The sequence below is a fragment of the Phyllostomus hastatus genome, unplaced genomic scaffold (assembly GCF_019186645.2).
Source record: "Phyllostomus hastatus isolate PE091 unplaced genomic scaffold, TTU_PhHast_1.1 phas_contig_17, whole genome shotgun sequence".
Classification (NCBI taxonomy): Eukaryota; Metazoa; Chordata; class Mammalia; order Chiroptera; family Phyllostomidae; genus Phyllostomus; species Phyllostomus hastatus.
The window spans coordinates 2,877,512-2,947,254 of record NW_025333664.1 but is presented as its reverse complement, the minus strand read 5'-3'; the positions used below and the strand labels follow the sequence as shown (position 1 = coordinate 2,947,254).

The following is a 69,743-nucleotide window of genomic DNA, read 5'->3' as shown; positions in this document are numbered from 1 at the left end:
GCGGGCTCCGCGCTCTCGGACCGCAGCCTGGACCCAGCCAGCCCGGCTGCGAGTCCTGCCTCCTGGCCTCCGAGGACGGGCAGCTGGGGGCCGCACATCCCCAACAAGGGTGACCCATGGAGGGTCCACTCAGTGTCAGTGTCGCTAAAGCACACAGCGGGAACCAGACGCCTGGCCCGGCCTCCGGTCAGGGCGGAGGCGGCCTCTTCCTGGGGCCACGGCATGGCCACCGCCCTGCTGCGGGGGGCCCTCCCTCCCCGGCGCAGGGCGACCGCGTCGGACGAGATCGTGACTGCGTGCTCTCTTATTCTTGTACACTGTGGTGAAGTATCGCATTGAACGACTGATACAAGTGTTCTAAAACGTGTTTAAATATAAAAGGTTGTCTGCTATAGGGAAGAACACAGGTGGTGAACCGACACAGCAGAAACAGGGAGCCAGGGCGCAAGCGACCCGCCTCTCAACAGCGCGGCGCTGGCGCAGCCCAGGGACTGTTCCCACGGACAACGTCGCATCCATGCGCGACGGCCGTGCCTCGCAGGCCAGTGCCCAAAGTCACCTGCTTTTTTTCTAAATATGCAGGTGATTTCTCTCACCAGAATCACCGTCCTAGCCGCTTTCAGGATTAGAAAGTCCTGCTTGAGTCCCACATGAATGAGATTCTCCGTAGCATTATCACTATCTGCGGGTATGTAACACACCAGATTTTTTACAGATTTTATTTATTTATTTTTAAACGGAGGGGAAGGGAGAGAGAAAGGGAGGGAGAGAAACATCCATGTGTGGTTGTGGACGTGCCCCTCGCACGTCCCCCACTGGGGAACCTGTCCCCCAATCCAGGCAGGTGCCCTGACTGGGAGTCGAACCAGTGACCCTTTGGTTCGAAGGCCGGCACTCAGCGCTCCGAGCCACACACACCCAGTTTTTCTGACGACTCCGTGGAAGCATCCGTGCACTAACATGGGCACACGAGCAAGGGCCGAGCCTGCTCCCCGTCCCGAGCACACGGCCAGCAGCATCTCCAAGTCGGCGGTGAGGGTGCCCCCCAGGCGCGGGGACCGACACCTCCTGCCCGTGACGTTGTCATGCTCCTCTTCTGTTAAGCCTTCAGAGGCCCACGGAGCCGGCCGGAGGAACTGTGCAGCAGCAGAGCAGGACCGCAGCCGCAGCACCTCTGCCGCCGCCACTTTCTGTTGCCGGGGCCGTGCCCAGTGGGCGGTCAGCTCCCTGGATGCCAAGGGCTCCCACCCTCTCCCCCAGTGAAGACAATCAAAGGTGCCTGCAGACGCCGCCCCGCATCCCCGTGGGTGGAGAACTGCTGTGCAGAGAAGGGTGGAACAGGTGTGGCTACCTGAGCAAGCCCTAGGCAGTGGGTGGGCCCAATGGGGGAGGGGCTTCCGGTTAGCAGGACTGGTCTGACCACCTTGTCTCTCCGACCTCAGGCCCCACGCCCCTCCTCCCTCCCCCCCCCCCGCCCCCGGCCAGAATCTCCAGTCGCTTCCCCGGCTGAGGGCTGTTGCAGGCCTGGTCCTCTCTGATAACTCCCTTTTCCTCTCTCGAATCTTCACCCACCCCTTCTCTCCGTGAGACACTCCCAGCCCGCCTTATAGTGACGCTGCAAGCCTCCCACCGACGCCGCGCCTGACCCTGACCTACCATCTGTTTTTCCGGGGAGCTCCTCACCCTCTGACACACGTTCACTGCTGATGGTCACCGCTCGCCGGCGGAGGGCCCCCCTGCCCTCTGCCCCTGCGCCCGCACCCAGGGCAAACCTCTGTGGCTGGCTCGGTGACAGGCCTGGCACCCAGCAGGCACTCACCCAAAGCTGCTGCGTGAATGAATGGATCAGTGAACCGGGAGCATCCGCCAAGCAAGCGTGCTGTGCCTCCTGACGGTGGCAGTAGCACATAAAATGCCTCTGGCTCTCAAAAGGAATTTTCTAGAATGTACATTTGTGGCCACTGCTAAGAGAGCATGTTGTCTGGCAACTGCTCACAAGAACCACAGCGGAACCACAAGCAGCCCAGCAAGTCCAGGCCGCCCGGAGGCACAGGAATCTTAAGTGTTCCCGTTAAAAATGAAATCTGAAGTAGCACATAAATAATTCCTTGTTCAAGGTTTTTCATTGTATTTCCTCTCACCTTTGAAAAAAGTAAGTTACCTACTCCGTGCATAAAAGCTTCCCATCCTGCAGAAAAGCGAAGCTGTCTTAAAGAAAACCAGTTTCTAATAGCGCCTTCAAGCCCTCTCGGTTCCATTTAAAATGCAGCAGCAGAAACCCCGGCCACGCGGCCTCCATGTGCTTCCCACACCGTGACGGCCTTCTGAGCAGAAGCTGCTAAGTTTCTGGTCCGTGTTCGGTTCACTGGCAAGTTCACACAGCACGGCACTAACCCTTTTCCAAAAACGATGAGTAATTTACAGCTAACAAAGACCAGCCGGAGAAGGAAGGCTCGGACGAACTGCCAGTCTGACGCACGCACAGGGGCGAGGGGCGTCCCCCAGCATTCCTTGGGCTCAGCACCCGGTCCCCGGCCACACCCCCACATGCCACGGCGTCTCCCCGAACTGTACGGCCGACGTCCCGGTGGCTCTGCTGCATCACACTCAGCAGCCGTGGCTGCCACCTGCCCGCCAGGGCATAGTCCGAGGTCGGAAACCCGGCTCGCGAGCTCCGAGGCGCACAGCTCCCCTCCACCGTCCGACCGAACGCAGCGCAGCCCTGCAGCAGGAGCCTGGCGCCCGCTCCGCCAGCGCCGAGACCGAACCCTTTCCGGCGACGTCCCGGTCAGTGTGCGAAGAACCACGGGGTCTAGTGGCCTTGGACCCTGATGTTAGGGGACTCAGGAAAAACAAAAGGGACTCTTCCCTGATTAGAGTCTCTCCAGAAAAAAACAACTTCCGGAACCTACCCACAACTGGGGGGGAAAAATTGACCCTACTCCGTGCTGACTAGTTACTCAAGGGTTATCTATGAAAAATAATGAAGGCATAAAATAGAAGTAATGAACATTGTCAGCGTCTTCACCACTGAAAGCAGGGAGGGACATAAACTAAACCGGATGAGGGTGCCCCCGGGAAAACCCAGCGGCCCCAGGGCCCTTCCTTGCCTGTGTGCCTACAGTTGTTACAAAGCACCGCTCTGTCTCCACATGGGCTAAGTATACACAGAAATTAATGTCGTAAGTATAGGAATGTATTTACAGCTTCACAGTACAGTAGATATAATCTAGTAAAAAAGAGAAAGAAATGAAATTGTATAGGTCATTTTGCATCAAGAAAAGGACTGCAGGATCTAGTACTGGATTGGCAAAAAAGTTCGTTTAGTTTTTCCGTGTAATGGCTCTAGCAGTGCTTAGCTGTCTTTAACTGCATGCAGAACAGTTTTGTCAGATTGCATCGGGACATCAACATGCATTTAACAAACTTATCAAAATTGGTGAATTTTTGTGCAGCCATTTTAATATTGAAGATGGAAGAAGGTACACAACATTTTTGCCATATTATGCTTTATTATTTCAAGAAAGGTGAAAATGCAACTGAAATGCAAAAAAAAAAGATCTGTTCAGTGTATGGAGAAGGTGCCGTGACTGATGGAACGTGTCAAAAGTGGTTTGCGAAGTGTCTTGGTTACTACTGACATTTTGGCCAAGTGATTTTTTGCTGTGGGGCTGTCTCGTGCACTGGAAGATGTTTAGCAGCACCCCTGGCCTCTACCCACTAGAAGCCAATAGCGGGAGATAGCCGACATATTTAGAATATCCAAACCAATGAAGCTATTGGTGAAAATGAAAAATTGGTCTTTTATTTTTTTTAAGATTTCATTTATTTATTTTTAGAAAGGGAGGAAGGGAGGGAAAAAGAGGGAAAGAAACATCAATGTGTGGTTGCCTTTCACGTCCCCCTCACTGGGGACCTGGCCCACAACCCAGGCATATGCCCTAACTGGGAGTCGAACCAGCGACCCCTTGCTGTGCAGGCCGGCACTCGATCCACTGAGCCACACCAGCCAGGGCTGTCTTACAGAAGAACCGTAATGGACTTTTTGGCCAACCCAACACAGAAACAGAAGGCGTGCCTATAGCAACCCCACCTCCAGTGTCCTCTCCCCCACGGGGCTCACTACAGGGACAACAGCAAACCCCAGCTCCACAGCCGACACGGTGCTGCTGATCAGCGATGAGGATGCCACGGTCCCTCAACCCCAAAGCTCCCAAGGGGACAAGGTCGTCGCACACACGACAGCCCCTCGTTCTCCACCAGTGAGAGCCACAGTGCAAACAAGCTGGCGGGGCCCCAGCTCCCCTTGGGGAAGGAAGGAGGAGGCGGGGGATGATTCCGTGGAACAGAAGTGACACTTGAGTTGGGTTCCAAAGACCAAGTGGGAGCCCACCACATGGGAAGAGACAGGATCTGGGACGGGGAGAAAGAACGTTCTAGATGAAGGAGAGAGCATGCAGGGGAAAGTGCACTGAGTGCCCGCCTCCTTTCAGTGAGTGAGGCCAGGAAGTCCGAGGGGTCCCCCGGAGTCACGGAGCCCTGACGGAGCAGCCTTGCTAGAGCCAGTTTTAGGTCAAAGGGGGAGAAAAAAGAAACACGATACAATACACCCAGTGAGAGAGGTTTATCGGCCCGGACGCGAACAGAGGTGGAGACGGAGGCGGAGCATCACGGGGCGTCCCTCCCAGCAAGCACCTTCATGAGGAACCCCTTCTCTGGGTGCTCCCGATACTCACGACTCCCCATGCGGCACGTCATCCTGTCGCTGTGACTCTGTGTGAGACACGTGCCCTGCGCCGGCCCAGGTGTCCACGCGCCCCAACATCCCGTCTCTGACACAGCACGAGGGGACCCTGGTTGGGAGAGCATGGCGGACGTGGCCACTCTGTCCGGGTCTGTCTCCAAGTGTTAGCAGACGAGTGGGTCACCGTGGAGAAGGAGGTTGTCTAACCCACGTGCCACACTTGTACTTTAAGGAAAAGGACGTTTACTATGGAACTTACATAACTCATCGCTTTTTAGAGCTTCCCATTAGCCACTCTTCAGTGGGCAACGACCAAGTCTCTGTACGGCACAGGCGGCCACCACCAGGACCGCCGGCCGAATCCGGCCCTCCAACCTTGTTTTATACGGCCCGGCACCTTGTTCATACCCGGGGGCACGAGCCCTCGCCTGACAGCTAAGGAGCAGTTCCATTCACACAGTCCTAACATCACACTCGGCCCTTTGAGGGCAACCTCGAGGCTGATGTGGCCCCCGGTGACAATGGGTTTGACACCCTGCGGTGTGGTCCTAAATGGCTTGGGGACAACCGAGTACACCACCCGTGAACGTGTTATTTAAAGCGGTTCCATCGTCTTGCTGACGGGATCAGGACTAGGACTGCAGGTGTCGGCGCGGGGCTGTTCCCACAGACAGGCCGGGGCAGACGAGCGGAGCCGTCTCCGAGCCGGAGCGCACTCCAGCCTGCTCGCCGGCTCTGGCTGGGAAGCTGACCCCCGCCCAGTGCGGGTCCTCCTGGACTTCACTAAATTTCAGCATCCAGGTGCAGGGGCAAACTTTCTCCGCGTAAACGCCGTTCTCTAACGAGACCCAGGCTGATTTATTAGCTCTTGCATGAGCAGATCCAGCCAGCGCACAACGACCCCCACTGCAGACCTCCGAGGGCTGCCGGCGGTTACTGCTGGCACCGCACCACCGGCTGGCCGAAAACAACGATTCAATGCGCGAGCAGCCATCTCGTCTACCCCACGCATGTATGGAGACTCCTCTTTGACCTGTGGCTCTCATCGCGGCCTCCAAAACCTGTCCTTATTTGTGAGTCTGACTTTTACCTGGACGGCCAAGGGGAAACCTTTCCTCGGGGTACCCGACAGGACGAGCAGCATTGCAGTCCAGGCGATCGCGAGCCCCACACCCACGTCGTCACGGGGCTGCGGAAGGCCCGGAGGAGACGGGGCGCTGGACTGCACACTCTGCTAATGAACAGGACGACGCTGCTGAAAAACGCACCGATTCTCTAGTCTAGCCAGGCTGGAGGCAGATTGGAAAAGAAAAAAAGGTTATCAAAGAAAACCAACCACCTGTACGGCCATGCATGCAGGTCTCCGTCTTCCCACTGTTCGCAGAATCTGAAACGATCCAGTGTTGGGACCAGTGTCGAGTCGCGGCTCCCTGAGCCCTGGCCACGCCCCTGACCACGCCCCTGACCACGCCCCCTGACCCCGCTCCCGGGAAGGCGGCGCCCCCGCCCGGTGCAGCGGTCCCGCGCCTGCCCTCTCCACTCTGGCGTCTGCCCCTGTCCACCGACGCTTCGCCGAAGTTCACGGTCCTCGCCTGCGCCTGATTTTAAAATTCAGTTCAGTTTGGGGGGTGGGGGGGAGGAAGCATAACATTCATACGGAAAAGTGTACAGATGATGAATTTTCACAAACCGAACGGGGCCGGGTGACGGCACTCGGCTCGAGAAAAACTGCCAGCACCTCCCGGAGCCCTGCGGGCTCCCCGCCACGGGCGGGGCCCCGGGCGGGACCACGCCCCCGCCTTCTCGGCCCCTGGACCAGCCGTGCGTGTCTTGAACGTTGTGTAAATAGGAGCTCACGGTTTGTATCCTTTCCTGCCTGGCTTCTCCGACTCGTCTTCCTGGTGGTGGCGTTCGCCCGTGCTGCCGCCTGGAGCTGCGGATCGCGCGCGCTCTTCCAGCTGCGCAGCTTTCCGCTGTGGAAGCGCGCCCACCGTGAACAGTCCACGGCACTCACGACGAGTATCTGCGTGGGGTCCAGGCTGTGACTCCTAAGAGCGGGGCTCCTCTGACCGTGCCTCGCTGGGAGCCCACGCTCATGTTTCGTTAGACGTGTAACCAGGGGTGAAACTACTGGGCCATTCAAATCTTTTCTTTTTTAAGATTCTCAGAGTAGGTATAAATAATGCAAACGTGTTCTGGGCTCTTCTGTCCAAGAAGAAAAGCAGCTGCCACCCTTCCAGCCTCTCCAGTTGCTGCTTCTCGAGAAGCCGTTTCCCCGCCAGGCCGTCAGCTTGCCCACCCGCCACCCGCCCACTGCCTGGGCGCTCAGTAAGGGGGGGCCACCCGCCCCTGGGCTGCGGGAGGCCTTGCCCCTCCTCACAGCGCCTTCCCGACCAACTCAGGTCTGCCTTCGGGCGCCAGGGACGGTCCCGCCAAGGTCACCACCGACGCCCAGGCACGCTCCGCCGCCCTCACCTTACCTGACCCCCCCCCGCCGCTGCAAGGGGCAGGAGCGAGCACCCCCACTTCCTCGCGCTGCCTCGGGGGACCGTCGCCCTCGCTGCTCGCTGTGCCCCGACGCTTTCCCGGGCTGCTCGGGGGAGCATCTGCGTTCTGGACCCCGAATGCGGACTCCAGCGCACTTCCCAACGCTCCAGAGAAGCCTTCTCGGGCCTCTCGAGGGACAACGAACGGCACCTCTGTCCACCCCGCAGCCCCGCCCTGGCACCTCCGCTCACACTCAGCTGTCATAACACCCGTCGCCGCGCCTGCCACGCCCGGCACACCCGCCACACCCGCACGGCCCTCGCTCCGCACGGTGGCCTCTTTCGTGGCTGTCCCTGCCCCGGAACTGAACGCCCCAGCGGCGCGGCAGCCAGGGTCCCTGTATTCACCGGCGCCCGCAAGGCCCGGCGCGGGGGCCTCGGGCTTAATAAGCACAAGCAAGCATTGGTCAGGCGGAGCGACCGACTGACAGCTGGCAACTCCTCCAGAGCACAGTGGCTAAGAGTGTCAATTCTGTGGCCAGGCGCCCTGCCACTCCCTAGCTGTGTTGTTTTGGGCAAGTTACTGAGCCTTTCTGGGCCCCGCGTAGCCTTGCTTGGCAATAACACGGGGATAAAAATACCTGCCTCATCAGGTTTTGTAGTTGAGTTAAAAAACTAGAGGCCCTCACAACAGAGTTTGGTACATTAATGCTAAATACACGGTAGTTTTTGTACCACCACCCAGGTTGCTTCCTAGGACAGAAATCCCAGAAAAACATCCCGGGACGACCTACCACCTCTCAGGTCAAGTACAGACCCGGTGGCTACTGAGGCATTCTTCCCTGATGGTCCCCACCCCCACCTCCTGAGCCTCCACCCACTCTTCCCCTCCAAGACCCCCTCCTTGCTCCCCGGTCTCTGACTTTCTCCCTATGGCCCTTCCTCCCTTTGCCTGGAACGCCCATCAGCTTCCTCCACCTGACCCGACTCTAAGGGCACCTCCCCTCCCACCCCTGGCGGAGGGAGTCACTGCCTCTCAGTGCCCAGCTCTGCTGCCCCTCCGGCCAGGAGCACCCCTGGGTGGAGCCCCAGGTGCAGCCGCCCTTCTACCGCCAGAGCTGGCACCTCGGAGGACCTGGGGGGCCACGTGTCCCCCGGACGCCTCACTCTCCACCTGGAGAGCAGCCACCTGCCCTCACCTCTCGTCTCCCCCCGTCATGGTCAACACTAAGTGGCATGCTGAGGGCCTTCCATTAGCTGGGTTTGGCCGCAAATTTTCCATTCAAAAGATCTTAATTTGTGAGGTAGAAAGCCATGTTCAACTCTTTTTAAACAGGGACAATTTCAGGGAATCTCTGATCACGTTGGCCTCCCGGGAAATGGAAAATGCCGACAACCAAAGCAGAACGCCTCTCGACTGACGGGAAGGGGAGCCAAAGCTGACTCCGCTGCCGCCACTCGGACTCCGCTGTCCCCTGCCGCCCTCCCGCACTCTGCTGGGGGCACACGGGGCCCTGTTTCTACCCCCAGCACAGCGGCAGGGAAAATGGGACGCTACGTCCCAGCGACCGGGCAGGGGTTATTCAACAAAGCAGAGGTCGGCGAAGAGAATGGGGCTGGCGAAGAGCTCAGCTCCGCCAACTGAATCCAGTAGGAGAGGCGGCCTGCTGGGTGGGCCCGGCTGACTGACGCACTCACGGGCTCTATTGGGATGAAATCAGCCTGATTTAGAACGGCGACTGGCCAACTACACCCCGTGGGCCGCATCCAGCCCCTCGCCTGTGCTTGTGAATAAAGTTTTATTGGGAAACAGCCAGGCCCATTCGTTTGTATCAAGGCAGTGGGGGCCTCCGGGCTGTCTCGGCTTCGGTGGTGACATCAGAACTTCTGGCTTGGAAGGCCTCAAAATACAAGGGGTAACACCCCCCCCCCAAAATGGAATTTAGTTACTGGGTTAGCCAAAAAGTCCATTTCATTTTTTCCATAAAATAAAGGACACGTTTTTCGTTTTCACCAGTAACTTCATTGGTTGGAAATTCTAAGTTCCTCAGCTGTCTCCCGCTATTGGCTCCCAGTGCGCAGAGGCCGGGGTGCTGCTAAACATCTTCCAAAGCACGAGACAGCCCCACTGTTACAGGGTGCAGCCAAGAGGGGGGACCCCAAATGGGCATTTGAAATGGGGTCCAGAACTCAAGGTGTCCAGGAGATTTTAAGATATCTTCACCCCCACCCCCCAGGTGTGGGTTGGGAGCCTTTGAGAGCTGTTTCGCATAGCAACAACAGCCTTGCAGCTACCCTCTGGCATGGTCATTTAACATATCTATAACTTTAACTGGTTACATAGATATGTTAAATAGCTGTGGCCATGCTCTGAGCCAGGGGAATGGAAGTAATTTCCCCACCAAGACATAATTGGGGGACAGGTTCTCCGAGTCACAGTGCCTGTGTGGCAGCTTGGAGAAGATTGGCTCCATGGCATGGGGCCACACCTGCCCAGACTCACGCTGGCAGCTCAGTAAAGCTGGAAGGATATGGGAGTGCTGGCAGGTGTAACCGAGTGTGGGAGGAGTCGGAAATGGGGCTGCAGAGAAAGACTGGCGCGGGGATTTAAAACGGAGATGCGGCAGCCATTGCGCAGGGGGAGAATCACTCGGCCTTTAGCAGAGTGGGGACTCCCGCAGCCCTGCGAGAGAGAATCACCATGTGGATTTAGCAGAGAATCGCCACTCGGCTTTGGCAGAGTGGCGACCTCCCCACTCCCCGCAGCTTTGTGGAGAGAAGCACGCTGTTTTGGCTGGGTGGGGACTCCCGTGGTCCTGGGAGGGAGGACCACGTGCCTTTGCCAGAGTGGGGACCCCCGCAGCTTTAGAAGGGGGAACCACCACCTGGTTTTAGCAGAGATCCCGGCGACACAGCTAATGGTGCCGGGAACCAAGGGAGGCCTACCAGCTGAGACGGATTACTGGGAAGAACTGGGGGCTGCCTGAGCCATAGACTTCTATTTCCTTTCCTGAGATGCGGTCCCCCAGCCTGGGCAAAGGGGGAAGGAAGGACTGTGTGTGTCTGTGGGTGTTTTAAGGGACTTTAGGATTTTTGGTGAAGACATTAGGTCACTACTTAAGTCTGTACAGCATTAAATAAACATTTCCTTTCCTTTTCACGCGTCTCTGGCATTGAGAGACGTCTTTCCTATAGACGGCGGACGTAACGGACCCGGGGGGCTTCTTTCAGTAACAGTGTATCGTCCCCAGGCCCCCCCCTTGTTGCTCTGTAACGTTTTTGGAGACTCCGCTGGAACGATCATTGTCCGTGGCAGACCGACCCCCTCGGGTGCTGGGGGGTGAGACTTCGGGGTTGTCCCCGTCTCGAGAATCTCTCCGCGCTCCTCCTGGGGGCACCGGCCGCCTAGCACGCCTGGAGAGGCGGAAAGGAAACGAAACGGGGACGGAGCAGAGACGTGAAGCTGGTTTGGTTGAACACTGGTGTCTGAGCACCGTTTTGGAACAACGGAGCTGTGGACAATGGTCTGGTTAGCGTGCTGCTCCCAGGTGGCCCCGGTCTGCTCACCCACAGTTTCGGGGAGCCCAGGGGGCACCAAGGGAACCCGCACTCGGGTGTGGGGAGGAAGCAAAGCCCTGGCCTCTGTGAGCTGAGCCTGCATGCATGGTGGGGACTGGACAGAAAGTCACGTGAGTGCGCCGCCATTTTGGGTAAAATGGGGGATGAGCCACGTGACTGCCCCACCAGGGAGGACTGAGCATGCGTGGGTGCCGCCATCTTGGATGACCCAGCAGGCACGGTTGCCGCCATCTTGGATGACTCAGCGTGCATGGGTGCCGCCATCTTGGATGACCCAGCAGGCATGGTTGCCGCCATCTTGGATGATCGGTCATGTGAGAGTTCTGCCATCGTGGAACTGGACAAGGCGGTGGCTAAGGGTTCTCTTCAGATCATGGGCTGTGTGCTGCTGCTGTGTGGGCACTGCAGCAGTCAGGTTCTCTGTGTAGCTGGTTCTGATAGGGATGGCTCTGGTTCTGAAGGTCATGAACTGGGGTCCATGGGTGACCATCTGATCCATAGGGTGTTTGCAAGGTCTGAGCTTCAGAAAGCTGCAGGAGGTCCCTGCAAATCTAGGGACTTCCAGTGGAAGGTGCCTGTCGTGCCGGGGACTTTTGGCTGCCCCATGCTGAGTTTAAGTGCTGAGTTTAAGTACAGTCCTTCCCGGTGTGGGAAAGGAACCAGGATGAAAAGAGATTGATGGTTAAATCTGGATGCGTAAAATTATGTGTAAAGGATGTGAAAGTTTTAAACCTGGAGCAGAGGAAACCTGCACTCCCTGTTTTCTGGTTTCGTGGGAAAAGAGCACATTTCTCACATTGGTTTTGTCTCTGATCAGAAACCCTCTGTATCTGTAAGACCGAGGAAAGGTCACCTGCAACCGGTTGGGGAGCATGCCTTTGCCACTCGGGACCCAGGAAGGGTCACTCGGGGCTGACGAGTGCTTCAGCCAGAGGCAAAGGGGCAGGTCTCTGCCATGAGACCGGGCCTGGAGGAGCATGTCTCTGCGAGGCACCGATGGACGCACTGGTGCAAGAGAATGCCCCTACCTGTGTATTGTTCTGGAACTCTGTGTTTTGGATTTTGCTCTGTATCTGCTCTGAAAGGCAAATTAAGGATTCCAGGGAAGGTTGAAACTTCACACTCTAGGTAAATAAATGGGAAACTGTAAAGATAAATGGAAAAGTGAAAGTTTTAGGAAGGAATTATGTGGTGTTAGTTAGTAATTGAGGTATAAGGCATGGAGATGCAAGCCTGGTGGATATCAGAAGGTGTATGAAAAAAAAAATAGAAGGTTTGTGAACATTGCCAAAAGTCTGTGGAAGTGAAAGCTTTGAGAAGCCTGGTGGATATCAGAAGGAAAAAGGTTTTCCTTCATGCTTTGTATTTTTCTCCCCACCTGATCCCTCCAGAATTTGGCATTCTGAAGGAGTGAGTGATGACATAAGGTTTCTTTGCATAAATCCAGTAAGACCAGTCGCTAACAGTGGTTTTGTTAAGAAGACTTTGACTGGAATGTCACACCTGAAGGAGGCATGTATGGGTTCTGGTCGTCACCAGAAAGCCCTGAGGAACTGGGATTGACTTGCGAAGCTAGCGTAAGCCCACGAGAAAAGCCTGGTACTTTGGTTGTTGGTTGTGTGGTTTGTGGCAGTCTTTTCAGGGAAGGAACGAAGGTTGCTTTCATGAAAGATGGCCAAAAAGGAACCTGTGGGCACAATGGAAGCCTCAAGGATCTGAGTGAAACAACTGGTACAGGCGAAGCCAGATGGCGGATGTGTGGCTCTGCTTCTGTGCCTTGAGGGGCAGACTGAGAAGTCAATCTAAAGGTTCCCTGTGTGAGTTCCAGCAAAGCAGACTTAAAGATCATAAGTGATCCAGGCTGCTCTTGGTGTGTTTATGCAAACAAACAGTAAAAATTAAAATCGGGACTCAAAGTAGTCCCTTTAATAACAGTGAGGGTGATCTTAAGGAGAAAAATTGTGGTTCACGGAAAATCACAGTGCTCAGAATTAGATATCAGAATGGCGCAGCTAACTGTCTTGAAAGTTTGTTTTCATTTGAAAGTTGAAACTGGATGTGTAATATCACCAAAGATGTACAATTTACAGGTACAGAGAACCTGTCAAATTGCCATTGCTGAATGCCATTGCAGGAATTGAAACTGAATGTCTTCCCAAAGGACAGTCTCACAGGCACAGACACTGGTTTGGGGATTGTTGTGTGAATTCTAACCTGTGTGTTATTCTGTTTCCATAGGGCGTATGCCTATGATTTCACTACCTGAGTGATTGGTTGCAATACAGGCCTCACTTAAGGAGCCTATTTTCATCATCACCCCCTGAAACTCAACGGTTTGGCTGAACTGAGTGGTTGGGTTGGTGAACGGTTTGGGCGGTCTGTGGGCTTCACTTTAGAACTAATTTTCCCTTTCCTGTCCTGATGGCTTGAACAGAAAGGGCCCAGATATCTGAAAGGAGGGAAATCCTAATATATCCCCCTTAGCCCGAATGAAGTATAGTAGACCACAGAGTTTTGGATAGGTGTACCATGCCTTGTACACCTTCCTCCTGATAAGCCATTTTTACTTAAGTTCCTGCCTTTGTCATTTAATGGTTATGATTTAATTGTGCCTTCCAACTCTTTCCAAATCTGTCACCTCCAGAATACGACCAGGATGCCAACAGTCCAGTAATGACAGCCTTTGGACACCGAGCCTGTGACTTCCTGGTGACAGCCAACTGACCAGGATTCTGTAAGGTCCTTCCCCTTACAGGAAGGACTCCCTCTGTGCTGCACCATCCCCCTTCAGGGCACCCCTGACCCACGGGTAGGTAGGATGACATCCAAGTCCAGCCGGAAGCAGTTACAAGAAGATGAGACCTTAGTCCATTGTCCTTTAAAAGAATTTAAAGTGGGTGTATATCTGAAAGGAGGGATTGCTACAGGGTGCAGCCAAGAGGGGGGACCCCAAATGGGCATTTGAAATGGGGTCCAGAACTCAAGGTGTCCAGGAGATTTTAAGATGTCTTCACTCCCACCCCCCAGGTGTGGGTTGGGGCAAGGGACAAATGGAGCAGGGCCTTTGAGAGCTGTTTTGCGTAACAACAGCCTTGCAGCTACCCTCTGGCATGGTCATTTAACATATCTATAACCTTTACCTGGTTGCATAGATATGTTAAATAGCTGTGGCCATGCTCTGGGCCAGGGGAATGGAAGTAACTTCCCCACCAAGACGTAACTGGGGGGCAGGTTCCCCGAGTCACGGCACCTGTGTGGCAGCTTGGAGAAGATTGGCTCCATGGCATGGGGCCACACCTGCCCAAACTCACACTGGCAGCTCAGTAAAGCTGGAAGGCTTTGAGAGTACTGGCAGGTATAACTGAGTGTGGGAGGAGTTGGAAATGGGGCTGCAGAGGAAGATTGGCGCGGGGACTTAAAAAGGAGAAGCAGCAGCCACTGGGTGAGAACTACAGGGTTTTGGCTGAGTGGGGACTCCCATGGCCCTGGGAGAGAGGACCACGTGCCTTAGCCAGAGTGGGGATGGGACGCAGCTTTAGAAGGGGGAACCACCACCCAGTTTTAGCAGAGATCCCGGTGACACAGCTGAGGGTGCTGGGAACCCCGGGAGGCCTACCAGCCTAGCACGGAGTACTGGGAAGAACCGGGGGCTGCCTGAGCCTCGGACTTCTATTTCCTTTCCTGAGATGCGGTACCCCAGACTGGGCAAAGAGGGAAGGAAGGACTGTGTGTGTTTGTGGCTGTTTTAAGGGACTTTAGGATTTTGATGAAGACATTAGGTCACTACTTTAAGTCTGTATAGCATTAAATAAACATTTCCTTTCCTTTTCACGAATCTCTGGCATTGAGAGACATCTTTCCTATAGACGGTAGACATAACGGACCTGGGGGTTTCTTTCAGTAATAGTATATCGTCCCAGGCCCCCCCTTGTTGTTCTGTAACACCACAGCAGAGAATTATATAGCTGAAACGCCAATAGTAACCAAGAAACTTCCCAGACCACTTCTGACACGTGCAATCAGTCACACCACCATCTCCATGCACCGCACAGATCTTTTTTTTGTGTTTCAGTTGCGTTTTCACCTTTCTTGAAATAATAAAGCATAATACGCCAAAAATGTTGCATACCTTCTTCCATCTTCAATATTAAAATGGCTGCACAAAAATTCACCAATTTTGATCTTTTTTTAATTAATGCATGCTGATAGGACAGCTGTCCCAATGCAGTCTAACAAAACTGTTTTGAATGCAGTTCAAGGCAACTAAGCACTGCTAGAGCCACCTTACAGAAAAAACGCAAGGCACATTTTGCCCGACCCAATAGAGAAAATTGCGCATTTATTCTCACATGTTTGAACTTCAGTCACCCCCAACATGCTCTGCATGCGACGCGAGGCACCTACGGAGACGTTGGTCCCACGGCTCACGACAGGGTTTGGGCTCGTCGGTTTGGATGCCTTCTGGCGCCTCTGCTGGTTTTTGTCTCACCTCTTCCACGTCGGCAACATGTTTCCCTTTAAGGACCCTTTTCATCCTGGGAAACAAAAAGAATGTCGCTCAGGGTGAGATCGGGTAAATAGAGGAGGGGGCACGGGGGTCATGGTGTTTTCGGTCAAAACTGCTGAGCACTCAGCGCGGTGCGGGCAGGTGCGCTCGTGAATCACCCGTCAGGAAATGGGCAAAGGCACTGAAAGGGTCTTCAAAAACATTCACTGAAGCCGAATGCAGCCTCTCACAACAACGCCAGCTGGTACACTGATACAGATAGGTCCCTGGAACACTCACCCAGTGGGGAAGCCTGTACTACAAGGGTCCTGCCCTCCAGAAGATAATTCCACTTTTTGGGGGGGAAGGGTCCCCCCTTGTATTTGCTATTTCACCCTTTACAGGAAAAAAATGTGCCCATCTTTGATTTAGAAAATAGTTTGATGTCTGGATTTTGTTCTATTTCCCCAAGATTAACATACTCAAGTTCCTGTTCCTATTCAAACTATTTCACTTAACAGGAAGGTCTTTATTTTTTAAAAATTGACAATCGTTGATTCAAATTTATAGGTGACGAAAAGTTCAGTGGTTTGGTTCTAGGCTCAAATTGATATGGTTTCTCTGCTTTGGGGTCACCTGGCTCAGCCAGGACCCTTGAGCAGAACACCTTTACAAACCTGGGACAAAGTGGGGGGCTGACATGGGCCTCCGTTTGCTCTGCAGGAGGTCTCCCATTAAAGCGCCAGCAGACACAGCTCCTTCCAGCATTAAGACTCAAAGAGTCTGTCTGCAGTCCTCCGACTTGGCCAATCCTGTCCCCCACGAAGGTCCAGAGACCACCTGTTCGCACCTACTTCCCACTTCTTTCACGGTAACTCTTAAAATACGAAACATTTGAAAAGAAGCACAGTGGTCCCCCAGTACTAACAAGACCTTCTGAGCCTGTCTTCCGGAAGTGGAAGGCTTCCGACAGTAGCTCTGCAGCCAACTCCAGAACTTTGTGCGGGTGTTTAACCCTACACGAGACTTTCACACCACGTGTTAACACTTTGTATTGCGGAACTGTTCCAATGTATGCAAGACCAGAACAGTGCAATAAACCCCGGAGGCTCAGCAACCAGCCGCAAACGTCAGTATTTGGCCATTTCTCCCCATTTCTCCCTCCGACTTTTTGTTTAGTGTTTGTTGCCGTATTTCAAGGCAGACCTCACACACCGAATCGCTTCACCCACACACGCTTGCTTGTTTCTGTTAGATAAGCCCTCTCTCCTTCCAACAAAACTGCACAATCACACTCAACGCGGTCTCCCAACGCACTCGAACCGCCAGTCCGGGACGCTCGGTTCCCCGCACGGGCCTGCTCCCCTGGGGATCCAAGTTTGGCCACACGCTGCATTCTGTCGCCAGGTCTCTTGGTCTCTTTACGTCTGCAGCACGAGGTTCCCCTCGTGTCCGGTCCCCCACCACTGACACACACTTAATGGTAACTGGCCAAGCAAACCTCACCAAGAGCAACACCTCCTCAGCCTCCGCGTGCCACGAGCACCCGGACATCCACAGGCCCTTAAACCCCTTGGGCGAAGGGGCCCACAGCTGACCGTGCACGTGCAGTCCGCCAGCAGGACCGACGCGCCAGGCCACCCGCACGCTGTCTGCTCTCAAGGGGAGGAAGTTAGATGGCTGGGCAAGCTAATTCTCTCAAATTAAATCTTTTCTGTGTTGCGATGGCCCGAAGACTTGGAATGATTTAAAGAAACACGGCATCCATTCATTAAGGCTTCTGTTTGAAGTTACCCAAATTTAATCAAGAATCACAAAGTAAATCAGATAAGCTTTCTCATCGGTTATTGTCACCAATAAAAACATTAACTGAACACCGAGATGATGTCAGCCACTGGGTTAGAAAAAGGATGACCTGGGTCCTGGCCCAAAGCCGCTTGTCGCCTAGATGGAGCACCTAGCACATTGTTTAGACCAAAAACACACACACACACCCAAGGATGACGACAGCCTCACCACAACCCGAAGCAGCAACACCCAGGCCCCTGCCGCGGGGTCTGTGGGGCGGATTAAAGCAAACGAGAGTCAGAGCAGCGGAGTCCGCTGGCCAGTTCTGCCATTTATGAACGCGCCCCACGGGACCACTGACTCAAGCCCCGTCCCTCAGGCGCACCGCTTGTGACGCGGGAGTAACCCCACCCACCTCACTGTCGCAGAGTCAGAAAATCTTGGGTGGAAGCCCGGCACTAACGATGATGATTAAAGTAAGAACAACAAAGTCACTGAGTGCAATACTCATTATGCCAGCCGGTCCCTGGGCTAAAACGTTTATGTGCATTCTCTTGTCCACTCCTCCCGTCGGCCTACGTGTGAGTCACCTCCTGTCCTCGTGCCACCGTCCAGAGGGAGAAACTGAACAGGGTGAGTGAGCGAGCTCCCCGAGCTCACACGGCTACAGGCGGGAAGGCAGTCTCAGGACCTCGGGCTCCTGCTGGCGATCATGGCAGGACGATGCCTCCCAACACCCCCACGGCAGGGTGTAAAGACAGGCCCAGGGCAGCATGAATTACTGACGGCTGCAGAGCAGTTGTGCTGTGCAAGGCCGTGAGGTCCAGCATCCCGCAGCCCCCTCTCCGGGGGCCCCAGAGCTGCCCCACCTGAGGCGCGGGTACGCTCGGGGCCACAGTGCAGGTTCCTTCCCTGCTGGGGTGCGTCTTCAGCTGCCCGCTGGAGAGCATTTGAGGCCCTCTTTAAACACTCTTGAAAGAATTACAAGCCTCAAAACCCCAGTATTTGCTGAAATAGGGCCAAAGTAAAACCATTGTAATTTTCCCTATGAAATCTCTTACTTCCTCTTTGTATACACACTGTGGACAGAGAAGACTGGGGGAAGTCCGCTACAGGCAAGAGGTCCGATTGCCGGCAGCCGCCCCGCCCTGAGAAGCACCCCCTCCCCACCCGCCACCCCAGCTCAGTGAAAGAGGTGCCCGGAGGACCCAGGGGCGACGCCCGGCAGGTGTCCTGGCCACGCCAGGGGCCCCGCGCAGAGCTTCTCGCCTCCCCGGAATTTAACCGGGGCACGTGACGCTTCGGTATCACCAGTTGGTCGACCCCGCATGTTAGAATAATAAAATGCTTTTGCTTAAGACGCTACGTTTAGGGGTAGCTTGGTAGGTAACGAAACAGCCAGAAAGTGGCTTTTCCAGCCGTAGATCTGACATTTATCAGATCCACGAGTGAGAGGGGCCTTAACAGCAGCTATCGGCTGAAACACTCAGCTCGGTGAACCTGGGGCCTACACTGTGCCTGGCTCACCAGTGTTAAGTAAATATGGATAACAATCACATTAATAACAGTAATAATGGCAGCTAATATTTACCAAGTATTTCTTCGGTGTAAGGCATCGCACTAAGCCTGTTATTAATTTAACCTTCACGGTAGTCTTTCCGGACCAGTATTACGCCCCTTTTACAGATGAGGCTAGTGAGGCTCAGAGGGGAACAGGACTTCACCCTCTGATTCCGGGACCCACGCTCCTGGCCATCGTCCTTAGCGCCCCTTTGGGGACCATTCTATTTGCAAAAAGTTGCCTCCCCTAAAAGCGATCAACATCCATACACGGTCTAAAACTATGCCTGGCCTGTGATGAGTTTTCAATAAACACCAACTCTGATGATCAGGAAACTTGTAGGTGGGGAAGGGAAGCACACAGGGAGACCTCCACGCGTGTGAGTTGGTTTGGTATTTCACACAGGCGCCCTGCACCAGACAGCATCCGGAATTAGGTAATTTTCTGCCTACCAGGCGGCTCTCCGCCAGAAACTGAGCTCCCCGAGGGCTCGCCCCGACTCCGGTCCATCTCGGTGGGTCCAGAACAAGTAAGTGCTCAAGAAACGTCCGTGGGATGGAAAGGAAAGCCTCATTCGCCACAAACGCGAATTTGGGCTCCCAGGATGACATCTCCCCAGGCCATCCGCCCTGAAAGGGATTCCAAGTGCCAGGAAAGGGGAGAGAACAGGTAAGGGCTTGTGGGGGAGACCCACTGAGAAACGTGGGCGCCGGTGAGCAGCCTGGGGGACAAGAGGAGGCGCTGGGCTTGTGCCAGGGCCCTGGGGAAGTCTGTGCTACTCTGCGGCCAGCCACACGGAGGGCGGGACCTCCCCAGCTCCCCAGCACGCGGAAAAGTGCCGACCCTGGGGGTCCCGACCCCGCCCCTCCCGGGCCGCCGCCGCCGCAGGAGGAGGAGGAGGAGGATGAAAAAGAGAGTGAGAGCAGGTCATAAGTTTCACAATCAAACTCCTAGCCCCGAAAGGGGAGGGCTCCCCATCCTCCGCCGCCCCGCCCAGCGAGGAGGGACCGCCACCGCTGCCTCTCTAGACAGTTGGGGACCCCGTTCTTCTAGTTTTTAGATGGTTTTCATCCTTCCCGAAAAGTAGGAGACTGGGTCCCAAACCCTTCTCACACCTGTAGCACCCCACCCCGCGTTCCGTGCACCCCGGGTTCTGAGAGCCGCTCCCAGAGAGGGGCGGGGACGCCCCAACTGTTACTCACAGTCTTCTAAGTCCTCCTGCAAGTCCACCAAGTACAAGGGGATCTCTGAAAACCAAGAGGCACGGGAGTTACGAGGGGGCTGCCGCGGGTGGGCGCCGCGGCGGGCGGGGGTCCCCGGGCCTCGCTGGGTGCTCGCCGCCGAGGACGAGGGGGTCGCAACCGCGCCCCCAGAGCGCCGCCCCACTTACCCGCCATCTTAGGATGGGCTTGGAGGCGTGGTCTGCGGCTGGGGGGCGTGGCCTCGGGCTCCTTGCCCCGCCCGCGGGCTCGCGCCTCCCTCGGAGCCTCGGCGCCGGCCGGCCCCGCCCTCGCCGCGAAGGTGGCTGCCGAGGTGGGCGGGGAGGTCAGGTGACCCGGCCGGCGTCCCAAGATGGCGGCGGCGGAGGCGCTCGGGAGGCCTCGGAGCCGTCCCGGCTGCTGAGACGGTCCCCGCGCGGCTGGCGGCGGACGGGCCGGGGCCGAGGGCCGGCGAGCAGGCGGTCGTCGCCTCTACGCGCCCCGCGGCCGGGGCTGGGCCGGGCGGCGGCGCCGGGGAATGCCCGTACTGGGCCCGGCCTGTCCCTCCTCAACTTAGGGCGGCGGCGGGCGCGGCGGGCCCGCGCCCAGGCTCCCGGGCCATGGCGCTAAGGGAGCTCAAAGTGTGTCTGCTGGGGGTGAGTGGCGGCGGGCCGGCCGGGAGGGCCGCGGGAGGCCGGGTGGGCCGGGATCCGGGCGCGCCCACGTCCCGTCCGCCCCTGCCCCCGGGCGCTCGCGGGACGCCGCTTACCTGCCCGGACCCGCCCTGCTGCCCTGGTGCTCAGGGTCCTGCGGGCGAGGGGGGACCCTCTCCCTGTGTCTCCCGGAACTGGAGGTCTCTCCGGCCCCGAAGGGTAGCGAGCCCGTCCTGCCTCTGCCTTCCATCTGGGCTCTGAACAGCTGGGAAGTTTCCTACCGGGGCACTAGGCAGAGTTGGCCAAGTACTCCCAGAGGGGGACCCATAGCAGGTCCTTCGCTTCTTCAAGCAGCATGCATCTCCTTCCCCGTCTGTTGGGTGTTTTTGAACTTGTAGGTCTACCCTGACACTTCTGGCAGTTACTTTTCTTCGGGGGGCGGGGCGGTTAAGTGAGGAAACGCCAAGACTGTGAAGCTGCAGCTTCCTGTCTGGTCCGGGCAGCGATGCCAGTGCGCAGCCTGCGTCTTGGGTTGCCCGCCTGCCCGCGAGGCTGCTCAGGGACCCAAGGGATCCCTGTATCTAGTCTGCCCCCTTCCCAAGCAGGGTGGGGCTGGAATCTGCCCTGGACTCCCCAGAGGGAGATCACGGGTCCATAGTTTACTTTATACGGTTAGGAAGCAAGTGAGTTTGTCGCTGTTAACGCGAAGCAGAGACTTGGAGTCTTTCGAAAGGTCCTAACGTTTCTTAAAAACTGCGAAACCCTTCTCCTACAATACATTCGAAATCTCATGACTCCCACTGACTCTTTATGGAAACCTCCTTTGCATCCCTTAACTTCTACAACGTATCGGACATGAGTTTTCGAAAGTCCTGAACTGACGAGGTAGTTTTCAGGGCTGCAGGCAGATGAACCTGACCACCTCCTTCTCTTTCAGGATACGGGCGTGGGCAAATCAAGCATTGTGTGGCGGTTCGTGGAGGACAGCTTTGACCCCAACATCAACCCGACTATAGGGTAAGAGATTGCTTGTTGCATGTGCGTCTCCCGGCGTGTGGAAAGGCCTTCCAAATGAAGAGCGTGTCACAGGGGTGCCCGTTAGCGGACTCAGAGACGCCGGTTCCCACCATTTCCGGAAGGACTTCGAAGGGCGCAGTGAGGGTTGCTCTGCTCAAAGAAAATGATCTTTTGATTTGTGAGGACTGACAACGTTAAAAGGAAAATATGAATTAAAATCCAAAATATACGAAGAACCTTCCATCTATATATCAGTAGTAGTTGCACGTAAAACAAGGCAAGTGAGAACAGGTCTGTGTTTTCAGGCATGTCGGCCAAAAGATGTGCAGATGGTTTTCATCCTTCCTGAAAAGTAGGGGAATGGGTCCCAAGCCCTTCTCACACTTTCCTGCTCCGGTAGTAATGATGAATTAATAAGTGAATGCTGACATGTAAGATTTTTAGGGTGTCTGGTTCTTTGGATAAGTGACATTGACTGGTAGTAGGTTTTTGACATGCAAAAAGGAAACTTCTCAGGGTATCTGAATATCATAACATTAATACTTACTCTGTGAGTCATGTTTTATAGGTTTTAATACTATGTTAGGCTTATACAACCAAAGAGCTGTTATGTGATTTCTGTTGCAAACCCCCAATCGAGTGGTTTCTTCCATGTAAAGAGAAAGTCTGTTCCGCCTTATAGAAAAGTGTCTCCCTGCGTACGCACACACACAGGGAGGCCTGGGGATGACGCCACCAGTCACTTCCCAAAACGCAAGTGCCTTGCACGGTCCTCCAAAAGAGAACCGGGCATGTCCCCGTGTTTCAAGGGTGATCTCATCCTCCTCGGGGCCGGCCTGTTGCTGCCTGCTCGGGAAAGTGAAGTGACAGGAAGTGAGAGCAGGTCGTGCCTGTGACTCAGTGAGTGACACACCGGACACCTGGGCAGAGCTGCAGACACAGCTCTGAAGCGTCCAAGGGCTCCCTCAGAGAAGGGGGGAGACATCGGTGTGTTTCCCCGCACCTGTGCGCCGGAGCCCTGCCCCGGCGTCCACCCCCTCCCACTCACCTGCCCTCCCAGCCTGCGGCACGCTGGGTTCCTGACCGCAGTCTCGTCTCCTCGCCAGACGGTCTTGGCTCCCACTTCCTAGGAAAGAGGAATTCAGGGCTCGCGCCTCATTTCCTTCCACCTTCCCTGATTCCCTCGGCCTCAGCCGGTGTCTTCCGCCTTCACGGCCGACCCCCGATGCCTGAGCCCTGCGGCTCCCCTCGCGGCAGCTGTCCGCTGCGAGCCCGGCCCTGCCTCCCTCGCGCAGCGTGCACACGTGCTCCTGGGGAGACAGCACTGCTCCCCAAACCTGCGCCCACATTGCGCGGAGCCCTTGAAAGAGAAGTGACTACTTCCTCAACTGCTGCTCAGTCCTCAGACCGCCGTTGTCTCAGTTCTCCACCCTGCCCCACTGCAGCAGCTGCCCTGAGCGCTGCTTTCCCTCTGGCTGCCAAGCCCAGCGGCTCTTCTCTTCCTTCTTTCACTGCGCGCCTGCCCCATGTGCCAGATGCGACACTGCCTGCTCGTGGTTTAGACCCAGGGTTAACACACCATGGCCCGGTGACCCACTTCCTGTTTTTGCAAATAAAGCTTTATTGAAACGCAGACACACCCGTTCATTCTCGTATCGTCTCCACGGCTTTGGGGCAACAGTGAGTGGCAGGGTGGAAGACTCACGACTGAGGCCCACAAAGCTGAAAACATTTACTGTTTGGCCCTTTTCGGGGGAAATGTGCCAACCCCTGGTTTAGATAAACCGGGTTCCTCCTTCCGTGGACCTGACGCACGAGGAGGAGAGACGTACTCTGTAGCCTGTGCTCGGGAAGTGATTTCTGGGACCGTTTCCGTGCTCCGGAGAAGCCTTGAGGCGTCCGGGAATGGGGCTCGTCTCCTCCCGGGGCTCGTCTGCGTCGGGGGCCTGCCCCTCCTCCCACGCGCTCCATCCGCGGCGGTCTCCCCCAGGCTGGCCTGCTCTCGCATCCCCCCACAGCTCAGCCCCACCCGTGTAGCCAGACTCCAGGTCACCTTCTGCCGCCTTTGTCCTTAGGGCCTGGCCTGCATTCACAGCGCATGGCCTGGACCCTGTTCCTCCCCCCGACACACACACTCATGGCCTTCCCTAATGGGCCCGGCGTGTCACCTGGGGCAGAGCATGGACCCCAAGGACTGTCCTGCCGGGGCTCACGTCCGGGCCTCGACCGGGTGCCAGCCGGAGGACTTCCAGGCGACTGAGCGCGCCTCCCTGCTGCCGGTAGGGCGGTGGTGGTCGTGCCCACCTCCTGGGGCAGCTGGGAGAATTTGGTGACACTGGGTGTGCGCAGGAGGTGTGCAGGGAGTGTCGGTGGTTGGCAGTAGCAGTGTGATCAGGTGCCATTTGTCCTCACCCCTCTCCACCGTCCCAGGCCACGTCCCCAGGCCTGTTCGGGCCAGTTGTGCCCAGTCCCTGGGCCCGGGCCGCCCTCCGCCCGAAGCCCTCTCCTTGCCTTGCCCGGACCGTTGTGCCGCGCCCCCCCCCCACCCCCCGCACTCTCACGCCAGTCTGCGCTCACTTCTGCTGCCCGAGCCTCTTCAGAAACGAGTCTGGTCGCCCTGCTCAGGACCGGGGCGGAGAGATCCGTCCCGGTGTGGGCCCAGCCTCAGCTCACCTGCTCCCTCCGTGTCCCCCACACTCTCACCAGGTGAAACCCTTCCCGCACCAGAGTGCTCCCCATGTCCCGGAGGGCGGGGCTTTTCTCTGCCCCTTCCGTGAGCGGCTGCTCATTTGTTAAGACTCAAGTACCGCTGTCAGCCCCTCTAACGGCTGGGAAGTCCAGGGCCAGCAGGGCCCGGCAGGAATGTAAACGAGGGCGGTGGCCCTGCTGGAAGGTCGAGGTCCTCGGGTGCAAACTCCCCAACGTCCTGCCTGCTCTGCAGCATGCTCCCCTAACCTTCGCGCCTCCCCGGGGACTTCCTGCGGCCGCCTCCACGTGCTCTTCCCACAACCCTCCCTTTCTCTGCACGGCCCCAGCGGGACCTTCTGGCTCTGTGCTCTCGCTGGAGGCCCTTGGTCATTTGGTGGCTACAGGTGCACCCGTAGCAGGGAGTGTCGGAGCCGGAGCCGTGTGCGGACGTGCGTGCCCGTGCCCCTGTCCCTGCAGTGCACACGTGCCGGGGGGACGCGGCCCCGGAAGTCGCCGCGGCAGTGGGTCGCGTTCCTCGGGCTGTTGGGATGGAGGAACCGTGGAGGGTCGTCGAAAACTTGACTTCCTCCTTTGCAATCGATATGCCTTTATTTCTTTGACTTGTCTTATCACACTGCCGGGCCCTCTGGGGCTGTGTTGAGGAGCGGGAAGAGAGGCGCCGAGCCTCATTCCCGTCTCAGGAGGGGGAGCGTTCAGTCCGTGGTCGGTGCGAGGACGGCTGGGCCCCAGTTCTCCAGGGCACCTCCTGCTTGCGGTGGGTGTGCTCGTCCGGCCCTGACACGGCGGGAGTTTCTATTGATCGTGGATTGTGTTGACTTCTGTCAGGTGGGTTTTTTAACGCCTTTTGAATTGTTTTTGTGCTTTTTTAGTCTTAAAATAATTACAACAATCAGTACTAAAATATTAAATGAATGTTGTGTTCCTAGCATAAATTCCACTTGGTTGCCATTATTTCAGTACGTTATGGATTTAATGTACTAAGTCTCATTAAGGGTTTTTGCCTTCGTAGTCAGGATGTGTCCTGAGCTGTAGTTTTCTGTGTCTTGGCCCGGGTTTGGTGTCAGGGCCACCTCCTGAGAGGTGAGCGGTGTCTCCTCCTCTCCTGCTTTTGTGGAAGGCTTTATGTGGAATTGGAGTTACTTCTCCCTTAAAGACTTAGTGTCATTCACGGATGAAGCCAGCTAAGGCGGGGGTTTTCTTTGTCAGAAAAACTGTCCCTGCAGGTTCGAGTGCTTCGGCGGACGCAGGCCTGTCCGCCTCTGCCCAGGTGTGCTGCGGCGGTTCTGTCTTTGAGAAACGTGCCCTCTCTATCTGGCTTTTTGAAATTTATTGGAATAAAGCTGTTTATAATATTACTTTATTACGCTTTTAATGTCTTTAGGAACTGTTCGGCCATAAATATATCCATTTTAATGGTCTTCTCAAAGAGCCAGCTTTTTCATTTTATTAATATTTCTGTTTCCTATTTGGCTCAATTTGTTCTTTTTTTTTTTTAAGCTGGAAGTGTAGAATATTGATTTTTTAGGCCTTTTTTTCCCTTATGTGAGCATTTAGAACTATAAATTTCCCTGTACGTACTGGTTTAAGTGAATTACACAGATTTTCATATGCTGTGTTTTTATTTTCATTTAGTTCAAAGTATTTCTTATTTCCCTTGTGACATGTGTTTTTAGAAATGTGTTTTCTAACTTGCAGTTATTTAGGGATTTTCCAGAAATTTTTCAATTATTGGTTTCTGGTTTAAATCCGTTGTGGCCAAAAAATATGCTATCTATTATGTCAGCCCTCTTCCGTTTGACGTGTGTGTCCTAGAATGGGGCTTCGTGGCTGCCTCGCGGGTGCCGGGGGAGAAGGGGCCCCGCCGCTCTCGCGGGCGTGCTCTGCGAGTCTGGGGCAGGGCCGCTTGCTCGGTCGACAGCAGCCGCAGCGTCTCTGGCCTCACGGAGCCCTCTCGCTTGCAGCAAAGAGCAAAGAAGTGTTTGAAATTCAGCCCCAATTGAGGATTTGTCTGTTTCTCTTGTTGGCTTAATCCATTTTAGCTTACGTGTCTTGAAGCTGTTTTCACGGAGTGTCTGTACACATCTAGTGGTTGGTTTTTCTCGGTAACTCGACCCCTTCCCCATCACGAAATGTCTCGCTCCTCCTCACGGTCCGGATCCCGAATTCTGCCTTGTCCTCACGTGGGCACGGGCTCTTCAGCCCTCCGCTGACGGGTGGTTGCCTGTCTTTTCCCGTCCCCTTACGTTTACCCCGCCTGTGCCTGTGCATTTCAGGTGGGTTCCTTACAGACAGCCTTGTGGGTCCTGCTTTGAGTAGTCTGACCGTCTCTGCCTTTTTATCGGAGTGTTTAGAAGACTGCCGTCCAGTGCCCTTGCTGACGGACACATGTGGCTTCGTGAAGTTTAGGTTAGAATTTAATGTCCGTTCCTTCAGTCACACTAGCTACTTTTCAGAAGAGTCCTCCTTGTAGAAAGCTCTGTTGTGTAGTACTAGTTTGGGCCGTTTTTAAATATCGTGACTGTCGATATGGTTTGATTGAGGTCTGCCATCTTGCTGTGTTTCTGATGGCTCCAATGCTTCCATTTCGTCTCCACTGCTGGCTCGTTGGCACCGCCTCTTTGTCTGGTCATGCGGGTGGTGACCGCGCCGGGGTGTGCAGCGTGCCCGTGGCAGGCTGCGTGCAGGTGGTACGCAGGCGCACGTGGCGTCGGGCACCTTGCAGGGGTGCACTTCGGTTTCCCTCCTCTCATCCTTTGTGCTGTCATTGCCGCATTTGGCTTCTGCGTCTTACAAAATCCGCAGAACACTTTATTCCTTAGTCACTGATCTTGTAGAGAGACTATTTGTCTTTTTTCTCTGTCCGTGTAGCAGTGTCACGGCTTCTTAAGCTCTGTGTCTTTGTAGTAAACCCTGTGACCAGCGATGTGAGTCCCCTGCGTTGTTCTTCCGGGACGCCTTCACTGTTCTTGGGTGTGACATTCTCATATATACACGTTTAAAGTCCGCTCTGTTTGCACACACACACACCAGCCCCTCTTCTCCACGTGACATTGGACGGGCATTCCATTGAGTGCATAGATTGGTTCAGACGGAAGTGACATCTTTATGATACCGAGTCTCCGGTGCACTCTCATTCATTAGGCTTCTTCCCCTTTCCTTCGGCACCTTTCCCTGCTCTGTGTGGTGGACCTGCACATCTCTTACTGGATTTACTCCGAGGGATCTGATGGTTTGTGCTGTATTTTTACCTCTTACTTCATTGACTTTTTAGACAGTTTATTTCACGTTTTATTGAACCAGGTACGATCCCCAGTGCGGTGTCCAGTAGAAATGGTGGTGCCGGGTATTCTTGTCCTGATCTGCTCTCTGCAGGAGGGCGTCCACGCTCACACCGTCCAATACACGTGTTGTGGGTCTCCGCACCTGCCCTTGTCGCGTCACAGGAGTGTCCTCCTGCTCATCATTCGCTGGGATGTTTTTTACACGATGAACGGTTTCGTCCAAAGGATTTTCTACCTCTATTGGGTTAAACGCATCATTGTTCTTTTTCATGCTGTTAATTTGGTAAATTACATTGCTGAATTTTCATGGGATAAATCCAGTGAGATCAGGACATGTATTTTTGTATCGCTGGCTTTAGTTTGCTGCGATTCTTAGGGATTTTGTGCATATTTATGAGTGAGATTGTTGTGTGCTACTCCTTTCTGCACTGGGCATGGCAGGTCTGCTCCCTGAGTCCCACTTGCCCCGTCACACTCGTCGGGAAGCGTTTGTGTAGAACTGCGCCGATGTCCCCGCTGGTGAGTGGCAGCAGGGGCAGCAGCGATGCCCCCTGGGCCGTGTGATCGGGACTGTGCGGTCGGCCTCTCTGAGGGGGAAGAGCTCGCATTCTGACGTGCTCTTCTTGTGCTGGTTTGACTGCGGGGTTTTGCTGTTTCTTTAAGGAATTGTGACACTTTCATATGCATTTTCCTATTTATTGGCATAAGGGCATGGAGATTCCATACTGATAACCCTTTTACACTTCTTTTTTTCTTGATATATTTTGTTGATTATGCTATTACAGTTGTCCCATTTTTTTCTCCCTTTTTCCCCCCGCCCTGAACCCCGCCTCCCAGAGCAGTTCCCCACCTTAGCTCCTGTCCCTTTGTAAGTTCTTTGGCTTCTCCATTTCCCATACTGTTCTTACCCTTCCCCCGGCTATTTTGTACCTGCCATCTGTGCTTCTTATTCCCTGTGCCTTTTTCTTCCATTCTTGCCCTCCTCCTCAGCACTGGTAACCCTCCGTGTGATCTCCATTTCTGTGATTCTTTTCCTGTTCTACTTGTTTGCTTAGTTTTTGTTTTTTAGGTTAAGTTGTTGACAGTTGTGAGTTTATTGACATTTTACTGTTCATAGTTTTTTATCTTCTTTTTCTTAGATAAGTCCCTTTAACATTTCATGTAATAAGGGCTTGGTGATGATGAACTCCTTTAACTTGACCTTATCTGGGAGGCACTTTATCTGCCCTTCCATTCTAAATGATAGCTTTGCTGGGTAGAGTCATCTTGGATGTAGGTCCTTGCTTTTCATGACTTGGAATACTTCTTTCCAGCCCCTTCTTGCCTATGAGGTCTCTTTTGAGAAATCAGCTGACAGTCTTATGAGAACTCCTTTGTAGGTAACTGTCTCCTTTTCTCTTGCTGCTTTTAAGATTCTCCTTATCTTTAGCCTTGGGTAATGTAATTATGATGTGCCTTGGTGTGTGCTTCCCTAGGTCCAACTTCTTGGGGACTCTCTGAGCTTCCTGGACTTCCTGAAAGTCTAATTCCTTTGCCAGATTGGGGAAGTTCTCCTTCATTATGTTTCCAGTAAATTTTCAATTTCTTGCTCTTCCTCTTCTCTTTCTGGCACCCCGATGATTCAGATGTTGGAACATTTAAAGTTGTCCCAGAGGTTCCTAAGCCTCTCCTCAGTTTTTTGAATTCTTGTTTCTTCGTTCTGTTCACCTTGAATGCTTATTTCTTCCTTCTGCTCCAAATCATTGATTTGAGTCCTGGTTTTCTTCCCATCACTGTTTGTTCCCTGTACATTTCCTTTATTTCACTTTGCATAGCCTTCACTTTTTCCTCTGTTTTGCGACCATTCTCAACCATTTCTGTGAGCATCCTGATTACCAGTGTTTTGAACTCTGCATCCGATAGGTTGGCTAACTTTTCATTGCTTGATTATATTTTTTCTGGAGCTTTGATCTGTTCTTTCATTTGGGCCATATTGTTTTGTCTTGGCATGCCTGTTACATAGTAAGGGGCGGGGCCTTAGGTGTTCACCAGCGCAGGGCAGCCACCTCACCGCCTTGTGCCGCGGTCTGGGTGAGTGTTTCTTCTTTAGCTCGTTGGTTGTCGGACTTCCATAGAGTTTGACTTTCTGGCAGCTCTGCTTGTTTTTTGTTTTTATGCTTGTTGTCCTTCTTTTGGTTGTGTGGGGAGGCAAAGTGCGTCTGCCTGCGCCTCCGTCTTGGCCGGCAGTCCCTGCGTTTCTGACATCAGTTTTGCCTGAGATCAACTCCAGAGCGCATCTGCTCTCTCTTCACGGGTTTCTGCTCTGACTCACGGTTCTGTCCTGTCCTGGTTCTGACTTACTGGTACACGTGGTCATCTCACTGGCTTTCAGTCTTCACTCTTCTCAGTTATAACTTTAGCCATGGCTTTTGCTGGACCCAACAAGTTCCTATATATCATAATTCCATTATCATTTAGTTCCGAATGCTTTGTTTTCTAATGCGATTTCATCTTTGATCCAGGTGTCATTTAGATGTTTGTTTCTCAGTTTTCAAATATAGGGAAATTTTCTAGTTAACTTTGTTAATAATTACTGGCATAATAGATTGAAGTAGAGAACATAGTTGATATGATTTAAATGCCTTAAAATCTCAGCATTTTCTATGTGGCCCAGCATGTGTTGATTTTGGTAAATGTTCTGTATGTGTTTGAAAAGATTGTCTACTCTGCAACAATTAGGTGCCGTGTTCCGTGAATGGAATTAGGTCAAGTTTATCAACCATGCTGTTTGCTTTTTCTGTTATCCTTGCTGGGGTTTTTTTGGTCTACCGGAATCCATCGGTTACTAAGAGGAAGTGGGTTAAAATCTCCCACTATGGTTGTATCTTTGTCTGTTTATCCTTTTCATTCTCAGTTTTGCTTTGTCGGTCTTGCAGCTACATTAGCGTCTACAGAGTTGGACTTCCGACCTTACTCGCTACTAATTCGGAGCCCTCGCGCTCCGACACGCGGCCCCCAGCGCCAGGGCGGCATGCGGCCCCGCAGCCTGCGCTCCTGTGGGCAGGAAGTCGGCGCCAGCGCCGGTCGGTGTCCGCGCCCTTGTCTCACCCTGTTGTCTGTAGCCTTCCTGTGTCTTCGCGACTTCAGTGGGTCTTGTGAGCAGCTTAGGGTCTGGTTTCGATAAAGTGCACCCCATCAGGCCACTGCTAGAAACTTCCGTCACCTCAGCAAGTTCCTTATGGGAACCCCACTCCCCATAAGCAGCTACTGCGGTCACCTCGGTCCCTGTAGACCAGTGTGTTCTTGAATGTCACACAAATGGTATATCACGGAATGGAGTCTTTGGCGTTCCATTTCTTCTCCATGAAACAGTGTTTTGGAGATTCAGCCATGCTGTTGCATGTAGCATAGGCCCTTTTTAGAAATTGGTGGATAATATTCTCCCATGTGAATAGATAACAGTTGATGTATCCATTCTCCTGGTTATAGACATCCAGGTCATCTTCAGCTTTTGGCTGTTATGAATGTAGATGCATGGACGTCGTTTACAACTCTTTCTGTAGACATGGCGTTCATTTCGTTTGAGTAAGTGACTGGGAGTAGAATTTCTAGTTCATGGGGAAGGTGAATATGTAAATAACTTAATAAGGTGCCAAACAGTGCCCAGGTGGTCGTATCATGTTACACTCCCACCTTCCACCTACAGAACCCCGTCATTCTCCAGCCTCACCCAGATTCACCTGTCCTTCTCACCTCCGTCACCCTGCGGGGCATAAACAGCACCTCGGTGGGCTCTGCTCTGCGTCCCCAGATGACTGATGCTGTTAGCGTCTTCTCCTGGGCCTGTCACTCGAGTATCGTTCGTGATGGCGCTGTTCAGTTCTTCTGCGCACTTGTGCTTGGGGGTTTTGTCTTACGTTTTACAGGTTTGTAGAAATTCCTTATGGATTACAAACACGGCTCTCTTACCAGGTGCACTTACTGCAGATACTTTTCAGGTGTGTTTGCTTCTACTCCGTGCCTTGCCTCTCCCTTTTCTTAATGACGTCTTGTGTTGAAGAGAAGCTTTCATTGTAATGCAGTCCGTGTTATCCATTCTGTCCTTTCTGGTTTACACCTTTCCGGTCCTCGCTACGTAAGTTCTGCCTGCCCTGAGGTGTCAGGAGCATTCTTCTACGTGTTCTTCATAGTTTTAGCTTTGTGTTTTGTTCTTTGAGCCATCTCAAATTAATTTTTCTGTGCTGTGGTTTCCATTGAGTAGCTGTCATCATCCTTAGCATATATGTAATGTATCTTTTTATTGTCTGGCTGCTTTTAAGATCCACCTTTTATCTTTGGTTTTCAGCAATTTACTGTAATACTGTAGGTGCATAATATACTCTGGGTCTGCTGAGTTTCTGTGATCAGAAATTCTATTATTTGAGGCACTGTCAGTTACTGTCTACCCCATTCATTCTCTTGCTCCTCCTATGGGATTTCAATTTCACACTTGTTAAACTGTTAGATACTATCTCACAGGTGACAGACCTGGGCGTTCGGGTTTTTCCATCTTTTTTCTCGTTCTCCAGATCACATTGTTTCTGTTGCTCTGTCTTTAGGCTCGGCTGCTCCCTTGTTCTGTCTGTTCTGCACGTCTAGTGTGTTTTTTCCTTCAGATGTTGTCTTTAATTCTAGCATTTACATTTGGTTCTTTTTTATATTTTATGCTTAGATTCCCCATCTGTTCACTCAATATGGCTCTTTTGCTGTAAGTCCTAATTATATTTATAAGAGGCACTTTTAAAGTACATTTCTGCTGATGCCAACATCTGGATCAGCTCAGGATCTGTTGCTATATACCCTTTTTTTTCTCTTGACCTTGGGCCACTTTTTTTTTGCATATCAGTAACTTTTTATTACACAGTACAGCATACTGCAGAAGGTGTGTTGCAGAGGTTAGATTCTCTTCCAACCTCTGAAGAGCGGAGGGTTTTGTTCCAGTGTGAAGTCACATTGTGGATAGGACAGTCACCGCGCAGTTGTGGAAGCTTGCTCTTACGCTTTGTTAGGACGGCTCTGCCGGAGCGCTGCCCCGGCCTCTGGGGAGATCCATGTCCTTGCCCTTATGTCTGCGGTAAGGCCTGTCTGGGTGGGTTCTCGTTCAGTGAGCTCACTGGGCCCGGCGAGCAGGCAGGACTCAGACTCCCCACTCTCCCTTTGCTGTGGTCAGCGGCAGCTAACACCCCACCCAGCTCTCCTCGGCCTTCGGCTGCTGCTGTCCTTGGGGTCTGCCCGTCCTGTGCGGTTTAGGGGTGGCCACGGGTCTGGGAGGAGAGGAGGCTGGAGGGAGGTCTGCGGCCCCTCCTGCGCGGCGCCATCCCTCCCAGGACCCAGCTTCTCCTCGCCGTGCCTGCGGCCAGGAGCCCGGTTTCTCCGCGGCACAAGGGCAGGTCGGCGGGGCTTTGATCTGGCCGAGCTGCCACCACCGTTATGGACTCGCCCCTCACCAGCTTTGCCTTCCAATTTGAGTTTGTACTTACTTTATTTTCAGTGTAGTGATGAATTTGTGTCTAAACCTGTCGTTTTCCACTTTGCTTTTTAATTGCCTGGTCTGTTCTATGTTCTTTTGGATTGCACTTCGTTGTTTTACTCCCATGATGCCAAACCCCTTGGTTACCTTGGTAATTATACATTCTCTTGTTTATTAAGTGTTTACTCTAGAAATTACCCTTTGCGTCCTTGACTTGCTCAAGTCTCATATAGGGAGTCACTCTCACCGTGTCCTGACAGTACGAGGACCTTAAACCCAGTACCTCTGCCTCCTGTCTCCTGTGCTCGTCTAGCGCGTTTTAATGTCCTGGCTTAGACCTCCCAGGACATCTGTCACTGTGTGCAGTCAACATTCCTGTCCGTTTCCTCCGCGCCTTTACTCTTTCTGTGGCTTCATGTTCTGCCTGCATTTCTGACTTGTCGTCTGGGATTATGTACTGTGTTTTGGAGAACACTATTTTGTTTTTCTTCTAATATACTCTTCTTAAACTCAGTTATCTGTTTGAAAATGTCTTAATATCACCTTTTTTAATTCAGCCTTTATTTGCATATCATAACAAGTTAGTTCAGTGAATTTTCACGTGGCACTTGTGTAAGCATCATCGCGGTAAGGAACATTCCCAGCACTGCTGAAGACGGCCCCCTCCCCGTGCAGCCACTGCGCTTCTCCACCCCACCTGCCTTTCTGTAGTTGTGGGCTTGATAGAAGTGGAACCCTGCGTGCTCATTCATGCTGCTGCCTTTTCCTCAAAACACTGCTTTTGGGATTCACCCACATTTTGTGTGTATAGTTTGTCCCTTTTGATTGATGGGTAGTATTCCATTGTGTGAATATACCACGATTTGTTTATCCAGTCTCCTATCGGTGGATATTTAAGTAGAGTCCAGTTTTGACTATTAGGAATAAAGCTGCTATAAATATTTGTATCCAGTTCTTCTTGGGGACACATACACATGTTACTCTTAAACACACACCTGAGAGTGGGATTTCTGGTTAATAGGCATATTTATGTGTCATTGTCTAACAGAGCACCTGAAAACCACGGAACGTGGGTCATCTCACGCAGGTTTCGTGGGTCAGGAACTCAGGAGCAGCTCACCTGCATTACGGCTCCTGCTCGGCCTCTCAACCTGGGAGCCGTCTCCTCCTGACGAGCAATCAGCGGGGGCCCCAGACAGGACCCCGGTGTCTTTGTGACCGTGTTGGCCATTCCCATCCTGGCCTGTCGGCTGCCGCGGTCAGCCCGTTCGTGGCGGGGGGCGGAGACTGCGCCAGGCCTCGAGTACCAGGAGCGAGGACCCTTGGGGGGTCGCCAGTGGATACTGGCTGCCACGGTAGGCTGAAAGGCATGTTTAGCTTTATAAGGAGCTGTTTCTCCAGAGTGGCTGTATGTAGGTGTTTGTATCCCACCAGCAACACGTGAAGGGCCTTTTGTTGCACGTCCTCACCGGCGGTTTTTAACCTCGGCGCCTCCGGCAGCTCACGATCACCCCGAGGCCTGCGCGCACTGGATGGTGGGGCATCCTTCGCCCCCGGCGCTGTCCCACTTCCTCCCGGCTCCGCCTGTCTGCGCAGAAGTCACGTGGCAGCCACGTCGCCCTCCTGACGCTGACGCCCTTTCTCCCGCTCCGTGCCTCCGGATCTCCTGTCTGTGGTTCGGCGCTCCCCGGTGTGTGCGGCAGGGTGTTCGCCGGGTCCGTTCCGTCGGGCTCACGGCGCTCCTTGAGGCTGCGGCTCGCTGTCCGTCGGGCTGGACAGTCCCCGCCCGTCGTCTCCCGGGCCGCCCCTGCGCCGTGTTCTCCTCCCGCTCTCAGACCGTTGGCGCTGGTCCTTCGGAGCGTTCTCATTTCCTTCTCTGCTTCTCACACTCGTCTCTGCATTTCCGTCATTCTCTCCCGCGCGTCCGTCTGAGGGCTTTGCTCCAGCCCCTCGTTCACTCCTCCTGTCCTTTCCCAGCTCGTTCTCGTCTGAGTGCGGCCTGTCCGTCAAGTTCAAGTTCTGGGACACCCGTGGGTTTTGTTTGCTTAGGTGTCTTTTTCTCTGCTGAAATCATTCGTATTAGTTTTCATTTTCTTAAGCTTATTAGGTGTAGTCATTTTAAAGTTCACTTCTAATGACAAAAACAGAGTGGAAAGTGGATGATTATTGGAGTTGAATAATGGAGGCTACTTTGTGTATAAGTGAGAAATTTAATAATAAAAGTTAAAAACAGCCCCAGCTGGTGTGGCTCAGTGGAGTGAGCACCGGCCTGTGAACCAAAAGGTCGCCGGTTCGATTCCCAGTCTGTGCACAGTGGGTTGTGTCCAGGTCCCCAGTGGGGGTGTGCAAGAAGCAGCCTGTCGGTGTTTCTCTCCCTCTCTTTCTCCCTCCCGTCCCCTCTCTACAAAATAAAATGAATATTTAATACGTAAAAATATCCGTCTGAGAAACAATCTGTTCCTTGCATCACCTGCATTTTCTTCATTGTGTGTCTTGTGGCTTCATGGCCACGTTGCCTGTCCCCTCGTCCGCATAGTTGGTGGTCGCTGTAGTCCAGGTGTCGTTTACTGGGCACGAGTCACAGACGACGGGGGCCTCTGGGCCGGGGCCGGCGAACCTGCAGCCCCAGGGCCGGAGCCGGCCGCTCCGGCCGACGTACGTGCTGCCTGTGGCCCCCGCGCCGCAGCAGCGAAGGCGGCGGAGGCCGACCCCCACTCCGCATGTCCCCCAGACGCACAGACCCAGCCCCACCGCCACGGGCTCCTCCCTCGCGAGACGAAGCCTGAGTCAGCTTCCTCAGGCTAGGTCTGTGTCCGCCCCGGCAGCCTCTGCTAACACCTCCTGCTGCCTTTACCCCCAACCAGCCTTTACCTTGGTTTGCCTTTTTTTCCCTCCCTGTTGTCTTGGCTAGACCCTCCAGTACAGGGTGGGATAGAGTGGACATCCGGGCTTGTTCTTAGGACACGGCTGAAATTAAATAATGACAGCCCAAGTGTTGGTGAGAATTAGAGCTTGATACATTTCTGGGGAGATAGAAAATGATGGGCTGGCGTCTGTCCTGTGACCCACCAGTCCCTCCCTTAGGTGCGTGCCCAAGAGAAACGAAAATTCATGCTTGCAAGAAGACTTACGAAAAAGTGTGTACCCCAGCCTGATGCGCAAGAACCAGAACTGAAAGCCACCTGGATGCCCTCAGCAGAAGCACGGGCGGAGCGTGCGGTCGCGCGGGGAACTGCCACGCGGCCACAAAGGAGCGTTACCTGCCACGGCAGGGACGGGCAGGAGCGGTGCGCAGCCCTGAGCGTGCGGAACAGGCGTCCCCGCGCCGTCGTCATGTGCTGTGGTGGTGGTCTCCGTGCACACAGCAGCCGTGAGCCGCCTCTTGTCCGCCCCGTGTGCGCGGGTCTCAGAAACACTGCTCCTTGGCAGGGGCTGGACACAGTGGAACGCATAATCTGTGACTTCACTTACAGGAGATCCAGAGACAACGAAAACTGACCCATGAAGTAGAAGTCAGAAAGGTGCACCCTGGCCAGCGTGGCTCAGCTGGTTGGAGCGTCATCTTGTACAGCAAAAGGTTGCGGGTTCAATTCCCCGTCAGGGCACATACCCGAGTTATGGGCTCCGGCCTCCAGTCAGGGCACATACAAGAACACAGCCAATCGATGTTTCTCACATTGATGTTTCTCTCTCTCCCCCCCCTCCCCCCCCTTCTTCTTCTCTCTAAAAGCAATGAAAAAGGAAAATGTCCTCTGGCGAAGATTTAAAAAGGGGGCGGTTCACCTGGGGTAGGAACAAGAATGAATTGGAAGTGGGCACAAGGGGACTTCTGAAGGCTGTAGAAATGTTCTTTCTCTTGTGTGGGGCAGGAGTTACACAGGAACGCCAAAGTCAGAGCTTATGGAACTGAAAGCCGACACTGTGCGCTTTGTTGTGTGTTAACGACACTTGCGCAAATACGTGCGATGTTTTTAGGGCCCTGTGTTACAGGTGTTGGAGTTACTCCCGGTTTTCGGGCGAGAGGACAGAGGCAGAGACAGGTCAGCGGGCTTGCCCAGCGACGCGCCGCGGGCGGCAGGGCTCCGACGCGGGGCCGCGCCCCGTGGGTGGCCGGAGTGCTCCGGCCTCCGCCCAGCGGCCCGGCGAGCCTGCTTCTCGGGCCGCGCCGTGCAGACCAGCCTGCGCCAGGGCCGAGCCACGGGGCTGGTCACCGTGCGGAGTTAACGACCGCGGCGCTGCTGATTAGTGGGGCTCCCGTTCCATAAATTGCCGCGCAGTCCTTCCGTATAAAACGATAAAGGGAAAAACAGCTTGAAAAAACTTTATATGCTTCCCTTGGATGGTCTCCTGGGTGTAGTGTAGAGTGGAAATATCGTAGATATGTAGTAAATGCCGCCGTCGGTGTTAAAAATAAATAAAGGCGGCGGATGCAGGGGAAGCTGCGAGCGCGCACCGTTAGGGACCTGGAGTGTTTCTGAGAGGAAGCCCGAGAAAGTCGGAAGGGCGGCCCCCACCGTGAGGAGCTGAGTGGCCGGGGGAAGGTGGGGGAAAGGCGTTTCAGCATGTACCCGTTGGGGGCGTTGCAGGCGGTAAGGCATGTTAATTATTTCCTATTCGGAGAACCAACGAGTCCAGTCGTGATTTGGAATGGACTGGAGTAGCTCCTGAGACACACAGTTGCCTGGGCAGACGGAGGCCCGCCTCGGGCTTCCAGAACTCTCCGTATGTTCACACCTGCCGTACCTGTGGCCCAAGTGTGTCTGTGGCCCAAGCGGGTCGGCCTCACGGGCCCCTTCTGCTCGTCAGGCCTGCCGCGGCCTTCCCCGGGGCCCACGTGGGGCCTCCCAGCGCGCTCCCCTCCCTGTCTCCCCGCCTGGTCCCGGTCGGGCCGTCGTGTCCATGCTCGCGCGGGCCCGTAGACAGAGGGCCCCAGTCCTGCCTCCCCGCCTGTGTCCACTCCCACCCCTGTCCTGCCCTCGGAAACAGACGCCCAGCCCTGGCCCCGCAGATCAGTTGGTTGCAGCGTGGTCCCACGCACCGAAAGGTTGCGGGTTTGATTCTCGGTCAGGACACTCGCCTAGGCTGCGGGTCTGACTCCCCGCTGGGGTGCACGCAGGAGGCAGCCGACGGGTGTTCCTCACGTGGGTGTGTCCCTCGCCCACCCACCCTCTCTCTAAGACCAGTGCACATGTTCTCGGGTGAGAATTTGAAGAGAGAGGCTCGTGTCGCTCACGAACGGCCGCCGGGTGCCCGCGTCCCGCAGAGAGGCCCTTCAGTGGGGGCGGGCTGCCTGCCCGGTTCGTGTCCGAGCAGGTGGGGGGCGCTGCCTCCTCCCTCTCCCTCTCCCTCTCCGGCTCCCCTCCCCTGCAGCCGTCTTTCCAAAGCCTCGCCTGACCTTAGATGGTACACAGACGAACATTTTTAAGTTCGTGTGGCTAATTATTCTGCTGTCTGTTAGGACGGGGAAAACTAGTCCCTGGAACCCGAGAGTCGGTGAGGGGACGTGTCACTGCCTGCACAAGGCTGAGTTGTTGAAAAGCACTTGCTGGCAGTATGGCAGCAGTGGTGGCTCACGGAGCACGGACCAGCAGGCGCGGCGGGGGCGGCGGGGGCGGCGGGGGCGGCGGGGCCCAGCCTCTGCGGAGATGTGGACTGCGGGAGACAGGGCGTTTGGAACGTGGACGCGGGTGGGTGTTGGAGTGCAGTGGCCCCTCCTCCACGCTCTGCCCCCGGCCTGCCTGGGGCCTTTTCTGTGGCCGCCTAACTGCACTGCCCCACCCCCACCCCCACCCCCACCCACGTGCTGTCCCCATCTGCTCCCTCCTTGACGTTTGGGTTTAGCTCGGACTTGACCTCTTCCCTGCAGTCCTCCCCAGTGTGTTAGATTTCTGTTGCTGCTGCTAACAGATGACCACGGTGCCTTCAGTGGCTCACAGGAACACACACTTACTGTGATGTCATCGTGGAAGTCAAGCCTGAAGCCACTTCCCCTGGCTTAAAGTCAGGGGCTTGACAGAACTGGGGCCTCCCCAAGGCTCTGAGGGGGGAGCTTTTCCTTGCCTCGTCCGGCTTCTCCTGGCCGCCTCGGCTGGTGGCCCTTGCACCCGCCCTCAGGGCGCACGCTGGCAGTCCCCGCTCCATCTCGCGCCACCTCCCCGGCTCCGACTGCCCCTGGTCCCTCCTCTGAGGGCCCTTGTGGTTACACGGGGCCCGCCGGATGGTTCAGGCGCCCTCCCCGCTGCGAGACTCTCCCGGCCTGGTGGCATCTGCAGGCTCCCGTTGGCCACGGAAGGCAGTGCAGTCTGGGTCCTCGGGTCGGGCACGCGTGCGTCCCACGCCTGCCGCCACCGCCACTCTTCTGAGGACGCAGCCCTGGGCCCGCCCGCACTCTCCCTCTGCTCGGCGCACCCTTGGGCGGCTCCCTGAAGACCTGCCTCGTCACGAGCTGTCCGCCGGGCCAGGCCTCCCCCCAGAGCCTCCTGGGGACAGCGACGGATGGGGTGCCCCTCCTGGCCTGCCCGGCGGTGCTGGGTCAGGTAGCACGGTGGAGGGTGCAGACCAGCCGGTGCAGGACGGAGAGGGCCGGGTGAGCGGCCCACCCCAGCGAGCCCCCAGGGAGCGGCCTGAGGGCAGTGAGCGCCCCGTCGGGGCAGCGGGTCTCCCGTGGGCACCACTGACCTTCTCATGGGCGCGGCACAGGGCTGCCTGCCACGCTGTTCTTGACAGACTTGGGGGAGAGGAGGCCAGACTCTCTGTTATTCAACTTTGTGTTCAACGAAATGTTTTTGTGGTGTGAAATGTTTTCCCGAAAGTTTCCGCAGTGATAGAGACTAGAGGTGACTCGAGGGTCCGCCTCGGGCGGCCCTGAGCCGGGAGGAGGCCGCCTGTGAGGCAGTGCTGGTGTGGGCGGGCGGCGACCGCCTGCACGGGGCTCGGGCAGAGGGGCGCGGCGGGGGCTGGAAGGACGAGTTCCGGCTGCTCGGGACTGTGGAGCCCGCGCGAGCGCCGGGATTTACGGGTGCGCCCGAGGCCCTGCTTCCCAGAGACGGACGCGCCCTCACTGTCAGCGGTTCTCCCGGAGCACCCAGCAGACTCCTCGCGCCTTCCAGAGCTCTCCTGCGGCCCTCCAGTGCATCCACTCGGGGAGCCACGGGCTGCCGTGTGACCTTCCCGACGGACGTCCCCAGGCTGCTGTGTGCAGCGGTGTCTTCCGTCTGCGTCCTGGGGTCCACGCGCTGCTGGCGTGAGGTCGCGAGTCAGGGAGCGGTTCGGCGCTTGGTTCATTTTTAAGTGCACTGAGTCGTTTGTCCTTAAAAGGCACCACGTGTCATCACGGGCTGACAGACCGCATCCCACGTGCCACCCCGAGACAAGGCCTTGCAGTCAGAGGGGCTCTGGGGGGGGAGGACAGAGCAGGGCCTTCCTGTGTCCTGAGGGGCCCAGCATGACGCCCCCACAGCCGCAGCCAGTCCCGGCGGCCTGCGCTTCCGCTGGGCGCACACGGTCGAGCGGGGTCTCGCCTGCCTGGTGTGCGCGAGGCGTGTGCTCAGGGCGTCGTGAAAGACGGGGGAGTCTGCGAAGGGCGCTCTGGCTCCGGCAGATGATGCTGGTCGGGATTTCAGATTACAGAGGTGATGAGATCTGCCCAGGCAGAGTGAAGAGAGATGGTTTAGTGGTGAAAAATAAGGTTATCAGACAAGTAGATGGCAGGCTGGAAAATAAAAATGTGTCGTTTGGACGGCACAGAGCCACCGCGGTTTTTCAAAACGCCGGATGCGGAAGTTGTCACACCCTGCCCATCGTTCAGCCTGAATGCTGGAGGAGTGGTCCCAGCGCCCGAGTGACGGCGGGAGGGAGAACGGCCCGGCCTGTTCAAAGATCGGGGCCGATTTGTGGACTTCCATTGGGGGTGGAGGTTCCCGTGTAGGCCAGACGCGGGAGGACGCACGAGACAGTTCTGCAAAACTGGATGCGGCGGCCGAGGACGTGCACCGCTGCGGGCCAGGCTCCGCTCTGCGGCGGGCGGGCCTCGTGTTCTGACTGAGAGCGTGGAACCCGGGGCTCTCGGGCCATGGGGTGGGAGGAACTGAGGGGGCCCTTCTTTCCCACGGTAGGCGCGAGGCGGTGTCGAGGGTTAGGGTTGTACAGCGAAGCTGAAGTCCATCCGACTTAGAACGATGTCCCAGCTCAGCCGGGGGGGGAGTCCCGGGGGGCACGCCCGGTGAACAGGGCCGACCGGAAGTGCGGCCCTGCCCCCTGCTTCCTGCCCCCCGCCCTCCCTCGTCACCGGCGCTGTTTGGGAGGCTGCTTGTTAAACCATCAACTTGTATAAACATTGTCAGGAATTCAGTTGTGGCAGAATTTAGGTTTTTAAAACCAAGGATTCTGATGCTTAGCTAAGCTCAGTGATTCTTCAGAGAGTCATTCTATCGATTCCGCCCGCACTGTCCTGAAGTTTACAGGGCCGTTACGCCAGTCTCAGCAGTGCCCCGCGCGTGCAGCGTGTTCAGAAGTGCCCGGCCCTCGAGCCCGTCGTCCTGAGGCGGCTGCTCAGGGTGCGGTTCCGAGGGGCAGCGGGGCCCGTGGCCCCACAGGCTCGTCATCCAGTGGGAAAGGGGACACAGTCACCTGTGGGCCGTCGGCGCGCTGAGGGGGCGCCTGGGAGGTGAGGGGCTCCCGGGAGGGAACTCCGGGCGCGGGGAGGGGTAGACGGTGGCTCAGGAGCCAGGCCCAGGCAGGACCGAACCCGAGTCCAGGAGCTTCACGGCATCCAGACACATGCCCTGGCCGCCGTGGCTCCTCCGAGGGTGTCCAGGAAGTATGCGACCCCAAAAGAGTGGGCACCCCTACCCCAAAGGCCCCCGGGCAGTGGCCCCTCAGGTGAGCGACGGGAGCGCACACCACTGTGTCTCCAGTCGAGGGCTGAGTCGGGCCCTGGCGTGGCCCGTCGGGCCAGCTGAGTCGGAGGTGATCGCCAGGGTGGTGCGTCTCCGGCCACCTTCCTGCTCCCTGGGTGGCATCTCAGCCTCAGCAGCTCCGGTGTCACACCGGTGCCACCTTACCCGGTGGTTCACTGGCCGTGCGGTGTGGGAGTGGGGAGGACAGACCCGGAGGGCTTAGCATTTTTTACCGGGGTGCTCACTACCTATTCTAGAAAGTTCTTCCTTGATGCCATCTTTTAAAATAACTTCTTTATTTTACAAGGGAGAGTAATGTCTGGATTGCCAAATTCTCTCTTGATTCTTCTGACCCGGAGTGTAGGCAACCCCAAGTCCGAGAACTCTGGCTGCCCTGTGCCGGGCAGACGTGCCTCGTTCTCTGCCTTGGCACAGACCGTGCGGCCAGTGCCCGCGCGAGCGTCTCGGCAGTGCCCCGGAGAGGACCGCGGCCGGGATGGCGCGGAGCGGGAGTCGGTGCGCTGAGTCTGAGTGGTGGTTCCTGCTGGGGCTGGCAGCATGCTTGAAATGATTGTGTTCTGATCATCTAGGTCTCTCTTTGTAGGGCATCTTTTATGACCAAGACTGTCCAGTACCAAAATGAGCTACATAAATTCCTAATCTGGGATACGGCTGGACAAGAACGAGTAAGTCACTCTTTAATTTCCTACATGTTTTTCCAAGGCCCAGGTCAAGGCCCCACCTGAACCACCGCTGTCCCCGCCGGGTCTCGTTACTCCCTTCTCCCCTGCGTGCCGGAGACGCACGCGTGTGCCGGAGACGCGCGTGTGCCGGAGACGCGTCCGCCCGTTTGCGGAGGCCGGCCTGCTCCTTTGCAGCGAGAGCCGCCACATCGGGCCGCGGCGGGGCGAGCGGTGACGGGCGCTGCAGGTGTTTTCACGCTGGGTGGTGTCTTACAGTAAAAGCTGACTAAAGCCCCGCTCGGGGCGCCTCGTGTCATCGGGGCCCGTCCTCCAGCGCAGACAGAACAGAAGTAGCGGCAGAGGGGAGAGTTAACCACGTCTCGTTTATAGCCACCTTGTAACAGCTACAGACGTGACTTCACAGCGAAGAAGTTTGGGATCTAAGTGAAATGGATGCACTAACACAGCGCCTTGCAATAGGCACTTAACAAATGTCTGACGAAGAAATGGTCCACGACGGTCGTCTGCGAAAGGAGCAGCCTGAGCCGGAGGCGGAGCCCGGCAGAGGCATCGCGGTGCCGAGGGGGTGTGGGGGAAGCCCACTGCAGTCAGACAGCACTGCGGGGGCCGGGCGGGGCGGCCGGGGGAGCCGGCACCTGCCTGCTGGCACCTGCCTGCTGCCTCGTTCCCCCTCCAGCCCGAGTCTCACTTCCCTGCCACGCACGGTGCGCCTGGCAGCCGCCCCACGACTCAGCTGCTGTTTAATTTTTTCCCAAACAGCACTATCAAAACAGAACGTCTGATGGGTGCACGGTGCTGTGTCAGGCTCCTGAAAGTGCACCGGGAGTGATCAGGGGAAAGGCCTGTCCTCGCGGTGTTGTCTGAGACCGCGGAGACACCGAGTGTGGCAGGAAGCCTGGCGGGACCGGCAGAGACCAATGGGGGGACGCAGGCGGGCCGGCCGTTGTCCTGGACGGAGATGCCACGCGTCTGTGCAGACCTGCCGTCCCGAGTGCGTCCTGTCTGCCTTCTTCTGCTTGTTCTGGCGCTGGGTGTCCCGCCCTCTGTCCACTCGCTCACCTGGCGCCCGTCTGCTTCGCTCCCACCCCCTCCGCTGCGCCATCCGTGCTTCTGAATGGAGCCTGCGGGGCGGGCGGGCCTTTGTTTGCCGTCCCCTCCCCCTCCAGCGGCGCTGCGTCCGCAGTTTTCCCCAGCACGTCTGTGGGCCCAGCTCCACTGTCTGTGCTGTTGGCCGAGCACCGGTGCGGCTCTTCCCACCACGGGCACACGCACCCTCCCACCCGGCCCCAGGCCCCAGTCACCCTGCCCACGCGTGTGATAACACAGCAGCACCTTCGTCATGGAGACTCACGCTGGGATGCAGAGTCCTGCCGCTGTGGATCAGTTCACACGGTGACATACGGTGTCTCTTTTTTCTAGACCATAAAAAAGAGTAACAGGAGTTTGTGCCTCTCCCTTACTGCTACTGTAATAGCAGGGTTTTGTTAGGTTTTATAATTGGCTGCTTGCCTGCCTCTTGTTCCCCCACCTCCCATGACTCTGCCCCAGGAACCCCAGGAACGGGGGCTCCGAGAGGTGAAACCACCTCACCCCCGCCGGGGGCGCCGTCTCACAGCCAGGGCTCCCTGGGGGCGCAGTCGAGGCAGGCAGGCTCGGGCCAGGGGAGCTGGCCGCAGGGCCGCGCCGCGAGACCAGAGAGGGGCACCTACCGGTCAGCACGTGGTCAGCCCATTGCCGCCCAGCCAGAGTGCGCGCGGAGGTCGCCAGGTCCCCGCGTTGAAGAGAAGCTGAGCATCTACCAGCCAAGCGTAAATTGTGTGAGGGGCTGTGAGCACAGTGCAGGGTACACCCTGACTCCCGGTCTGCCCTGGGCGCGGCCCCCCGAGGCCCTGACCAGGCCCGCCTCAGCCGGGGCCCCGTCTGCGCCCCCTCCCACCCGTCACTCTCCGCCCAGCCCAGGCGCCCTGCAGTTCACACCCGCCTGCCCTCGCGCCGTGGCTCCCTCCGCTCAGGACCCCCTCCCACTGGCAGCCCGGGGCACGCACCCGCCCACCCCTGCCGTCACCTCCAGGCGGGCGCTGCTGCCTGTGCCCGCGGTTCGCAGATGCGCGCCCGCAGTGCCGCACGACGCCCACACTGCCCGGGCCCGCGGCGGAGGTGGTCTTCGGCCCCTCCCTTCCCCTCGGCCCTCCCCTTCGCCCCTCGGTGCCCCCGCACACACGTCTCAGCCCGCTCACTGCGCTCCACCTCCACCGCCAGCGCCCTGCTCCCGGGTGCAGCTCTCCGCCAGGTGTTCCCGGCCCGCCACCCTGTGTCCCGTCCCCCCCCAGGGCTCCGCTCCGGGGACCAGACTCGGCCCGCCCCCCACCCTCCACACCGCTCTCCGGACCCAGCCCGCTCCGGCTCAGAGTGGCAGCCTGCCGGCCTCCACGCAGCTCCCCAGGCTCTGCCCGCCGGGCTCGGCACCTGCCGCGCCCTCTGCCGGAACTGCCTCTTCCCCGCGCGGGGGTCTTCCCTGGGCGGTCTGCGGCGGGCCGGCCCGGCTCCGTGCTCCCGGCCCACACCTGAGAGCGCCCGGCTCGCTCCCCACCAGTGCCCTTACGTGTTTTCCTCAGGACCCTCGGCACAAGTTGTAGTTGTCTGGCCGTCTCTCCTGAGGACCATAAGCTTGCAGAGCTGGGACCACTGTGTCTCGTTCACTTGCCGCTGCGTCCCTGCCGCCTCGCACGGTGCCCAGCCCAGAGCCGATGCATCCAAGCCACCGGCAGGCGGCTCTTCGGCCTATTTCTCTGTATCCCGAGGAGCTGTCCGTTGCCCGGGTCCCTGGGGTTGGCACCTGTTCCTCCCTTGCTACCTTCTGTCAGCCTGGGAGCTCCTTGGGGGTCGGGGACTATCTTCTTTTCTGTTGTTTTTTAACAGACAGGGAGGGAGCGAGAGAGGGAGAAAAACAGGAATCGGCTGTCTCTTGCACTCCCCAGCTGGGGACCTGGCCTGCCACCCAGGCGTGTGCCAGCCACTTCAGCTCGCAGCCGGCACTCCGTCTGCGGAGCCCGCCGGCCTGCCGGGGCGGGGACCGTCCTCGAGTCCGCACTCTGCCCCAGCACGCGGCGCGGATGCCGGCGGACGGGGCCCTCTGACCGCCGGCCCCGCCCCGGCGTGGGGAGGGGCAGAGCCTCTGGCTTTGCCCCATGCCGCAAAGTGTAAGTTTCTGATATTTGCACATTTATTATTCTGTTCTTTTGAGTAGCGAGATTCTTTGCGGAACGAAATGGAAACCCTCTCGGAGGCACCGAGCACTCAGACACTCTCCCCGCCTGGGCCCCGCAGCTGCCGCTGCGCAGGCTTCGCCGGTCCCCCTGAGCCCCGGTGGCCGCAGAGAGGCCTCGCTGGGTCCGAGGGCGTGCTGGGAGGCCGCCACGGATGTCGTTGGTGTTAGGGGCCTTGTTAAATGGGGAGAAAAACATCAGGACAGTGATAGAGTGCTTCCAAAGGTAATGATTTGTGTTTCAAAGGGCTGACGGGACTACGGAAAACTAATGGAATCCTCAAATATTTTTATAAAAGTCACCTTTTTCAAGTAGCAGCGGAGAGGCGAGATGGAAGGACGGATATCACCCTGTGCCAGCATGGAGCTTTATCGGAAGAATCACAGTCAGAGCATCAATCAGCCCCGTGTCAGCGCCCGTCCAGGGAACCAGCTCCTGGCTGCAGTAATAAACCGAAGTTTTTTCAAGTATCAGATAAAATGAAACTTGTTTCCATAATTTAAAATTTATTTTCTCAAGACGGAGCCTGTCAGACCTTTTTATTCCTGTTGTCTCCCTTGAATGGATTCATTCTCGGGGGCATTTCTTCATCGGTCACCCTTCCCCGGCGAGGGCTCGTGAGGTGGCGGTGGGGGACCGAGCACTAGTGCGCGCCCCAGACGCGTGCCGCAGATTCGCTGCGAACGGAGCAGCAGTTCGGATGCTCGTTGCCTGTGTTCACGCACAAGAAAGCTGCTTAACCAGACTCCAGCGGAGACTGCTCCAGCCCTTGAAGACTCAGTCCTGAACCCGGGTGCGGGTCTCCTCGCGCCCCCTGCCGAGGCAGAGCGCCAGGAAGGTGTGGCTCGTTGCGGCCCCCGTAGCCGCGTGAGGGCTCGCTCCTGAGTTTCCGTCCGGACCCAGAGCAGTGGCTCGGTGCCGGGGAGAGCAGGGGCCCCTCCGCAGCCTGTGGGCTCCCTCCGGCTCCTGCTTCTGTAGAGGAGACTTGGAGGTGCGCAGCCGCACGCTTGTTGGTGTGCGTGTTGTCTCCGGCTGCGTTCACGTCTCTGTGGTGCAGTCAAGTCCTGGTAACACGGACCCACGGAGCCTAGACGACGGCGTCTCTGGCCCTTCCCAGAGTGTGTCGGCCCTGCTCTGCGGCCAGGTTTGGAGCAGGATGTGCTGACACCCCTTGAGCCTCCCCTTGGGCCCCCGCCTTCCCCCTCGACGCACCAGACGTGGAGACGGACGGTGGGGTGGCTCGAGGCGGATCACACTCCCGCCCGCAGACAGCAGCTGTGTGGGGAGTCTGGCGGCGCCGCGGCGCAGGCCCTGCTGCTGGGCGAGGCCTTCCCTCGGAGGGAGCTCCGCTGGCTCAGACCCACAGGCCTGTGCCGCTCCCCAGAGGGCACCCCCCTCCACACAGCTCGGGGGAGCGAGCACTGCAAGCAGAAAGCCCATTGTCTTAGCTTGAGGCATCTTGAGACAGAGTTGAAGGCTGTAGCACCACCAACCAAAGAGTCGAGGTGCGGGAAAGGTGGACCCACCAAGGGGGGAAGCCCTGGAGCCTGAGCGCACGTTCCCTTAGAGCCTTGCCCGACCCCGGATTGTGAGTGCACAGGGGGAGACCGAGGCGCCCCACAGAAAGCAGCCGCTGGAGGGGTGACAAGACTGAGCAGAGAGTGGGCTGCTGCTCCTCGAGGGCCAAGGGGAGCTCGGGGATGGGGTCCAGTCCCGCCATTTCGGAGGGATCGGTAGAGACCTTGGGCTTCCATTGAAGCTGCAGAAGGACCAGCCTCCGGAGTGGACACTGTGTCCTCGGACTAAAGGCAGGCCCAGCAGACCTGCCCTAGCCACAGGCAGAGCCGGTCTCTCGGTGCGCAGCCAGCCCCCAGCTGCTGCTCGGAGAAGGTCGAGAGGGTCCCGAGGTTAAAGGAGAGGTAGCCGTACCTGCTTCCTGCGGGGCGGGGGGGGGTCTGCACAGAACGGACACGAGCGATCAAACGGAGCGCTGGAACTGAGCCCGGGACATCGGGAGTGGAAGCCCGCTGGGTGGGAGACGGACGCTGGCCAGTCGGGGGGACAGAGAAGGTGGGAAGACGATGAGCACAGTCTCCCCACCTCGGGGACACACTCACACAGTCTGATGCTTGCGAACTGCCACCCGGAAGGAGTTGGGCGGGGGGGCAGAGAAAAAGGGTGTTTCAAGAAGTAATGGCTGAAAATTTCCGAAATCTGGCAAAACAGCAGCTCACAAACTGCAGAAGGTCAGCACGCCCAGAGGTACAAAGAAAACCACGTCGGGGAGCATCGCGGCCAAACTGCTGAAGACCAGAGTGAAAGAGGAAAGTCTCGGAAGTGGCCAGAGGTGGTGGACACGTTATGTACAGAGCACGGTGGGACGGTGTCCTCAAAGTGCTAAAAGCAAAAAAATAAATAAAAGTCACCCTGCCAAAATTACCCTTCAGATGTGGAGTCAGAGTAAACAGCCGCCAGGGGGCTGCAGCGGCCCCCGGAGGCGGCTCGGGCTGGAGCTGGAGCGGGCGGCGCCGGTGGGGGCTCGGGCCCACGGGAAGAGGCAGCAACATTGCTGCCGCTGGCAGTGGCAGATGCAAAGGCTTTTTTGTCCTGCAACTTCTTTAAAATACTGCTGGCCATTTATTTACCTGTTTTTATTCCTCGCCCCGGGACATTTTTTCACTGCTGTTAGAGAGGGGGAGGGGAGGGGCGTCAGTGAGGCAGAGAAGCATCCGTTGGTTGCCTCCCATATGTGCCCGGACTAGCAATTGCACACTCGCAGAAAGGGATTCGAACCCGCAGCCCAGGCACATGCCCTGACCAGGAATCGAACCCACAGCCCTTCAGTTATTGGACAATGCTTCAACCAACTGAGCCATACCAGCCAGGCACACTGGCTGTTGAATGCAAACATTATGGCATGGATTGTACAGTTTGTAGTGTGTGTAGATGTAAAATACTTGACAAAAGTAGCACATGAGGCAGTGGGATGAAGGGAAGATTTTTGCAAGGCTCTGGTCCTCCACACGGGCGGTCCGCGCTAAACTGAGTCGGCCGTGGGCGGGGGCGGGGGGGGGTGGGAAGCTGTGTGTGGTAGTTACGAGAGCATCCTCTTAAAAAGTAACGCAGGAAGGAAGGTCTAGCCAAAAAGCCAATGGGCAGATTAAAATACTTAAATACTAAAAATACTTAGTTAACGCAAAGGAGGGAACTAAAGGAAGAACAGGATTTTTTCTCAGTGGAGCAAGTACAAAGCAAACAGCGAGACGGCGACAGAGCGTGAGTCGGACCAGCGCGCCGAAGTGCGGTGGACGCGAGGGAACCGCCCCCGCGCAGGAGGCCGCGGCCCGCAGAGGCCCACAGAGCCGTGGGCGAGCAGGGCCAGCCCCGCGCTGGCCAGGAAGGGGGCTGCCCGAAACGGAGATGGCTGGAAGATAAAACAGCGGAAAAGGATGCCCTGTGCCAGTCCCGAGCAAAGCAAACCGTGGCGGCTGCATCGCGACCGGTCGGTGCCCGCGGTGGCATCGGGGGTGAAGAAGGGGCCTGAGTAGGGGGCGTCGGGGAGCTTGCTGTCTTCTTGGTAGGAACGTTTTCTGGGTGGGCTGCTGTTCACCTGGGCACATGCGTCCATGCATGTCCTCTCACCAAAACCGAGGTCTTTTTTTAACTGAGTGATTGGAGAGAGAGACAGAGACGCCGCCGGTTTGTCGTCCCGCTCACTGCCGCGTCCCTCGGTGGATTCCCGCCCCTGCCGTGCCCTGCCCTGCCCGCGCTGGGGCCGCAGCCTCAGCGCACCAGGGCGGCGCTCTAGCCACCGGAGCGGCCGGCCGGGGCAAAGCCTAAGCCCTTTGGTCAAATTTAAGATTTTTGCGCTTCTCTGTGTGAATTTTACCTCCCAAATTTGAAGGCAACTCCCCCCAAAACTTGTAAAGGGTGTTAGGGGGACGGTGCCTCCGAAATGAAGGCGGTGCTGACCTTTGTCCCGCCCGAGCACGCCCCGTGGGGGTCAGCCGTCGTTCCCGCCCAGCAGCGCGGGTTCCCCTCGGCAGCGCTTCCCCGCTCACAGCCCGTGTGTCTGGGTTTTTGTCTGCAAACCGCCGCATGCTACTGGGGGTCAGCCGGCTCGCACCCAGAGGCAGGCGCGCTCTCCCCGAGACCAGTGGGACTCCGGTGTCTGCGCATCAGGGCCTGGCTCCGCTCTGCCATCACCCCACGCTCCACAGCTCCCACCCGCTTTCTCCACCAGGTCTGGCTTTTCCGCGGCGTTCCGACCCGAGGCCCCAGAGAGAAAACGGTGTAGACAGACAGGCTGTCTTCCCTCCTGGAGCTGGCAGTCGCAGTGTCACTTTCTTTTGTGAAACTCAGCATGCAAGTGTAGAAGCCGGAGGTTAGGCTCACTGGGTGAGAAGTTGCAGACTCCCTCTGTACGTGGGTTGTGCTGAGTACCAGACGCCGCCCCCTCGGGATCAGCTCCTGCCGGGGCTGCGGGGCTGGCCACCAGAGCAGAGAGCAGGGCCCGCATACAGTGGCGCCCCATTCTACATGGGGTCGGGGTTCACAGTCGAGGCAAAAGACAAAGGTCAAGTACAGGCGAAATTTCTGTCTTTAAATGTTGGCCTCACAGCACTGAGTGCGAGGCCCGGCCCAGCACACCCACGTGCCCGGGAGCCAGGGCCCCTGGGCACAGAGCTGCGGTTCAGCGTCCCACGCCCGTCGGGAGGAACGGCCGGCTGAGCCCGCCTTGCCGCAGAAGTTGTTACTCCTCTCCCCTCCTCCCTGTCCTTCCCTCCCTGCTGTGTGTGGGGCAGGGAGGGGCGGTGGTGGGGGGAGGCTGTGCGGACAGGGTTAAGTTCAGGTAAATGAAACCAGGTCGCTCCCTGCTTCGGGGAGTTGCCACCTGTGTGGAATTAGCCAGAAGTGGAGCTGCAGGCTCGTCCGAGTCGCGAGTGGAAGCGCGTACTCGTTTCTCTGGCCCCGTCAGCACTCAGGTGTCAGGGTCTTCTTGATGACCCCCGCCCCCCCCGTGTAGCCACTTCTCTGGAGAACTGCTTGCGGCGTGGTGTTCGTCTCCGTGGTCACTTGGGAAGCCCGCGTTTAAAGGACTATTGGACAAATGAATTTGGGAATTATAACACCGAGGTCAATTAAAAAGCCTTTTTAGCTGAAACAGTTGTTTATAGCGCCATATTTAATTCCTATAAAACTGTATTCTAAACTACCTTCCGAGAGGCATTTCCGTGTTACATGGAGAGTTGTTGCCTTTGGTGATCACTGGTCCGTTGGCTTTAAAGCACCATGCCATCTTGTTGGGCAGAGAGCAAGACCACCTTTTGTGCAGGGGCAATGGGCTCGGAGCCCACAGAAAACACACTAACCCATTTTCCCGGTCTTGTGTCTCCCCTCTGCAGTTCCGTGCCTTAGCGCCCATGTACTACCGGGGGTCGGCCGCCGCTATAATTGTTTACGACATCACAAAAGAAGTAAGACGTGTATCGTGTGCTTCTGACTATTTTGAAGACTCTCTTGGTTGCTTAGATCTCCAGTTGCTTTCTTCTCTTATGTTCCAGGAGACGTTTTCCACGTTAAAGAACTGGGTAAAAGAGCTTCGCCAGCACGGCCCACCTAATATTGTGGTTGCCATCGCAGGAAATAAGTGTGATCTTATCGATGTGAGGTAAGTTATTAGAACAGGAGATGGCCGTGCCGATTGCGTGTTCCGTCTCTCGCTGAGCAGCATCCACTGTAAGAATCTTGCTTTTATTTCTATCTCTGACATTGAAAAATATTTTTCTGTTGTGTGGTGGGAGTCTTGGAGTTTCAAAGTGAAACTGAGAGTTCAGCAGTTGGAGCTAATTAGAGTGTGGATATGAACGGGCACGTGACTTCCCCGGCGTCGGCTGCGTCGGGCTTGGCGTGCCCTGAGCCCAGCAGAGCCCCTGGCTCCCGCGGCAGGGGGTCCCGGTTTGAGGAAAGCACAGACACTCGAAGTCCCCGGGACCACCTCAGTGACCCCCGCGGCGGGGCCCTCCTGCTCCAGGGGGAGAAGCCCCTGCCTGCCGCTCTCGGGCCGCCCCGCTGTGCTGTGCGCGCTGCTGCTGGCCGCACGGCACGGCGCGTCTGGCTGCACCGCAGGCGCAGGCCCTCCGTGGCCTCCTTTGTCACCACGAGTCTGTGAAGGACAGGGTGGGTGGGATAGCGTGCAGCTCTCAGTGGGCCGCGTTCTGATTCTCACTCACTGCCTTCCAGGGAGGTCATGGAGAGGGACGCCAAGGACTACGCCGACTCCATCCACGCGATTTTTGTGGAGACCAGCGCCAAAAATGCGATAAACATCAACGAGCTCTTCATAGAAATTAGTGAGTATCTCCGTGCTGTGTGCGTCTCCCCTGTGCGGGGCAGCTTAGACCAGTCATGTGGCTGGGCAGAGCTCCTTCCTCGCGTGGGGTGGTCTGGTCCCCGACACCGTTCTCGTGGAGGGAGTGGGGCGTGGAGAGTGACAGCCCCGTCCGCGTCCTGCAGCTGCGGGAGAGCTGCTGCCGGCTGAGCGTGGCCCTTCCGTCCAGGCCGTCGCCCCTGGGCAAACCACGCACGGGGCCTGGGCGCCTGGGGGGCCTGGGCGCCCTGGGCGGTGTGCCTCTCCCCCTTTTCCTCTCTGTGTGGTGCCGTTGGTCGCCCAGAGCCACCGGGAATCGGTGAGGAGGGCCGGGAGACGCGCGTGGGATTCCCCCGTAAGAAAATCCTCAGAAGCTAGTACTAGGCGAGCAAAAGCCCTGTTTCCCCCCCGTCCCCTCCCGCTCCCAGAGGTGTTGATGTGTTCTCCCCAGATGGGGGAGAGGTGGCCGCGTGCCTGTCGGACCCTCTACAGATTGTGTCTGCGTTTGCTCATTCCATTCATTCCATCCGAACTCATCCCAGCATGAGATGCGAACCACCCCGGGCCCGGGGAGACGGTGGTGGACAGGGCGGGCGTGGTGCGGCGCGGCCTCTGCCCGCCCGGGGCGCTGACCGCCCTGCCGGAGCCAGGCAGCGAGCACAGAAAACAAGCGAGGTTCCCCCGGGTGACAGCAGCGGGGGCGGGAGAAGAAGGGGGGTGCAGCGGAAGAGCGTCCGCAGGTGGCCGGGGCACGGGCCACCCCTGAGCGGGCGGCGCTGGCAGGAGGGGTGGCGGAGCAGGCCGTGCCCAGACCTGAGTTCGCGCTGCCAGGATGTGCCGGGCTTCAGATGTAGGCCGGGGACGGCCCCCGGGCACCGCGCGCCTCCCTGTCAGGGCAGGGCTGTGAACGCCAGTGCCTGCCGCGGCCGGCCAGCCCACCCGTCGGGCAGTCCCGGCGCCCTGGGGCCCCTGTCGGCGGTGGGGCCGCACTGGAGTGCACGCCTCTGGCTGCCCGTTGCTGGGGCTGTTTCTGTCGTGGGATTTGTTTCTGATGCTCTCGGTTTCCTCAGAGCACCGGCGATCTGGGGTTTATGTAGCACGCACCTACTGTTCAGATTTGGCCAGGAGCTCGGCTGTTCTGAGAGCACCGTGCACCCTGCCCAGCCCGTCTGCCGGCGTGCAGCCCCCTGGCCGACCCCTTCACTTCCACGTTAGACAGCCAGGATGTTCGTTGTCTTCCCGGATGGTAAAGAGCGGTCATCCAGATGCGTTCTTGGGAGGCACCTGAGGCCAGGGAGGAACTTTTCACAGTCGAAGTCAAAACGTCTAAGTGTGCGGTATCAGACGTGCGCCAGAGCTGTTTCTTTCTCACGTGGCCTGCGGTCTGGCGGCACCAACAGGACAGCAGCGAACGATACTAACAGTGAAAATCCTTAGACAGAAAATAGCATGCACGTACTCGTTTTAACTGTGAAAAATAAAAAACAGGAATGCTCACAAAGCTGAGAGACACACGGGGAGACGGAGAGTGAGGCGTTCGTGCGCCAGGTGCTGTGGAGCTGCGTCGGCACTGCGCCGGCCTGCTCGCTGCCGGCTGCCGGCGCTCACGTCCGAAGTGTGAGTGAGTGTGGGCGCTTACATCCAAAGTGTGACTGAGTGTGTCAGTGCTCACCCCCGAAGTGTGTCAGTGTCAGTGCTCGCGCCCGAAGTGTGTCAGTGTCAGTGCTCGCGCCCAAAGTGTGTCAGTGTCAGTGCTCGCGCCCGAAGAGGAACGCTCACGGCACGTTCGCCGGCAGAGGGCGCCCCTGGGATCTGCACGGAGCGAGGCCGAGCTACCCCAGGAGCACCCCCCCACCCCCAAGGGAGCCACTGTCCTGACTCCTGACTCTTCTGATTCTTTTTTGCCCGTTTCCATGTTTTACGGTGCTTTAAAACGCACTGAACTGACCCTGCGCCTGGCTTCCTTACCTCTGCACGCACTTTTGGTTCATTCACAGCCCCTCCCGTCCCTGCGGGGCACCCGTCAGCGACGGAGCTGGGGGGGGCGGGGTGCCTGCCCGCACGGTGGCCGGCCGTCCTGTCGACGGGCATCGGGGCGGCTGTTCCCGGTTCTGAGCTCGTGCAGGTCTCCACTCTCTCAGCCTCCCGCTGCGTGTCCAGCGGGCGTGGACACCAGCACGCTCAGGACGTCCTCTTTCGTGAGGTTTCGCCGGCTTTCCTGCTCAGCTCCTGCCTTCTCCCGAGTGCTGGTGCTGCCCCGTGGGTGGGGGGCTCACCGCTGACTGTGCGCCCCGGGCAGGCCTCTGCTCCGCGGCCTGACGTCCGTTTCCGGGCCGGCTCCTGGGTGGCTGGGCTCCTTCGCCCCGATGGGGCCCGCCGACCCTCGCGCTCCTTCGGGGGCAGCACTCGTGGCTCTGGGGGGGAAGGCAGTGCTTGTTCCTGGTCAGGAAGGTGTTCTCCCCCTCCCTTCTAAAAACGTCCCAGAGACGGCCCTCGCCGTGCGACTCGGGCGGCGGGGTGGCGTCCCGCCACGCGGAAGGCCACCGATTCCGTGGCCGGTCAGGGCGCGTGCCCGGGTTGTAGGTTCAGTCCCCGGCCGGGGCACGTACGCGTGCGAGAGGCCACTGATCGATGTTTTCTTCCCTGTCCTTCTCCCTCCCTTCCCCTCTCCCTAAAAATAAAGTCTTTAAAAACGTTTCAGAGATGACTCTGTGGTCCCAGCTGTATTTCCATTATCTGTTTATTGAGAAATATGTAATGACAAGAAGCTTCAGTAAAGCTTTTAAATTAACTTGTAATTCACTCGCAACAGCGTGTATAGGCATTTGAAAAACAGTGGTAGGACACACGGGGGACGCTTTCTACTTGCACAGACGCCGCGCTGGGTGCCACCCACCCAGGGTTGGGTGCTCTGCAGGCTGGAGGCTCCGGGGTTGGTGACCAGGGACCCCAGAGCCTGCGGGTTGTGTTGCGGCCTGTTCACGCCCCGGACGCACGTGCCAGTTCGCACCGTCAGACACCCCCGCGCCAGGGGCTGCGCAGCCGGCCCTGCGGACAGCAGTGGGGCAGCGGGGTCTCTGCCTTCACACCCCGAGGGTCCGCTGTGGGGGGGTGGCTGCGTGAACAGGTGCACGGCCCCGTGCTCCCAGCCCCCGGTGCGTGTTACCGCCTGAGGTGTCGGGGGGTTCGGAGGGGGGTGGGGGGTCAGGAAGGCCTTGTACGAGATGCAGCTCGGAGGTTGTCGGCGAGGTGGGCGGAGGGGTGATTGAGGTTTCCCTCAAAATTAACATTACGCTCGTGGAGCACAGGAGTTGAACCTGTTCATTCTCGTGCGTCCTTGGTGGAGGACGGAGCGGCACGGGCTCTTCGGGGAGCAGCTCGGCGGCCTCTGTCACCGCGGAAGGTGCACGTCCTCCCCGCAGCCGTGCCGGGCAGCCTCTGGGCCGCAGGGCATGAGTCGGCGGTGCCGCGCAGTGGAGTAGTGTGGCCCGGCTCTCCCACTCCGTTAACGCCTCCAGCGCGCCCACTCAGATCCACAGGGATGTTTCTGCGTCATCGTTGGTGGCATCAGAACATCGCAAGCAAACCAGATATCCGCCAACGAGGGGACCCTTACGTTGCAGTACGCCCGTGCCCCGCAGTGCCACTGAGCTATCGAGCAGAAGGCGGCAGCTCTCCAAACCGCGCGCGGGGACAGTCCCAGGGCACGTGGTGAAGACAGCAGGGGCTGGACAGCCATGCCCACGGCTCGCTCCTCTCGGGGCCTAGGAAGGGGGCAGGTGGAGGTGTGGGCCCCGCGTGTGCCTGTGCCCCGTCGCTGGGCAGCGGGCGGGCCTGTCGCCATGAATCCTTTCACCGTGTGTGCACGGAACCTCCTCAGAATGTTTTTAACAGGTGATTTTTTTAAAGAAAATGTCACTAAATGCCATGTGATGGTCACATGGTCCCTGTCAGGGAAACGGAACACTAACGGAGAACCGGCGACCTCCGAAAGAAGTCTGGAGTTCGGTTAACAGCGGCGCGCCAGTGTCGACTCCGCTGTGGGCGAATGTCGCGCAGCCGCTGAGGGCAGTGACACGGGGGACATGGGGCCGGGGCGCACGGCAGCTGTCTGGGTGATCTTTGCGACTGTTCTGTAGACTCGAGAGCATCCCCAAAGGGACAGTTTAATAAGCTTTAATGAAACGCGTCAGAGTGCGCCCGCAGAACTGTCGTGTCCGGGCGTGAGCGGACCTGGGAAGGTCGAGCTCACCCCCTCCCCCTCTCCTCTCGTTCGCAGGCCGGAGAATCCCGTCCACCGACTCCAGCCCGCCGTACGGCGGGAAGGGCTTCAAACTCCGCAGGCAGCCCTCCGAGCCGAAGCGCAGCTGCTGCTGACCGAGCCTCCGCCTCCCCCCGCCCCCCGGACCCACGACGAAGTAGGTGGTCCTGAAAGCTGACACGAGGGCTGGGGGCCCACCGCCAGGCTTCGCCGGGCCGGGCCGGGGTCTCCTTCGTGCAAGAAAGAGGCGCGGAATCGGTCAGCCCTCTCCTCGGGGAGGGCTGCAGCAGTGACACCCCGTCTGCGGACCGGGCTGCGCGGGGGCTCCCTGCTCCCAGGGGCCCCCTCGCTGGCTTTGACCTTGCGGAAAGGAACACGTAATTGTATGGATGGTAGGATCCAACTGTTGAGTAGTTTTATAATCAAGATTTCATGTAACATTTTGTAAAGGGAAAACGAGCACTTTCTGGTTCTTGAGAGAAAGAAGACCTCGTGGAGATTATAATCTCCGTGGTTTCCCATTACCGCGCTTCTGGGGAGTTGTATCATTTAAAATGGGGTGGGGTGCTGTTAAGTGGAGGGATGGCAATTATTACCTGAGGGTGAATTGGTCATTTACGGGACGGATGGAAATGATTACATCCGCCATGTCCAGAGCCCTTCCCGCCGCGTACGTCAGCCCAGACGCACTCGGCGGGTCCCCGGGAACCACGGCCGCGCTCGCTCCCGCCGTGCGCCTGGGCCCTGCCCTGTGTGTGTGTCCCCAAAGTCATCACTGGCGCCTCCTGTCACAAGCTCTCGTGACCAGGATGGCGGTGGGGAGAAGCGGCCTGGAATAAACCGAATGGCATGTTTAACCTGACCAACTGGCTTAAAAACGAGGAAAAAGAAAGTGATGTAAATGCTGTCAATTTTTTATTGAACCCAAATATTTTGGTGGTGAAAACAATTATCAGTTGCTTAGCCTGTGTAAAGTTATAGCCTATATTTATGAGACTGTTGCTTAAAAAGTATAAATTATGTAAATACACGAATAAATTCTGTTTCATTCCACGTAACCTTGCCCGCTTTGCACACGCCCAACCCCCTCGTGGGCGGGAAGCGCTGCAGGCACATGGCCGTGCGCCAGTGAGCGCCGTGCGCCGAGGTCTCTCCGCCCCTCCGCCCAGCCCTGCCCTGCAGATCCCATCTGGGGGGCGTGATGTGGACAGAGGCCACTCGGCGGCCAGGCTGGCCCTTCTTAGCCTCGGGGGGAATATTAAGCCTGAGCTCAAGTCACCTACCTGGTCTTGGTGTGAAGTTTCTTTCTGCTCCCACGGCAGCCCCAGACCAACTGTTGGAAGAGAGCTTTCCTTGCTAACAACTTAGCTTGTCTCTCCATTTCCTCCCCCGCCCCCGCCTCTGTCAGTGGTCAACACTCCTTTCCCTCAGGGAGCCCAATGGGGTTTCAGTGTAACCTAAAACTGAAGCACTGAAGGGACGTGGTGAGAATTCGTTCCTGGTCTAACCGGGCGCCCTTCCAACCTGAGTGTCGTAAGGGAAGGAGATTCACAAGATTAAATAGGAAGTGAAACAGCTTGAATTTCAAGCTAAATTGTGTTTTCAGAGCTCTCCTTAAACTGAACAGTCGAAACTTTTAAAAATAATTGTTATTTCTTTGTGTATCCCACTTGATATGGGCAGATTTTAATGGGAAAATTATAACTCAGATGAAGTAAAAAAAGAAGAAAAAACAGTTCCTTACTCTGGTGACTATCTTAAGCATTTGAAATTGTTTATTTTCTTACTGAAATCAGACGGAAGGAGCGTAGTTAGTGAACATCCTAACGTGGCCTTGTTTAAAACACGTGTGGACGCCGTACGCCCGCGGCACTTGGCTTCCTTCGCAGCGTGAGCTCGGAGAGAAGGAGGGGGGTTCCCAGGACTGGGCTCCTGCACCTGGAGGTGTCTGAACCGTGTTTCCTGTGCGCCCGGATGGGCTGGGCGCCTGGCCGCGGCGCGATGCGTCCCTCGCCTTCCCTCTCTGGGCCTCTGTCTCCACGACAGCAAAATAAAAACAGGTTGCTTGACTCATTCCTGCAGGGGCAGTGCGTGCATGGCCCTTTCTCTCCTGCTTCACCAAAAGATGACACAGACCTGTGACCTTCCCAGTGCTTCACCATGTCTGGGTGCGCAGGGGAAAGCACACGCTTGCGTGCCGCCCCTCGCCGACGGGGCGCGCGAGTGCCTCTGCTCCTGCCGTGGCGCTGACTGTCCGGCCCCAGACAGACCCGTCCCGGCAGCCCGCAGCCGGTTTCTTGGCATTTCTGCGGCACCTCCCGTGCGGAGAGAGTGTCCCCTCTGGTCGGAGCCCGTGTTTACCCAGAGAACGGGTGCCGTGCGGCTCTGCAGCCCGGCTGCTCCCCTGCTCGGCCGGGGCCTCTTGCCCCCTCGTGGCCAGCAGCCGCCCCGGACAGTGGTGCGACACCGTCTCTCTCGCGGTGTCTTTTCGCTCCTCACCTGCAGCGCCAGCGCGCTCTCCCCGATGCGTAGTCCCTGCCCGGGGGGGACAGAGCGGAAAACGCTTTCCTTCGTCTTGTTTGCTTATGAAACGCGAAGATGATTATTCAGGCCTGAAGCAGTGTTTTATCTTGAACACACTTTGGGTGTCAGCCTCACTGAGCCACGATCTAACACACATTTCACGTGTTCCTGATTCGTGTTCCTCAGGAGAAGGGCCAGCTCTCAAGGAGCTGAGGGGTAACCCATCTACAGAAGTCTTCTTTTGGTTCCCGTATGACACGGGGCCATTTTTTTTAATGTTAGGGACTGGAAAGAGAAACACCATTAATTAGGTAGCTGCAAATGTGTATTGATTCCTCTCGGAGACACTGAAATAAGCTCTTTGCAGGTGTCTAATCCCAGGAACCGTGGGTCTCCAGAAGTCTCTTTACACACAAGTGCTTCTCTGATCCTCTGATGGCTAATTAACTACCATTTGGTGATTAAAAGAACAAAGTAAGAGTGTGATCAAGTGCCCTTCACTGTAATCTCTCTCTTAAGAAGTGACTGGGGAGAAGGGCCCCTGTGCAGGCCCTTCAGGTTCCAAACGAACCCGTCACCGGCCTGCTCACCTCCATCAGGGCCGGGTCTCCACGCCGCGACGGGAAGACGGTGTCCCTGCAAAGTGACCGCTTCTCTTGCCCGCTTAAGCTTCTGCTTGAAGCGCCTGCCCCGCCCCCGCCCCCCCCCCTTGGAAAGGATGGAGACTTTTGCTTGAGAGGCGTGATCTCCTAGGGGCTGGTGTCGTCCTTGAGGCTATCAGTTTTCATCATTTTTAAATATATAAAAAAGGGAAAGAAAATCACGTGTCATTTCTCAGCGTCTCTTTGAGTCTGGTCTTTGTCTCTTTTCTGTGCTCCAGAAGGCAAGTGAGCATAGGAGGCGTTCTGGAGGGAACCGGGAGAGGCTGCCGTGGGCTTCGCCCGGTCGCTGGCCGGCCCGCAGCTCCCCCGCGGCAGGGCGCCCGCGCGGCAGGCTCGGTGCGGGCCCCGCTGTGCCGGCGGGCAGGTGGGCCTGGGAACTCGCAGAGGCCTTTGCTCGTGTGCATCTGCCACATTCTGAGAGAGCATCGCAAAGGAGGTTACACTAATTCCTATACGCCTTCCTCACTCACTGCTTCACAGCTGAAAACGTGACTCGTGGCCCCGCAGGGCGTGAGATAGTGGCGCAGAGCGTGTTCTGTGCGTGACACATCCAGGTGTCTTTGCAAGAACCCGTGGCCGTGATGAGGGAGTCCGCTCCTTCTGGAGAATGGTTCACGGACGTCCCTCCGCTCTGGTCTGTCCTAGGTGCCTGCCTCTGCACTCTTGGGGGGGCGAGGGCCCCCACACTCCGGCAGGCTGCCCTCTCCAGGCACCCTGGGCTGTCCTCAGCGTTCCTCCTGACCTCCTAACAATAAGCCAGGCAGGGTACACCCGTAAAAAAGCCTTTGTTGTTTCCATTTGTTTCAGAGGGACTGGCAGCACGACTGCTGTTTACTGTTCACTTCAAGAGACAGTCTACCTCTTAACGGTTAATATTTTTTAAAGAGAGAAATGGAATGTATCTTCAAGGGTCAAGTTGTTACTGCATTCCTGCCTTCAATTAGCTGAGTCCATCAGAAATTTTCAAATAACTCAAGGTAATGTTTAGGAGCTAAAGAATAGTCCAGGCAACAGCTTCTGCACACGGTGGGCATTGCGCCGTGCCGCTCTGAAAGGGGGGGGTGGGGGTGGGGCTGAGCTCAGGGCTGAAAGAAACAGCCTCTGCCAGCTTGTCTTGACAGCGGAGTTACTTGTCCTGACTTCCAGTAATAGAAATCCAGGCAATTGGGTCATCCGGTTTGCAAGAAACATTGATGGAATTCTGGGGCGTTTGTCCTGTTCTTTGTGCAAGTGAAAGTCTAAAAAAGATTAGAAGGGTATTACATTTTCAGGAACCTCCACTCTTTCAGTTCGAGAGAAGGACCGGTGAGAGGCTTGTGCTGATGAAGTTTCATTAGACATAATGAAGAAAGTGAGTAAATAGAACCAAGAATGTCTGCATTTCTCAGTTTGTCTTTCAGGGTTCTCTCAACATATAGGAAAATTATTTACTTCCCAAATTGAGAAGGACTTCCAGGAGAATAGATCAACCTTAATTTGATGGTCTGCACCATCAGAAATAATATCTGTGTTCTTTCATTTTAGAATAGAATCAATTATGGATATGCTAGAATATTTGGGGCTGCAAAACAAAAAGATTCAGAGGTTTAATAAAAAGGAAAACCTTCATCTTTCTGTTACGTTGGAAATTTTAGATAGTGAGATTAGAATGTGTCATTAGTAGAGACTGGAATAAAAATCATGGAGCCTTAAATGTAACAACAACAACAAAAGAATATTCAATTTATTGCCAGTTCATTTTCAGAGACGTACAGTGCCCGGTGACCCACCAGAATGTTTCATAATTGAAACAAACAAAATTCTGGGTTGCTTCCCATGAACTGGAATTCAAGTGCCAAGAATTGAGCCAATTAATGGGAAATCCTAAGACAGCAATGATTTTTTCAAAGATCCTTCTTTAATTGGCAGTTTTGAACAGTAGACCTTAACTGTTCTTCATCATGCAAAAGTAACAAAACATGCCGGTTTTGATGCCACTTCTTGATTCAGGAACTTCTCCATGTTTCCAGAAGCAATTTGTTTAATATCAGTGCTACTTTGGAGAAAATTCTTTTTAAAACAGCAGTTAGTGCCCAGGGCTGATCATTGTTACTCAGAACTGAAATTGCCCAGGAAACTCCCTCAAAGTCTTGCCACGCGGTCGGAAAGGCCAAGGGAGGCGGGGCCGGGGCCGGCGGGAAGTGCACCTGCCCACTCACGGACACGGTCGGCACGTGGCGGCGTGTGACCTCAGTTTGGGGCTTAGTCCTCATCTCGTTGGTCCTCCTTCATGGATGTTTTCCCTGAACTTACCTGTGAGTACTCAGCGTTACCCCCGAGCATTTGCAAAAGCAGAGCTCGAGTCCGCGTGCCCCGTCACTCTCCACGTGCAGTTATCACATAACATGAAACTTCTCCTTAACCTCATGGACCACGCACATGTCGTCACAGAGACTGGTCAGTACACCGCGGGCAAAGCAGCAGCCGGCTAGTCAGGGCAGCCGACGGGTGGCTCCGTTTTTCAAACCATGTCTTGTACTGTGTACACACGGCTGTATTGTTCCAGAAAAGATTTTCTTCTTCACTCCCATGCAGCCCCGTCTGCCCACCATCTCACTCCGCTGTCAGTCGTGCCTCCGGCCTTCTCAGAGAGTGGATGTCCTGCCTTCTCTGTGGTCGATCGAAGCCGCTTTCTCGCGTTATTTCTCTCCTTCTCATTTTGCGGTGGTCTCTCCCTTAAAGGCGCGGGGCACCGGCCACCTCCTTAGCGCCCGTGACATTCCTTGCACTGCCTTCCGTGCAGACAGAGGTAGGGTGTGCTCGCCACGTCCGCCCAGGGAGGCGAGACACGGCCAGGGCCGTGACAAAACACAGCTAACTGTGGGTGCAGAACTCCCCTATTTCCACAGAGGCGGGGGCAACACTAACTTCACAGTGGCAACAGGACCAAGGGACAAAATGCGTCCTACCATAGGCGAGGAGATGGCGTGTGAGAACTTTGCTTAGTCTGTCATAGAGCGGCTTGCCAAAGGACGTAACAGGTCCAAGGGCATAGTCTTGAAGGGAAACAGCTACGGAGTATGGAAGTGAGCCTAGACATTAAATTAAAAAAACAAAAAAAAGTGAATCCGTCATACCAGCAATTCTTATTTCTCCTAAGAATGTCATGCCTCTTCGAGACCCGATGCGAGGGGTAAGACATCCGTGCCTTTTTATAATAGTGTCTATTATGAAAAGAGGAAAACGAATGGCTTCCGGTTCGGGCCGCTGGTAGCACCGTCCACAGCCCAGATCCGCCGCCGTGGCTGCCCTGCATGACGCATTGCTTGATTGCCTGTGATGAAATGTCGTCCTGACGGTCTGCCAAGCTTCTAGGGATGTTTAAAGACTTTATTTTTGCAGTCATAACCTTGGGCTGGACCTGAGTCTGCAGATAAACCATATGGTGTCTGTACTGTTTGTAGATGCGGATAAAAGAAAACTAGATCTTTGGGGTTTTGTTGTAAGATTTTTCTGTTTTCACTTGTGCTGGTGGTAGGTAGTTCACCAGTGGTGGTTGACTGGGTATACTTTAAAACTGTATTGTTTTAGCTGGAATATTCTGTCTTCAACTTTTATAGAGGGTCACGTGCTAAGTCACTACAAAATTTGTTGTATTGTAAGCAGGGTGTAAACGTTTTGTTAATAAAAGGCTATGTTTATAAGTACACGCGTTTGCCTTTCAAATGGTTTCTCTCCGTGGCAGCGTGCATCACACGTCTTTCTCAACCAAATACTCTGAAGCCGTTTCGGCGGGATTTTTGGGGACTGAAACAGCAGCACTCCGGCAGCCGCGGTGTCTGGCGAGCAGCGAGCTGTATGTGTGCATCGAGTCAGCCCCCCTTCCTGCATCTTCGCACACAAGCCCTCCCCCTCTCCTCGACCCGGTGTCCGTCCTCGTTACAATAGGGCGGGGCGGGGTGCTGGAGGGGTGGGGAGGAAATCCAGGAACAGTGGGGCGCCTTGCTTGGTCCCTGGGGGGGAAAGCTTTACACCACCGTGACCCATCCATCCATCCATCCTGGGGGATTTCATCCAAGGTGCCCGCTAGTGCCTCTCCCGGTGTGGACACTACCCCCGGAGTCCCCCTGTGCCCTTCCCTGCCCACGGCAGGACCTCACACTCGGGTTCTCCAGGAGCCCCCTCTTTCAGACAGAAGCACATCTGTCTACATTGTGTGGTTGTGTTGAGAGGACCGACCTGTCCCAATGAGGGACCCAGATGGGGTTTGGGACAGATAGGCGTGGGGTCGAGTCTCAGCTCAGCCCCTTTTGAGGCTGCGTGGGTCCAGACAAAGCCCTTGACCTGAGTTGCGTTACCTTTCTGAAGCGGGAAGGCGAGAGAGCCCGCCGCGTGTGGTGCCGTCCCTCGGCAGATAGCCGTGCCCGTCCACGGGCACTCGGCGCAGCAGAGGCGGAGAGAAGCACTCCCCTGCGACCAGCTCTCAACAGCCACCCCCTGAGGGTCCTTGTCTGATTCAGTCAGAATAACTTGGTCACCAGGTTGGTGTTTTATTGGGTTATTGCCCTCTTCTCTTCTTTTTTGACGTATAACGTACAGAAAACGCCACGCATCCTGTGTCCACCTCTATCAGTTTTCACAAAGACACAGCCACATAAACCACCGCTCACACTGAAAACCTGGATGTCACTCACATCCCAGAAGCTGCACCTTGTGCCCCTTCCCAGTCACAGCCCTATCGTCTAGCACCACAGACTAGCCTTGCCTGGCGGTGGGCTCTGCGGAGACACCGGCTGTGCGGAACCTCGGGGCACGCACTCTGGGGTCGGGCTTGTTCACCGTGGCAGGGAGCACCCGCGTTCGCTCCCGAGTGCCCCCGCGTGGAGGCACGGCACGTCCTCCTCCGTTCCAGGCGGACAGGCCTTGCACCATCTCCAGGCCCGTGCTGGTAGGGAGGTGCCGCGGCGAACGCGCTCAGCACGTCTTTGGCACCCTGCGCAGGTTTGAGCTGGGCATACACCTGGGGGTGGAATGACCGTGTCATGCGAGATTGATGGGCCTGTACGTTTGTTTATGTTCACTTTCGTACATGCAGTTTTCTAAAGCGGCCCAGCCATAAACGCCCGCCTGCAGCAGATGAGATTTCCAGCGGCTCAGCATCCTTGCCAACACTCGATACTCGGCTTTCGCCCTGCCGGCAGGTGTGTGGTGGTATCTTTTAGTGGGATTTGCGTTTCCCTGTTCGATGGATGTTTTGCAGGGTTTTCAAATTGTGCCTGACGGGGAGCCTATTTCATTGCACGTCCCCCCTGGCGTTCTGTACAGTACACAGACCTGGGGCTGGAGCTGCGTTGAGGGAAAGGTGCAGAGCCTCGGCCCCCGGCCCTCCCTCAGGCTCCATGACCACCAGGGAGCCCCGAAACAGCTATGGGTAAAGTGGAAAGGGGAACCACTCTGGGGAGGATGTGTTCACCACCTGGGGCACTGAACGGATTCCTGTCTTCAAAGCGAAAAGAACCACCCTCAGAAAGGGAGCTAAAGGGACCCACGCCATGAAAGGGCGATTCCCGAGAAAGAAAATAGAGTGGATTAACCGACACAAGAGGCTAAAGCACACGCATGCCCATCCCAGCACCAGGGAACTGGTCCCTGGCCAGCTGGTGACGGCGCAGGGACAGGAAGTGCCACCTGACACCCCTCTGCTGGCGCACATCCAGCCTTCTGGCCAGGCCCCGGCCCCCACCCCCCGCCCCACTGCTGAAGACCTCGCCCGGGGGTGCCGTGGAAGAGCTCCCCCACCCCTGGGCAGGCGTGGTCAGGGCAGCCTTGCTCATGGCTGCCAGGAGAGGAACCCGCCTCGCCCCGCCCCGGACACACTCACACTGCAGCCAGCCCGCTGTGCAGCTACGTGGGGACGGAAGGCAACACTTCAGAGCCTGCAGAGTATGTATGGCTCCATTTGTAGAGGGTACGTTACCTACGTCCACGTAGGTACGTGTGCACGCTCTCGAGATCAGGAATACAGGGTCTGGCCCAAATCAGGCACCTTTTTTATTACAAAATCATAAGCGTGGGATTCCGTAACATAACAATATCGCACTCAAGCACAGCACAGGACATTTCAGGTAAAACGTTCACCTTAAAACTATGCATTGTTGCACCCATATCACTGCCCTACCGACCACCCTCAGGCAGGCGTTACTTCCGCCAGACCCTGTACGTGCTCCAAGCTGTCAGCAGTGGCTGTCTCGGCAGAGGGAGGCTTAGAGGACCGAACTATATCACCTTTCTCCCCTTTCTGTTTTTATATGTATCTCCGTGCTTTTAAAAGTTATCTTATTTGAGCCCTAGCTGGCATAGCTCAGTGGATTGAGCTCGGGCTGTGAACCAAAGCATCACAGGTTCAATTCCCGGTCGGGGCACATGCCTGGGTTGCAGGCCACGGCCCCCAGCAGGCCGCACATTGATGTTTCTCTCTCTCTCTCTTTCCCCCTCCCTTTCCTCTCTAAAAATAAATAAAATCTTTAAAAAAAAGTTATCTTATTTTGATACTAGATACACCTTAAGCTGCCCTGCATCAGCCCGGAAGGGGGGAGCGCAGATAAATATATGTTATGAGGGAGAATATTCGTCTAGAGCCTGTCTGTCCGGTGGCAGCACTACGGTGGAAGCGGAGAAAAAGGATGACTGTGCCCAGAAGGAAGAAACAAATTAGCACAGACAAGGATGTTTTAAATGCATACACAAAGCAACCTTGCTTTATTTTTATACAAGCCACTGGCTGCTTGCCCTTAGAGCATAGAAAAACTAAATGATGGGCCCAGGTTTCTAAGCAACGTATTGTTTATGGCAGATTTTTTTTTTCCATTAGGACTTAAGAACAAGATTTCCATTAAGACAGGAAATTATGAAATAAAACGCAAGGCCTTTTAAAATGTTTAGTTGTTTGGCTTATGATAATACTGGCTGAAAATATAACTCTCCACTGAAAACATTGGCTGGGGAGTCAAGCACCCTCATCAGCCTTCTAGAATGTACCCACCGCAAGCAGGAAATGATCTCTTTCTGAGAACTGCTGCCAGAGGCTGCTAGAGCAGCAGGAAAAAAGACTGTACAGCTAATCCTTGTCCAAATGCACCACTTTGCTGAGCACGATTTTCCATCGGACCTCTGGTCACGTCAGTGTTTTATTTGCAGCACAACCTTCCAGCATCTTCCAAGAAACAATGCAAGAATGCCGAGTTAAGGGGGTTTAGGGAGCAGGACCCCAGAGGGCCAGGACTCTCTCTAATGTAACCCTCGGTGTGGACTGGTCCCTTGAGGCCTCTGCTCAATCAAACACATGGAGAATTTCATGGGAAAGTTGCGAAGGCTCCACTGTATTAGAGACAGCACTTTTTCCAGGGGGGAAAAAAGTAGTGCCGGGGTTCGGAGTGACGTCAACATGAGGTAGACGCCCAGCGCGAGGGCGGGGAACCCACGCGGTGGTATACTATCATCAACATTAGCACTGCCGTCAGCTGCTCCAGCGAGGGGGTCAGGTCGTGTCTTCTTTGCATAGAAATGAGAACACATCATAGTTTTTTGTTTTTTGTTTTTTTTTTAATTAAAAAAAAATAAAGATGCAGGCACTATAGCAATGGCGTAGAGACGCCTTATCAGCAGGGCGATGCGCGGGCTGACCAGCCAGTTCATATCTGGGCCCTCGCATCCTAAAGTAGCCCATTGAAAATGCCAGGCTTGAGTTTATTTTTGTATTTCATATTCCCAGCGGGACAGCCCCACGGGAGAGAAGCAGGATCCCTGTGGGGTTGCGTCCCTTCTCCTGAAGTTACTGCCCCCCCGTACAGATCTGAACGTCACAGGAGACGGGAACGTGGGTGGCCAAGGGACCGTGTTCACAAGTGACCTGTTGACTCTGTGGGTGCTGAAAAGACAGCGAGTTCTGAAGCCTCTTAGAGGACAGCAAGAGGAGAGGGGGTGGTGCAGGTCAGGTTTCCACCACCCCTCCCCAAACCGCTCAGCCGCCTGGAGGGGAAGGAGAATTCCGTCGCCAGCTCGTCAAGGCTGGCCGGGGCGGTGTGGTGGGGGAGGGGAGGCACTGGGGTTAAATGCTGTCTGGGTTTCCAAGACCCAGAAATCTTCAAGAGAGCATTTCAAGAGGCGGACGGGTGTTGCGTGGATTTGGGATATGCTCTGAAACAGTGACTCCAGGCTCGGTTTTCAGACGGGGGCTCCAGAAGCAGCCAGAAGACAGGTAGTGTTTTGCCGACTCAGTGGCTGTGCTTCACCTTTGGCTACCTCCTCTGCACGTGGGGTGTGATTTTATTTGCTAAAGGATGACGACGCAAACTTTGTGGGGCTACTGCGACCAGCCCATGGCAACAAGGAGTCAAGCTCTATAAATCAATAGTGCTAATTCCACCAATAACCAGCATGGGAATACTGTGATTGGCCCTAGCAGGTAACACAACCCCACACACTGAGGGCCTGCTGTTTTCACCACGGGTCTGTCGGGGACGCTGTTGTTTCTCTGTTACCATAGAAGCATGCAAAAGTTTGCCTTTAGCCCCGGCCAGGTAGCTCAGTTGGTTAGAGCATTGTCCCAATACATCAAGGTTATGGGTTCGATCCCCGGTCAAGGCATATACAAGAATCAACCAATAAATGCATAAATAAGTGGAACAACAAATCAAAGTTTCTCTCCCTCTACAACCAATGAAATAAAATTAAAAAAATTGAAGTTTGCCTTTATTTGCCATCATGCTGTCGTGTAAAAAGAAGTACATGCGCCCACGCCTGTGAGCACGCACAGGAGCACAACGTGAAGAGGAGACAAGTGACCTCCATGGCGAAGTCAAGTGAGAAAAAGACAAATTCCTCGCAGCCCTGGCTGCGGGAGAGGAACAGGGTCAGAGGGCACGGGGCAGGAGAGACTCCGCGGCGCAGGGCGCGGGACGCTGTGTGCAGTGCGCGGGGGCGGGGCTGCTGCCTCCACCGCCTAAAGACGAGTGGCGCCCCCCACCCCCGCCGCCCCCCATCCTTTATTACTCACGTCGTCAGACGTTGCGCTCCTGCCGCTGCGAAGCCTGGCATCTCAGACGCGGAGAAATAAATCAACGAAGCCCCCGCACGGCGTGATTTGACGCCTCCCACGCCCCGGCCGTTATGGCAGCACAAACAGATCGGGCCCCCGGCGGGGCTCATCTTCTGAGCCGCGAAGACGGGGAGGTACCTCTCCCTTCGCAGGAGGTCCTGGGAGGCGCCCACTCCTCACCCCCTGTTCTGATTGCTACAATTTTAGAACCATTTGCTTTCCTGTAAAGCACGTGGAGATCGGGGTCATGGGATGTCACCGAGTTACCGGTTCGTGACGAAGAGCCTCTTGTGAATGCCCTGGTTCCTGCATGGGCTGTGCTTGGGGGCGGGGCGGGGGTGGGGGGCGCCGCCACATGGGGGGGCTGGTGGCTTCTCTATGGGGTGAACTCACCTTGTGTGTGTTCACTGAAGCCTCCCCAAACGTACGAGGTAGAAACCTCCATTAGTCCCCACCTTACAGGAGAGGAAACTGAGGCACGGGCACCGAGAAGGAGCAGGCAGGCCCTGGCGGCAGGAGCTGCCCTGGCGGCCCCCCCCTTGAACACCGGAGACGATTCCACAGCATACGAGGCCGTTTCGCGCCAACGGTGCGCCAAGGTGAAAACAAGACCCTGGGTCACCAGTCTGAGCCCGGACCAAACTGCCTTGTCCAGACCCCCGAGACGGACCAGACACGCCCCCTCCCGGCTGCTGTGCGCCAGGGCCGGGTGGCTGCTCCACCTGGCCGCAGAATCACCCCCACCTGGCAGCCTGCACTCGCCTCCTCCCGCCTCCCGCCTCCCGCCGGCCACTGAGAACCCCAGCTGGCCCAGCTCTAGCTGTGGCCCTGGGGACCCGGCTCGGGATGGAGGGCGTGGTTGCCAACGCCCTAGTCACTCGGCGCACCCCCTCCCCCACACGCAGGTTGCACGCGCCCAGGCCGCAGCAGTGTGACGTGGTGGGGCCACTGTACCAGTGTATGTGGGTTTCTTGAGAACCCTGCCTTTGCTGT

At 56.4% G+C, this 69,743-nt stretch overlaps 1 protein-coding gene across 1 annotated transcript; it reads left to right on the top strand.

Annotated features, from left to right (window-relative positions):
* The first annotated feature begins 20,177 nt into the window (after nucleotides 1–20,177).
* On the top strand, nucleotides 20,178–63,360 carry RAB22A (RAB22A, member RAS oncogene family). Its single transcript, XM_045833715.1, has 7 exons — nucleotides 20,178–20,499; nucleotides 21,434–21,513; nucleotides 42,493–42,574; nucleotides 51,264–51,335; nucleotides 51,423–51,529; nucleotides 52,102–52,211; nucleotides 56,508–63,360. The coding sequence occupies exons 1-7, from the start codon at nucleotides 20,464–20,466 to the stop codon at nucleotides 56,603–56,605; spliced, it is 585 nt and encodes a 194-aa protein (XP_045689671.1). The 5' UTR covers nucleotides 20,178–20,463; the 3' UTR covers nucleotides 56,606–63,360.
* Nucleotides 63,361–69,743: the final 6,383 nt, after the last annotated feature.

Coding starts and splice junctions, on each gene's coding strand:
- RAB22A (XM_045833715.1), top strand. CDS start 20,464: ATGGCGCTAAGGGAGCTCAAAGTGTGTCTGCTGGGG. Junction 21,514..42,492: donor AACATCAACCCGACTATAGG/GTAAGAGATTGC, acceptor CTCTCTTTGTAG/GGCATCTTTTATGACCAAGA. Junction 51,530..52,101: donor TGTGATCTTATCGATGTGAG/GTAAGTTATTAG, acceptor ACTGCCTTCCAG/GGAGGTCATGGAGAGGGACG.